The sequence below is a fragment of the Lycium ferocissimum genome, chromosome 6 (assembly GCF_029784015.1).
Source record: "Lycium ferocissimum isolate CSIRO_LF1 chromosome 6, AGI_CSIRO_Lferr_CH_V1, whole genome shotgun sequence".
In the NCBI taxonomy this organism is placed as follows: Eukaryota; Viridiplantae; Streptophyta; class Magnoliopsida; order Solanales; family Solanaceae; genus Lycium; species Lycium ferocissimum.
This window is the reverse complement of record NC_081347.1, coordinates 15,372,079-15,442,484: the sequence shown is the minus strand read 5'-3', so window position 1 is coordinate 15,442,484 and position 70,406 is coordinate 15,372,079. Positions and strand designations below refer to the sequence as shown.

Here is a 70,406-nt window from a genome sequence, read left to right as displayed (position 1 = left end):
ATAAAAAATTTTTTATTTAAATATACATTATCTGTAGAAATCGCAAACTACATGCTATGGCCGTATATAACATTATTTACCCATCAAATTTCCTTTCCTATTCTTTCTTGAGTAGAATGTGTTAGTACTGTTCTAGTTTTATTTTATTGTTTTTATTTTTAACTTAAGAATACCATACTGTAGCACCAAATAGAAGACGTGACGTGACAGATATAAGCTGACTAAATATGAAACTTCAGATTTTTAAAGCCTAGACCTTTAGGAAAAAGAAAAAAGATATTTTTGAAACCTAACGAAGAAGAAAAGGCCCGTATTATATACGAAGAACTCTTTTCTTTGAGATATTTGAATATTGTATTGGAAAATTTAAAGATGAAAAGTAGACATTCTGTTCAAGATTTAAGATTAATGCTAAGAGTGAGAGAGCGTATCACTGAAAGATGAAACTTAAGGAGAGTGAAATTTCATATAAAGGGTGAAATTCTGAGATCTATGAAGAATGTCAAAAGCAAGGGAACTCTCTGGATCCCTGCCAAATGAAGTGATCTTGTTTTGTTCCTCGATTTAAAAGAGATGTAGCAATCGAAAAAGCACTTTGAGAAACAGGTTTGATCTTGAACAATTCAATTAAGATATTAGTGTTAGACTGTTCCAACCGTCTACTAAATTAGTGGATCAAGAAACCTAATGAAAGCATTGCAACTGGGGTCTGGAGCGATTACCAAAGGCCATAAGGGCCGCGAGGAGTCGCCCTATGACATTCTTTTTATACATATGCATATTTTTTTGTAAATATTCTTTTTTGTTATAAATACACCGTATTATGAATGTCCATTCAAATACACGATTTTCTTGATAAGCTTGCAATTGGATAAACATGCCATCAAGCAGATAGCTTAAGTAGTCGCGCAGTAAAGGTGCGCCTCCCCTGAAAAATCTTGAAAAATTTTCAAAGCTTGCAATCATGCAAAAATTTTCCAAATGCCTCGCAACAACTTCCTAAAAAGCTTCGCAGCTGCTTCTTTTCTTCTATAAATAGGAACTCAATTGAATTCATTTGTACATCAATTAAAAGAGCAATAAAATATCTCTCTTTGGCTATATCTTTTATCATCGTGTACTTTTAATATTATTTCATAACATGTTATCAACACGAGTCTATGCATTAAACACTTATTTTGAAAATATTTAAAGAACGGAAAATCAAAGTTTCCTTTCTACAAGATGCATCAATTAGCCAGAGAAGTTGGCGTTACCATTTCCTTTAAATGTTAACAAAGTAAGTGTCAAGTTTTTATCTGACGGTTAGTACTCATCATTTGCCTTTGAAAAGGTATTAGAGGTCTATTTGACTTTTGATATTTTATCAACGGTAGCTTTTGGAGAAATGGTTCTCCTTGTTTTTGGATCCATATATGGATTTTACATTAAAGGTTTTTGTTTTGTTTTTTGGATACAACAATTACATGTATCCATGCTTGTGAAAAATAGATATTTCATTACTGGACACTACGGAAGGTAATTTCCAATTCAGATAATTCAGGTATGCAATACGTTAAATTATTTAAGTCATACTTTCACATGATAAGGATGGCCTCACAAGGAGTATATATGGCTATTGGCTATCACAAGTCGTTGAATTTATCGGGTCCATGGGAACCTAATTGGTTCTGGATCATTTATGCCTCAAATTTATTCCTGAAGAATAATAATGTTAAGAGGGATTATGATGTTAATTTCATATCCCTTAATGGCTAAATGAGAATTTTCAAGGAATATATGATCACCAGACGTGACAATATCTCCTATGCATTGTTGTGGCTACAATTGAAGATGTGTTGAAGAAACAAACTCTACATCATATGTCTGCCTCGATTTGCTCCTGAAATAGCAATTTCTTAAAAGATATTCTACGGTATCATGATTTGATTTGCTTAAGGCACCTTCAGATGATTGTATACCATTCTTGAAGAATGAGAACTTTTGATAAAAGCTATAATATAGATCCATTCCCCGAAGTGAATGTGATAATGATAATAATAATAATAATAATAATAATAATAAAGCTTATTAATACAAACATGCACTTGGTTGTGAAGATATCACGATCCACCTTTAATAGGTATAATATTTGAAAAGAAATAATCTCGAATATTTTATGTTTTACTCCCCCGAAGTAGTAAGCCTTTGAAATTTATCAAAGATAACTCCCGAAGTAGTAAGTTCGGGAAATTTACTCCTAAAGTAGTAAATACTCTACGCTCCACTCCCAACGTAGTAAACTCGTGCCTACTTACGAAGTAGTAAGACTCAAAATTCTACTCCCGAAGAAGTAGAACTCTTCAAATCTACTCCTGAAGTAGTAGACATCTGAAATTAAAGTCTCTCAAAGAGGTTATGTATGATAGCAACATTTATCCTAGATTGTGGTTACAATGATCGGAAAATAATTTGTAGTAAACCTCAGTTTTACTAAGTGTAGAAAAATGATTATCATATCGAGACTACAAATGATTGGAAGATCAATATCTCCAGTTATCGGGTAAGAAATAATGAGGTGAAAACATTACCCAAGCATGATGAGATCACATGCCTACATTAAATCAATACGTTTCTTTTATTGATATAAAATCTCATGCAAAGAGAGACCGAAGTTTAATAAAACAATGTATAAGACATGTCACGGTAAATCTGAAGTTTACTAGTACAAGTAATTTTATTAGTTGACATGACTGTTTTGGTCGTCCTGATTTAAATCTGATGTCTTAATTGAGTAGTTGAATTATATTGAAGAACTAGAAGATTCTTCAAGAATTTGTTTGTGTTTCTTGTTCTCGTGAAAAGTTGATTACACCAGCAAATATTGGAACTGAATATCCTAAATTATGAAAAATACAAAAGGTGAACGTGCGTATGTTCGTATTTCTGTGATGTGATGTTTTAAAAGATGCATCTATGAGACATTACCATATATGTCCTCGCTTATTGTCAACCTGACATTTGACATTTCAAGAAGTTGCTTGTCAAAATAATCGAAAGTTGAAGCATAATTTTTAGAATATGTAATCAAGAAAATGTTGGTTTATATCTAAGTTGATTTGGCATTGGATGCCTCCATAATATATCTAAACCATTGCTTATGAGAACAGAGCTTCAGATGTTGGTCTGAGATATGATATATCGTGCTTCAGACCAATAAATTATGATAAATTCTCCCCTCATAATTAGTTCAGGATTAGGAACTAGATATATCCATCTTATAGCTTTTGATGTGCTGTATATGATTAATGGATACACCATGATGCAAATAGGTGAATTTCCCTAAGAAAGTGAGGATATGTGTTAGTTTTTCTGACATAAGTGGGAGAGAGAATATACAGCTAAGAAATATGTTGTAAATTATCATCAGGATGATTCTCAGATAATTCAAGTCAAATGTCACATTTTTGACCCAACTCGTGATATTTCATCCGCAAAATGCTTCTAATGTTCCCGAAGGATAGAGTCTACAATATGCATGAGTAATGCAGCCAATAACTTCGGCCCAAATGTAATAATCCTTGAAATGCGTGTGGGGAGCAAATGATCATAATAAGGGAAGCAATATGCTCTTTAAGAGCCTACAACATAATACTTCATGAAACCTACCATGAGGTAATGCACAAGTGATGAGATTTTAGTAAGTTATGTCGAATTGCGAACCGATACAAAATGATATCTCGTCGACGATATCTTTGATACAATATGGAGCGCAATATTGTATAAGATTGTGAGAATCTAAAAGATTGTAAGGATCTAAGTTCTATGTCTCTAAAAGCATGTTAATGTAGAAATAATTACCAAGTGATATGATGTATATTGGTAAGCGTAATGCTTAATGGACTTGCAGTCCAGACATCAGAAGATGTCAAGCCATTTAACTACTAAATGGATGTTCTCACAGTCTATATGTTTTGCTTGATAAAATTCAAAAATTTCTGTATGATTCAAAATGTCTGAAACTCTTATATGGATTGAATCAGGTTAGGTGAATGTGATTTAATCACCTTAGTGAATACTCATTGACGAAGGGTACAAAGATGACCCTGTTTACCTTTGTCTCTTTATGATAATCAAAACCTTTCATATTATTGTGCAAGTTGATGACTTGAATATTATTAGCAGCTCTAAGAGTTTCCAAAGTAGTAGATTATCTGCTAAAAGAAGTTGACATGAGAATTACATTGATCCTGAAGTACCATATATTTGTGCAATTGATGCAATTATTTATCTTGCTATAACTAAAAGTATGATATAATTTTTCTCATTCATAGATCAATTATAGACTGCAAATGAAAGCCCTGACATGAATGTGTTTTACCTAAAAAATATTGTCAAGTGTTTTGGATATGCAGGACATTCATACAATCGACATAAGAGTTCGATCCAGATAGGCTTCTATTTGTTTCCATGAAGGATTACTCTCATACCATGTTATTTTACTGACAACAATCGTAGAAAGATAACAGAAGTTTATAAAGCAAGTCAAGAATGTGCTTGGCGTGACTGCGATAATATTAAATGGCGACGATGCGACTCTATATAAGAATGGAGATGCGAATCATCAACCGGTTGGTCAAATGATCATTTGACAAATGCGATCACAAATGCCTGCACAACCTCAAGATATAATAAGTTGATATACAAAATCGGAGTACATCATCTTCAAGAATTATGTGACGCTTTAATCAGGGAGAGCAAAATAAGTGTTGTACTCTGTTTTCCCTAACCAAAATTTTATCCCGTTTGAGTTTTCCTGGTAAGATTTTTAATGAGGTGAAGCAATGCGTATTACTAGATACTTGTACTCTTCTTCCTTCATTAGGTTTTTCCTAGTAAGGTTTTAATGAGACACATCATCTATTAATAAATATCCAAGGGAGAGTGTTATAAGTACCGTATTATGGATGTCCATTCAAATACACGATTTCCTAGATAAGCTTGCAATTGGATAAACTTCAATCAAGTAGACATCTTGCAAGTAGCTCGTGCGTGTGCACGTTGCAAGCGGCCCTCGAAAGCGCTTGCCAGCGAATTTTCCTCAAGCTTGCAATCAAGGCAAAGCGAGCGGCCATGCGAGTAGCTCAAGTAAGTAGCTTGAAAGTAGTTCAAGTAGGCAGCTTGTCAGTAACTTCTGAAAAGCCTCACAGCTGCTTCTTTTATTTTATAAATAGGAAGTCAATTCAGTTCATCTGTACATCAACTGAAAGAGCAATAAAATCTCTCTCTCCCCCCAGCTTCTTTGACTATATCTTTTATTGTCATGTACTTTTAATATTATTTTATAACATTTTTAATAAATATAGGAAATGTAACATTTTTCAAAATGGACATTTTCGAGTAATTGTTTTGTATCGCATGGCCTTTCCGTTAAATTCCCCACAAATAATCATTTGTTTGTACGGATTGCCTTTCAAAAGCACTGGTTTTTAATTTTTGCCCCTCAAATTGGTTGTAACAACCCGATATTTTTCTTTTGAATTACTTCCTTATTCATAACTTATTTAATTTTAACTGATTTCCTATAGAATTATTTACATTACATATATATACACACCTACATATTTAGAAAGAGATATGTATTCTCAAGGAATTTGTCGGTACATATATATATAAGCGTAGTAAGGAGTAAGTCGGAGAATTAAATTAATGACTAAATGACAAAATATGCTTAAATGGGAAACGAAGTGTAAGGGAAGTTTGGATGACAATTTAAGTGGCAAAAGAAGTGGGGCAAGCCCACACTCCTTTTTTTCTGGCACGTTTGAAATGACCAAGGAGTATAACTTTGGGACTTTTTTTTTAAGTTTTGGTACAGATTACACAAAACAATATGCTCAGGGCTATAGAAGTTTGGCAGAAGCACTAAAGGGTTAAGGACAAAGCTATTCCTTGGGATCAAATTCAGGGACTTAGGATTCATATAAGACAAAGTTGAGTTTATTTTATCCTATTCCTAGTCCTTCATGGATTAAGCAAGCACAAGCAGTTTCTTTAAACTTGCAATTAGTATTGGAAAAGACGTTGTTGAAGCACCGAAGTAGGATAAATTCCAACGCACAAGAATGTATTAATCTCTCGCTTTCTTCTCACTCAATTGGCTTTATTAGATAAAAGTATTTCTTTTATGTGGTAATACTCTAACAGAATAGATTGGGTTTGGGTTTATGTACGAAGAACACAAACATGAGTCGATAAATGATTCTGTGCCTTGAGATTAAGATATGTTTTCACCAACATAAAATATGGTAATTGAGATGTAGAATACTGAGAGTTATCCCTGAATGTTAAATTAAGGGAAAATTGAGATTTGACCCATCAATTGACATCAAGATTGAAACTTGGCAAAAAATTTTTTTTTAACTTTCGTAGCTTATTGTAACGTGTCCAGGGAATCAATTATGGATTTAGAAATATTAACCTGAGGGGCGGGTTTGAGTTGATTTTTACCATAGGTGTCCTTAAATTATGGGATTAGTTTTCCTAGACTAATTTGGACCCGTATTTTCGTTATTGAATAGATTGTGGCTATTCAAGATCATTTGAAGAGATTTTGGCATTTCAAAAGAGGTTGGTGTTCCCTATAAGGCAAGTGAGGCTTAAACTCTTAGTTTACTTGCTTTTCATAAAAAGCATATGGTTTGTGTTATATGTATGCATTTAAACCATTTAGTTCGTGTGAGCGGGCAAGCATGATCTAAATTGGATAATTTCCAAGTTTTTAAAGTAATGACCATATGAGTCCTCTAGCGTAATTTCGCTTAAATAGATACCATTTATGTAAATGTAAAATTTAGAAGTGGTAATGATTGGACGTATGTTCCACTTATCACATCTTCAGAGAGACATACTTCCACAGGTCCCATTGATGTTCGGTGAGAGATAGATGCTAGAATTTTAAGTGACCCGGGTAAGATGGGGGTAAATAATGCCCTCTCCGGAAGACGGGGTAAGACATAGACAAATACGTACTATGTCCCGTGAGCATATATTCGATTCAAATTAGTATTTCATGTATTGCTTATCCTGGGTAAGATGAGGGTAAATAAAAAACCTCCGAAGACGGGGTAAGACATAGACAAATACGTACTATGTCCCGTGAGCATACATTCAGATTTAGTGTATTTCATGTATTGCTCGTCCGCTCGTCCGGGTAAGATGGGGGTAAATAATTCCCCTCCGAAAACGGGGTAAGACATAGATAAATACGTACTATGTCCCGTGAGCATAGATTGATTTAGAGTATTTTCATGTTTTGCTTGTTTATGCTTCATGATTTGACTTTAGCTTCGTGTTTGTATATATTTAATATACTCGGGATCGTGTAATTGCTTTTATGCATTATCGGGATTTCAAAGACTTGCCCTGTAAGCTAAAAGTGTCGATGATCTTGTTGGTCTTTTAGGCTCACGCTTGTTTGATGTTGTATGTGTGCGGGTGTGGTTAAAGGTGACTGTGTAGCCGATACTTGATTCTTCCCGACTTCGTTCACCGGGGCGGTAGAGGCGAGCCACCATTAGATCATGGCGGCCTCTTCTTCTTTAGTTGACTTAGTAGTATTTCGAGCTACGTCTCGTGCCCACTTCTATATTCGGAATTAGTAGTTCCATGACTTAGACATTTGATGGGGTTTATGGGCAAGACTCGGTATTTATATTTCGCTTCCGCACTTTTCTTTATATTATGAGACTTTACGTATTATTCATTTTGTTCGTTAATTTTCACATGATTAATTTAGAGGGTTCGCCTTGTGGGTAGAAGCTCGTCGGGTGCCCGTCGGGCTTTGAGTGTCGAGATTTGGGTCGTGACATTGGTGGTCCTTAATTTTGCCCTTCGCCTAATATCCCAAGGTTTTGGGTTTGAATCCTAGCTCAGGAAAAAAAAAAAAAAAAAAAGAAGAAATTTGCTAGGCGGAGGTTTGGATTTGCAAGGCGAGTTTTACATGCAAATTCTACCTCACGAGAAATTTGCATGTAAAACTCAACCCAGGCGAGTTTTGGATGCAAATACCACATGCAAAACTCTCGATTGCAGCGCTTTTGCATCCAAAACTCTTCCGCATGTAGAGTTCTGCATTCAAAATTCTCGCCTCGAGGCCTAACTTTGCAACAAAACTCTGCTTTGCGATTTTTTTTTTATTGAGCCGGGATTCAAACCCTAAACCTCATGGTATTAGGCGAAGAGCAAAAATTAAAGACTACAAATTTGAGGGACAAAAATTAAAGACCAGTGTCTTTGAAGGGTTATCGTGCAAATGACCCGCTCATAATCTGCTTATGGGCTTTATCTTCTATCCAAGTGCAACCCGTATTCAATTTTTTATGCGGAGTTCCCTTCAAATGCACTCGTCTTTAATTTTTGCCCATTTCGCTTAATACTCTGAGGGTTGGGGTTCAACCCCGACTCAGGGAAAAAAAGAAGAAGACAATTTCAAAAATGCAGCACTTGTAGTAAAATTAGGCTTGTTCGGGCTAAAAGTTAGCCAAAATGCAGTTTTGACATACCGAAGGCAAAACTCTACCTCGAAGGTAACAAATACGTGCGCAGCAGAGAAAATTACGTCATTAATCCAAACTCTATCTCGCTACATTTTTAAATTTTTTTAAAACCGAGTGAGAGTTCAACCGAAACCGGATTCTAGTGAAGTTTTACAAAACTTAAAGACCGCCAATTTAATGGGAAAAAAATTAAAGACCACCCCAAAGTAAGGGAATTCCTGCGAATTGCCCAACTATATTGGATCAGTTCACTTGAGTATTAAGTTTGGTTCACCACCTCGGACCAACCAGGCGATATGCACATGTCTCAAAATATATGCTCCCATTCACGTTTCTATACATTTTGTTAAATACTTCCATTTTACTTATCGTTCTTGCAAAAAATAGATGGTCCAATTTATTTATTTTTTTTTTTTTTTAGGAAGGCCAATTTAGTTGTAATTTTAAGAAAATTAGCATATAATTAATTATTAGTTTTCATCTTTATTCTCATTCAATAAAGGGAAAAGGACACTGTGTGTCCAATGGCCCAAAGTAATGGCACATTTGGCCAATATTTGGGCCTAATACCCCCAGGAGTCCGCTCGGCCCAAAATATGTCAAAAAATGGCCGTGCTGTACCCAAAATAATGTCAAGCACCGGTCGGCTCAGCAATAAGCGCTTTTTTTTTTCAAAAAAAAAAAACCTTTTTTTGTGACGACTAAAACTCGCCACAAAAACTCGCCACTAAAGGCCTGCTAAAGAAAAATCAGGCGTTTTAGTGGCAATTAAAAAAGTCGCCACTATAGATTAAATATCCCAAAACATATATAATATGTGTATATTTAGTAAGAACTATCCCAAAATATGTATAATATGTGTATATTTAGTAGTATATACAAGAATGATATAGTTTATATACATATGTTGGAATTATATATACACTTTATATACAAGAATGATACAGTTTATATACATATGCTGGAATTAATTATACATTTATTATACGTTAATTATACATTTATTATACAATAATGATATGATGTTTTTTTTGTTTACATATACAATAGTGATACATATTATATACCACAATGATACAATTTCTATGATACATTTTGTATACTTATGATACACTTTCTATACAAGACTGATACAGTTTATATACACATGCTGGAATTATATATACACTTGCTATACAAAAATGATACATATTATATACAAAAATGATACATACCTTAGTGATTTATATGTTATACAGTTTCTATACATTAGAGGTAGGTACTAATACATATTTTTATACACAAATGATACGTGTTATATATAAAAGTTGCCTCAGAGTTTTTTAGAATATTTCTTACTAAATATACACATATTATACATGTTTTGGGATATTTAACCTTTAGTGGACGACCTTTTTAGTTGCCACTAGAGGTAAGTAATTGAGCCCATATTTAGAAAATTAGCCCATTTTACCCACGTGTTAGTAAAGGGTAATTACATATTTAAAGCGTAAGTGTAAGCTGAAGTTTCTCTTTAACCCATAAAAATATTGCAAATACGGTGAAATAGGTATATTCATATAAACACTAGATTCAATAACAACTCATTTTGAAATAGAGAATTTCTTTCCGTACTTCCCACCCCACCCCTTACCCCACCATACCCCCACCCCACACATTTTTTTTTATTTTATATATTTTATTTTTCTTTTATAAAAAGCTTATAAAAAAGGAGAAGTTTTTTTCTTACCTCCCACTCCAATCTACCCCACCCCCCACGATCCCTCTCCACACACACCCCCAAAAAAAAAAAAAATTCAATTTCATATATTTTACCTTTATAAAATTTTATAAAAAAAGGAAAAAAAATTCTTATCCCACCCCTCCACGACCCCCCCCCCACCAACAACAAATTTCAATTTCAAATATTTTACTTTTATAAAAAATTCATAAAAAAATTTCTTACCCCCACCCCAAAAAAAAATCAATTTCAAATATTTTACTTTTATAAAAGTTTTACAAAAAAAGGAAAAAAAAATTCTTACCCCCGTCCCACCCCTTCCACGTACGCCCTCCCACACCCCCCCCCCCACACACACACCCAAATTTCAATTTTCATAAATATTACTTTCTATAAAAAATAATGGAAAAGAATTTTACGGTCCCCCACCCCACCCCTTCCCCTACCTCCACCCCCAAAAAAAAAAAAAATCAATTTCATATATTTTACTTTTATTAAAATTATAAAAAATGAAAAAAAAAAATTCATACCCCCACCCCTCACCCCCCGAAATTTATATGAAAAATTAATTCAACTTGACAAAAGAAAAAAATTATAAACATACACTTGAAAATAATAGTATAGATATTGTATAATAAGTTAACCCATAACCAACCCAGCCCATTTATCACCCAATCCATACTTACCCACATAAAATATTTATGCGGTTTAAACCCAACCCATTTTTTGTTCAAACCATTTTCAACCAAACCAAATCCAACCAAACCCACCCATTTGCCACTAAAAGTTCGATTTTTCTCAGCATGCCTTTTTAGTGTCGACTAAAGGTCTGGCTTTTTTTTTTTTTTGTTTTTTCGAAAAAAAAAAGCAAAGGGGCTATTGGGCCGGCCAGCCTTTAGTGACGACTTTTTAAATATTTTGTGGCGACTTTTAGTTGCCACAAAAGGCTTGCTATAGATTTTAGCTACCGGATGAGAATTGTTTAGGGGCTACTTTTTGGGGTTGGGAAAATTTGGGCCAGGCTGAGGTTTGATTTTGTGCCCAAATGTGGCCATTTGCGTCCTTTTTTCCCCACAACAAGAGGACCTGCCAAGCCTGGGCCTTCTAACCCGCTAATTCCGACACAATTGCATTTGTGCTACTGTGCCAACCTCAATAAGTTGGCTGTTTTATGCTGTAGTACTCAGGCAGCCCAAGTTGAAATGCCGTGCCAATATAACTACAATGCGATAACTAACTCAGCATATTTACAGATTAAGCTATAGCTAGATTATTAATTACATCCATACTAAAAGTAATATATTAAATACAATTAATAAATACATATATATTTAAAGTAGAATCCCATCATCATATTATTCCTTTTGCTAACCCAACCCATCCATATCTCTCCTCTCTCCCCCACCCCCCACCCCCAGTTCGGTGAACCAGAGCAGCCACACCACCGCCACTGCCAGCCCCTTCACCACATCAACCACTCATCTTCTCTTCCTTCTCTTTCTCTAACTGTAATGGTATAAATTAAGCAAAAGTAACAGAGCACTAAAGCATTTCAATTTTCAGCAATCAAAACTCTATTGCTTACCCAAAACTAAACTAAAGTAGTAACCTTTTCAGTTACTAACATTTAAAAAACAAGAAACCATTTCAAACACAGCAAAACAACTTTATAATGAGCCATCGTAGCGAGCAGTAGCATGAATTTTATGATGGTTGGAGAGAGGAGATGCGGTGGCTGTTTTGGGGTTGTTTTTGGTAGTTTATTTAGTGTTTTCAATGGTTTTCATGGTCGGTTTTTTGTTGTATTTTCGCTGGTCTCTGTTGAGCAGTACTGGAGGTTTTTTTACGGTTCTTTCATGGAGTTGTTGCTGTACAGATCTGACCGGTGTTAATAGTTGTTGTATCTGATGCGAGCAACATACATTCCGGTCAGATCTGGACGGAAAGTCAGATCTGGCCGGAAGTGGCTTTTTATTTTTGAATACAATCCAGTGTCGATGACGACGACGGTGACAACGGTTAGATTTGGATGGAAACAACCAGATTTGGCTGGAATCTGACCCGAATTTTATTTCTTGTATTCAGTTTTAAGTGTATTAAATTAATTTTATTTCTCAGATACATCGTGAGAATGAACTGATGAATTTTATACAAAATTAATAGAGTGAAATTTATTACTTGTATTCAGTTTTCGTATTCGTTAATTTTTAGTGCAAATGTGTTTGGGGTGTATTTTTGTTTCTTGTATTTTGAAGGATATTTTTTTGTATACAATCAATTTTAAATATAATAAAGCCGAATAGCGGTATAAAAGTAGGCTTACAATTAAATGGTTGAGTTGAATACATTTGATCAATACAACTTAAATAATACATCTAACTTCAATACATCGAAATTTGATTTGAATATTAAAAATTTTGCTTAATACACAAAATCTAACACAACCTAATTTAATACAATTCGAATTTTAATATAATATGTCTATTTGTGCGCGAATACAATCTGATCAGAAGCGTTCTTGAAATACGAAACGTATTGCTAAATTTAAAAGCTATTTACGCTTAAAAAATAACCCCAAAATGTAGTCATTTATGTAAGTTTCCCTTCTAATTTTTATGTTAAGGCCAAGCCTGAAATATCAACGGGCCATTAACATCTCCATTTCAATTGGGCCTAACTTTGCTGTCTAGCCCAATATGTCAATGTGCACAAATTGGTTTCACGTGTTCATACCAACTTGGCCTAGATTTACTTTGGATAAGCTTTTTTTGAGAAAGAAAGATAAATTATTGGCCTTTCTCTTTGACTTATAAGCCCACAAAATGAGCCAATAGAAGACGTTAAAAGTCATGAACCGCACACTTGGGTACTCTCATTCTCATGTGTTGCAAAATTACAAAAAAGTTGATGTTTTAGTCATATCTATAGCTGCGTGGTTGATGCACCATCTTGCATTTTCCTTCCACGTGTATAATATGGGTTAACCCATAACCAACCCAGCCATTTATCACCCAATCCATACTTACCCACATAAAATATGGGCGGCTTGAAACCCAACCCATTTTTGTTCAAACCATTTTCAACCAAACCAAATCCAACCAAACCCACCCATTTGCCACTAAAAAGCCTGATTTTTATGCAACAGGTCTTTTGTGGCGACTAAAGGTCTGGTTTTTTTTTTTTTTGTTTTTGTTTTTTTAGAAAAATAAAGGGGAAAATTTGGACGGCCGGTTTTTAGTGGCGACTTTTTAAATATTTTAAGGGCGACTTTGGGCTGCCACAAAAGGCTTCTTCATTTTGCTACCAGATGAGAATTGTTTAGGGGCTACTTTTTGGGTTTGGGAAAACTTGGGCCAGGGCGTGGGTTTATTTTGGGCCCAGCGGCCATTTGTGTCCTTTTCCCTTCAATAAATGTGGAGTGACCTGCCCAAGTTCAGCCTAACCCGCTAATTTGACACACTATATGTAGGTTACGGGTGCCAACCTCAATAAGTTGGGCTGTTTTATGCCACTTAGTAGCCCAAGTTGAAATGCCGTGCCAATTTCTAATTTTTATGTTAAGGCCGAGCCTGAAATATCAAGGGGCCATTAACATCTCCATTTGAATTGGGCCTAATTTTGTTGCCTAGCCCAATATGTCAATGTGCATAAATTGGTTTCACGTGTTCATACCAACTTGGCCTAGATTTACTTTGGATAAGCTTTTTTGAGAAAGAAAGATAAATTATTGGCCTTTCTCTTTGACTTATAAGCCCACAAAATGAGCCAATAGAAGACGTTAAAAGTCATGAACCGCACACTTGGGTACTCTCATTCTCATGTGTTGCAAAATTACAAAAAAGTTGATGTTTTAGTCATATCTATAGCTGCGTGGTTGATGCACCATCTTGCATTTTCCTTCCACGTGGCACAAAATGACAGGATGGAGTCATTTGCTATTGTCTTGGAGAATAGTCTCTGTGTCTATGTACCACAAATTCCTTGTGCCCGATATCTTCTCCCACACCTTTATATTTCTTCTCCTAATTAGTACCACACAAATTAATTGTATATAAAAATTGTTGGATTTTAAGCCTCGTATTGGAGAAGAATTTCATTTTTACTCCTTCCATAATTTTAGTTTTTCTCCTAATTTTCTCCTAAATTAATTATATCTGAGATGTTGTTATAGAATCAATCTCAATAGATAATCAAATTTTGATAGATCTTAAAGCACTATAAGTTGAGAAAGATAGAAAAAACCAAGTAATTGTTAGTACTAGTGAAGCAAATAATTGCCTATGTATTAATTCCTTGTTCTTGTGATTTTAATTTCTCAGTTGAAAGTAATCTCGCATTAATCTCTCTTGTATTGATGTAAGTCAATAAAATTTATTTTAAAAGTAGAAAATGTATTTCACATTTAAGTACTCGAAAGGAGAAGAAATTTTCAATTTTTGATCACACAAAACACAAAGGTTTCCACTTTCCACACAATTGGCTAACTTTAGGTTATCCTAAGTGGCAGGCAAACTGGAAAATTTTCACCATTTTGGATGGCAATTGACAAAGCTAATAATAATAATCCATTTTTTCCCTCTTATTTTTGGCATTAATCCTACAATCAATAGGGTAACAAGCAACAACACAAGAAACACATAAGGATACGATGCTCCTCCTTTAATCAGATGTCTCGGATTTGAACTTGAATATGAAAAAATCTTTAATAAAAAGCACTTTTCCTAGAGATGAGCCCTACACAAGCCAAATGGGGTAATAATTTCACTTCAATGCGTGTACGGAACACCAGGTGGAAAACCAAAACAAAATATCAACATAAGAATATTACTCAAAATAAAAAGGAAAAAAGGAACAAATACTCAAGAAGGAATTTTATTTATTTTTGTTAAATTTTCTTTAAATATCCTCTCCACACGCTCTTAATTCTTCCTCTTCTTCATCATCATATGGGCTGATAAGAGAAAAGTGGTTTCTACACAGTGAAGAGTTTTTCTTGACACTTTGTAGAACAGAAACCTCATTCACCTACAAAACCACTTTACTCCAAATTCTTCATAAACAACCCTAAACTTCTTCTTCTTTCCAAATTTACCCACAAAACAAAATTTTCTTCAATTTATCCCTCACAATGGACCTTACTACAAAGGTAATTGATCTTCGTTCAACTTTCCTTACTAGCAGACCCAATCTTCTTCATCCACGTGGCATTCTCTCAATACCCTCAAATACTGGTATAATTTTCAAGAACCCCATAAGAAAAAACCTAAGAATTTCATCAAAATTACAAGCTGTAGCCATTGAAACAGCTGAAACAGATGTAAAAGAAGATATAGAGTCCCTTTTTTCTAGTAATTCAAGTGAAGAATTTGATTATAATAATAGAAGGGGTGGTAAAAACAATTCAGGTAATAGTGGGGCTTCAAGTATTTCATCTGGGGTTAAGTTAGAAAATGTTAGTAAAAGTTATAAAGGTGTTACTGTGTTAAAAGATGTAAGTTGGGAGGTAAAAAAAGGTGAAAAAGTTGGTTTAGTAGGTGTAAATGGTGCAGGAAAAACAACACAATTAAGGATTATATCTGGTTTAGAAGAACCTGATTCGGGGAATGTAATAAAGGCGAAAAACAACATGAAGATTGCATTTTTAAGTCAAGAATTCGAGGTTGAGTCATCAAGAACTGTAAAAGAAGAGTTTATGAGTGCATTTAAGGAAGAAATGGAAGTTGCTGAGAGACTTGAGAAAGTTCAAAAGGCGATCGAGAACTCTGTGGATGATTTGGAGTTAATGGGGAGGTTATTGGATGAGTTTGATTTGTTGCAAAGGAGAGCACAAGCTGTGGATTTGGATGTTGTGGATGTTAAGATTAATAAGATGATGCCTGAGTTAGGATTTGCTCTAGAGGATGCTGATAGGCTTGTGGCTTCATTTAGTGGTGGATGGCAAATGAGGATGTCTTTAGGAAAGATCTTGCTGCAGGTATCACATTTTAGATAACTTTCCTGAACGTTTTGGTTAATGTGTGGTGTCATTTGGTTGCTGGTTAGAGTTATGCAGGTATCAGTAATGCAGGATCAGTTATACCTGTTTTTTTTGCTTAATATGTGGTGTTATTTGGTTTCGGGTTAGTTATGCAGGTATTAGTAATTCCGGATTAGTTATACTTGTTTTTTTTTTCCTGATTCTTTTTATTTAATATGTGGTGTTATTTGGTTGCCGGTTAGAGTTATGCAGTAATGCACGATTATACCTGTTTTTTTTTCCTGAATTTTTTGTTTAATATGTGGTGTTATTTGGTTGCCGATTAGAGTTATGTAGTTATTAGTAATGCGGGATCAGTTATACCCTTTTTTTTCCTGAATTTTTTGCTTAAGGTGTTATTTGGTTGTTGGTTTATGCAGGTATTAGTAATGCAGGATTAGTTACCTGTTTTTTTTTTTTTTTTACTGAATATTTTGTTTAATATGTGTCGTTTGGTTGCCGGTTAGATTTATGCAGGTATTAGTAATGCAGATTTAGTTATACCTGTTTTTTTTCTTGAATTTTTTGCTTAATATGTGGTGTTATTTGGTTGCTGGTTAGAGTTATGCAGGTATTAGTAATGCTGGATTAGTTATACCTGTTTCTTTTTCCTGAATTATTTGTTTAATATGTGGTTAATGCTGTTGAGCAAGTGATTCACGTGGAAATGATACATCACTTTATGTATTGTGCATGTGTGAGTATATTTATGCACTTGCTTAGGATCATGGTTTAAATAGAAACAGGTTGATTTTGTTGGAAAATCCAGGTTATAACAATAAATTTAGTTTCCTAATCGTGAAAAGTTTAGTAACATGTTCCGCATATGAGCCTCTTCAAACTGGGCTTATTGCTGTTGATTCGATGATCCCTATAGGACGTGGTAAGTGAGAATTAATTATTGGGGACAAACAGACCGGTAAAACAACAGTAGCCACATATACGATTCTCAATCAGCAAGGTCAAAATGTAATATGTGTTTATGTAGCTATTGTGCAAAAAGGATCTTCTGTAGCCCAGGTAGCTACTATCTTTCCTGTATACTTTCCCCGATTCCGTTGCTACCGCGGGCTTTACGCAATCGATCGGATTAGATTGATATCCCTTCAACGTAGGTCATTGAAAGGATCTTGGAGTTCCACCAAAGTACGGAAGATTTTTCTTGGAACTGTAATACTTGATTTTTGGCTTTGATCTCCTATTAACACATGTACTATGGTAGTATATTGATTATTAGGATTAATGAACCAAAGAGCATGTTTAGTGTCTATAAGCAAAGAATAGGGTGAGGGGAATGATCTATTCTGGATCTTGAGTAGTTTGCCTTTGAAGAAGGGGGATATTTTGGTAGCTACTGCAGAACCTAATTTACTTGATGAATCATGGACACATATATCCTCAACTTTTGACTTGATTACATGGTGCATATTTCTCTTCAAAGCATCTTAGTCCACTTATCCCATGATACATCTTTGGTTGATTGGTATTAGACTTGGCATATACTTTGCGTAGTTATTATTTTTGCTTGAGGAATAACGTTTGTTGATTTTGTGCAGGACCCAGATTTGTTACTACTGGATGAACCGACCAATCATCTTGACCTTGATACGATTGAGTGGCTAGAGGGTTATCTTAATAAACAAGAAGTTCCGATGGTCATTATATCTCATGACCGTGCTTTCCTTGACCAGTTGTGTACAAAAATTGTGGAGACTGATATGGGTGTATCCAGGACATATGAAGGAAATTACTCAGATTATATTATTTCAAGGGCTGAATGGATTGAAACACAGAATGCTGCATGGGAAAAACAACAGAAGGAAATTGAGCAAACAAGAGATTTGATAAGTAGGTTAAGTGCCGGAGCAAACTCGGGTCGTGCATCTACTGCTGAAAAGGTAAATAAAGCTGTCTCTTTTCTTTCATATCCATATTTCTTGACTATGTTGTACCTTCTCTTTCAGAATTGGGATACTGATTTCATACTTCTTGTTTTTTTGGTCATAACAGAAGCTAGAGAAGCTTCAGGACCAGGAACAAGTTGATAAGCCATTCATTAGGAAACAAATGAAGATTAGGTTTCCCGAGCGTGAAAGAAGTGGGAGAACAGTTGCGGCTGTTAAAAATCTGGAATTTGCCTTTGAGGATAAGGTGAAACACAATCCATTGACACTGAGATTTCAATTTGCTTCTTGTTCCGTGGATATGTTTATGACAACTAGTAGCATCGCATCTTATATTTCTGGATTGGCTTTTATCTTACATGTCTGTTTTACTGGCAGGTCCTTTTCAAGAATGCAAATTTGACAATTGAGAGGGGAGAGAAAATTGCCATTATTGGTCCTAATGGGTGTGGAAAGAGCACTTTTCTTAAACTGATTATGGGTTTACTGAAGCCAACAAAAGGTGAAATTGTGCTTGGGGAGCACAATGTATTACCAAATTACTTTGAGCAGAATCAGGTGTGTCAGTCTTTCTAGTTTTCTTTGGATCTTTGGTGTTTTTTTAAATCCTATTGTCCATGTGATCATGTGATGAAGATTGTGTTAATCTGTGTTCGTTTTTCTTTTGATTAAGGCTGAGGCACTCGACTTGGAAAAAACTGTCCTTGAAACTGTAGCAGAAGCTGCTGAAGATTGGAGACTAGATGATATAAAAGGACTCCTTGGACGTTGCAACTTTAAAGCTGACATGCTTGATAGGAAGGTTTCCTTTTTGAGTGGCGGTGAGAAGGTAACAAGCTATTAACAGATCTTCTCTGCAAAAGATAGTCTTTATCTTTACCCGCAAGGGTGGCTCAGTTGGTTGACCATGGGGCTTTCATAATGGAGGTCTCACGTGCGAAACCCCTGCCTACGACAGCAGGGGATTTGCCTTCTGGGTCGAGCTCGTCGCACGGGGCTTGTCTAGTGCGTTATCTCTCCTGTGTGGTTTGTGAGCTATTACGCAGGAGCTGGGTTTACCCTGTGCGCACCCAAAGGGTAGCGGCTGCGGGTTCCCATGTCATCAAAAAAAAAAAAAAGAAAAAAGAAAAGAAGAAGATAGTCTTTATCTTTTATCTGTTTGTGTTTTTTATTGATCTTTATCCTTTGACTGTAATAATTGCTTCGTCTACTATTCCTTTCTCAAATTTAAAGCCAATTTGATCATTACCCTTCCACAAATTTATCATATTAAACTTGTCATCGTTTTAGTGCAAATATGACTAGGCATCATTACAGGCTATATCCTGTTGCTAATTTAGCTTATGGAAATGTCAAGTACTACCTTCCTTACCTATGAGTGATCATTCAAGTCACTATTGCATGTGATTACCTTATGATTGTGCTTTCAAGCTTATTTTGGCTTTGTGAGCTTTAGTTTGAATTGTACGATCGTGGTGTTTAACTGTCTATACTTCAGCAACAGCCTTGATATGGGGGAAGAAAAATCATCTTTTCATTTTTTGAGGCTGCTGAATAAGAATCTTAACTGATAATTTATCTTCTGATAAAGAGTGTCTATTAGTTGTGGCTTTTCACCAGCTAACGGTAACCATTTTAACTTTCATTGTCCGCGAAAATTGATGGGTACTAAATTGATATATAAATGGTTTGTCTCAATTGTGATGGCATTATTTCTTACTAATATTTCACTCAATTATCCTCTGCTTAAGGATTACTACTACTCCTCTTGGATTGTTCTCTTGTTCTTGTTTTGAACTTATGCGTCAAACCTTATTTGTTTAGGCACGTCTGTCCTTCTGTAAGTTCATGGTGACTCCTTCAACTTTGCTAGTATTGGATGAGCCAACTAATCATTTGGACATACCAACAAAAGAGATGCTCGAGGTACATTTCTCTTCTCATCAGTCCGTACATTTTTCATGTTACCTTATACATGTATTTTGCGTTGAGCTTATTTTACCTGTCAATTTTCTTTCTGATTTGTTTGTAGGAGGCAATTACGGAGTATAAAGGCACCGTGATAACTGTGTCTCATGATCGGTACTTCATAAAACAAATTGTTAACAGAGTATTGGAAGTAAAAGATGGCACTTTTCATGATTATGAAGGAGATTATGATGTAAGTTCTTTAAACCCAGGATCTTATGACCATTATTAGCCTTTATCCCCAGTGTTAGGGTCATGACTGAAGATTTTCAAAACATTGAGAAATGTTGGAGAAATTTACATGTAACACCCATAATTTGTTTGTTTTCACATTGCGTCTCGTTAAGCTGCATATATCGTTCACGCATCAAATTTTGATGATTCAAACGAAATGCTGGTCTTTGCTTTTAAAAATTTACTTAGGTGTGATTGTGCAAAAATATCGACTTCGTAGTTAGCAGTAGCGTTAAAAGGTTATTGCTAAACTGTGTTTTCCGATTCTCTTTCTTCGAATAAATGACTCATTTACGTGTGTTGTACAGTATTATTTGGAGAAAAACCTCGAGGCCAGGGAAAGAGAGCTTGAACGAGAGGCGGAGATTGAGGATAAGTCTCCAAAAGCTAAAGCCAAATCCAAGATGTCAAAGGTAACATTATCTTCTACTAGATCACACAAAACAATAGCACGAAATGTACATCTAGGTTGCTTAATTCCCGATAATGTTCTGACCAATTGATGAATTCCTTGTAATGTCAATTATCTATAGCAATAACCATATATATCGTTTTTTTGATTGGCAGGCGGAGAGGGAAGCTCGGAAGAAACAGAAAATGCAGGCATTCCAACAGGCAAAACAGAAGTCTAAGAGATCAAAGAACTCAAAGAGATGGAACTGAAATGGTTATTTTAGATGCTCCCATAGTCAGCTCCTCTGCTCTCTATGCAAAGCTCTAGTGAGCTACACTATCTCCCTATTGTATATAAAACAAATAGAAAAATTATAGTACCAGTTGATTTTTTCTTGCCAAACAAGATAGCAGGTTGTAATATTCACAAAGTTATTGAAAATTTTAGATTAAGCAGTATATTTCATCTGTCTCATCTAATATCCTATATTCTGGAAAGTCATACCAGAAAGTATTTAAGTTATTTTTCTTCTTTTCTGGGCCTAAAGTTGGTACAATTGTATATCAGTCGTATGCATTTTGTATGTCGTGTGTGTGTCACTGTATGTTTGCTGTTGTGTGTGCCACTGTGTTTGCTGATACATTGGACATATAAATAATGTACAACAAACATACAAAATACCTACAATTTATTGCTCTTCTTTTTTGAGTTTCAATCTAAAATTCCAATCAAAATCAATTGTAATCTTCACCGAACTACCTCAAATTGACGTATAAACTTCAAAAATAGCTGCATTCACCATTTATATAGATAATACTTTTCAAGTAGCCTATCAATGAACCTTAAGTTGTTCTGGTAATGTTTTTTAGTGTTTTACAAAATAATGGAAGTCTCTAAACTAATTTAATATCATAATTGTTAAATTAAAGGTGGTTACTATGATTTTCAAATTAGTAAATTCCAAACAAATATGACAAACCAAAAAAGATGACTGTAATAATATAGACAATCTTTTGTTTACCTTTAATTAATATTTCATTTTTACATGCTGAAGATAAAAGATGCGCAAGTGAGGATGCTGCGATGGATGTGTGGGCATACTAGGAGTGATATGATTAGAAATGAAAATATCTGGGACAAGGGGGAAGTGGCTTTGGTCGAGGATAAGATGCGGGAAGCGAGATTGAGATGGTTCGGACATATGCAGAGGAGATGCACAGATGCCCCAATGTGGAGGTGTGAGAGTTTAGCTATGAATGGTTTCAGGAGAGGCAGGGTAGGTCGAAGAAGTATTGGCGAGGGGTGATTAGATAGGACATGGCGCAGGTCCAGCTTACAGAGGACATGACTTTAGATAAGAGGTTATGGAGGATACAAATTAGGGTAGAGGGGTAGTAAGTACTTGAGTGTTGTCCTACTTATCATTTCATACTAGTAATCGTAGTATTATTCTTGCAGTTCCTTGTCGTTTGATTTCTGTTACTATTTGTTGTTACTTGTACTTCGATTAGCATATTATTTTGTGGTAGTTACGACTCCGTTCCGTTCAGTCATATCCTGCTTTCTATAGTATTTTGTCATGTCTTTTATACTGCTTTGAATTGCTGGTTCTTGTGCCGAGGGTCTACAAGAAACATCCTCTCTAATGGAAACAGTCTCTCTACCTCCCAAGGTAGAGGTAAGGTCTGCATATACTCTACCCTCCCCAGACCCCACTTTGTGGGAATTCACCGGGTATGTTGTTGTTTGTTGTATGTAATTGTTATATTTTATATTTTTTTATTGATGAGAAATGTATGTCATTATATTTTTCATACTTTAACATCATTGCTGATACACAATCGATTAGGGTAATCATCCTTGTAATATTGTATACTTTTATATTAATTTAGAAATTGTAATTGATCAGAATTTTTTTGATTTGCAATTTATTCGTTCTTGTTCTTCCCAATTTATTTGTCTTCGTTATATTAACATTTGTGATTTTTTCCCAAAAGATCCATCCTTATGATGGGGGAGTTAGGCACGGTTCCAACCTGTATTTACCAAAAATCTTAGTTACAACTTACACGGAAGATGACATAGACCTTAGTCTCATTTACATTGTGAAGGTTGAATATATCCATCAAGTTACAGTTTTGAGTACTATAACTAAGTTTTGTGATTAATTTTAGTGATTTCACTATAGCCAATATTCAAGTTAATTTTTAAATTTTCAATAGTAAAATCTAAGTTTTCCCCCTTCTTTAAGCACTTCACACTTATTTTAGTAAGCACATTAAAATGTCTTCTAGTTTAATTTAAATTTAAGATATTGTTAATGTTCATGGGCGTTAATTCTTTTTCCCTCATTGTTGTAATTCATTATAACACTTACTATTCAAATTTAAAGGTTCAATTATGCTACAAGCTTATTTCATTTGTTATCAATGTTCATGCATTTAATTTTCATATAATGTTGTGAAGTTCAAAAAAAGAACTATGAATGTAACTTTGTATCTTTCTTAATTACATAAACTTATGTCTATTTGAATTTGATGAATTGCAGTAAACACGTTAATATATATACCTTTTTGAAGTAAATTTTAGATTTATTTCCTTTAGTGCAAGTGGAGAATCCGATATAGTTGTTATAAATTATTTGAGATACTTTGGTAAAATTTTCAATAAGCACATTGATATATTTTCCTTTTCAAGATAATTTTTTAGATTTACTTCTACTATTGCAATTGAAATTTAGTAAATAATTGAAATGTCTTTGTATGTAACTAATGTTCCTTCAAATTATATTTATACTTGCTAACTAAAATCTGGTAAAATTAAGTAAGTATATTAATTTCTCACCTTTTTAACTTAAAATTTCAAATTTTAGTGACTTTATTGAGTGCATATCCTTTTAAGTATCAAAATCAATGTACTTTATAACTATATTTTTATTCATGATACTTTCCATATATCATTTGGCAAGAAATTCAATTAATTTCCATTGTGAAAAGATTATATATATATATATATATATATTATGGTATTCCATCTCTTATAAGAATCATTTCTTGAAATTAGTTGATCAATAAAGTTTATTTTATTCTAGCAATGGAGGGTAAGAAGCTCATTGGACGTCAAAAAATTCCCATGGTAAAAATAGAAAATGAAGACGCTCGATATGCCTCCTTTTCAAAACGTCGATCAACTTTATATAAAATGGCTAGTGAACTTGTTCAACAGTGCGACGTTGACATAGGTATAGTTCTTTTTTCTTCGAAGGATATGTCTCATTCATTTTTTCATCCAACTGTTGAAGTAGTTGCTCATCATTTTTTGAATCCTAATAAGGAATTAAGTCAAACTACACAACTTGTTGGGACACATGTTCGAAACAAGGTGATTAAAATCAATAGCTTACTTGAAGAGTTTGAAATTAGAGAAGAGTTTGCAAACAAACAAACACTTCATCTTGACGAAGCGAGAAAGGCTAGGAAAATAGGTTGGTGGGAGCATATTGAAAAATTCAACGCAGATGACTTAATCAAGTTTGAAGCTTGGTTAAATGCTACTGATTTCAACATGAGATATCGTCTGAAACAATTGGAAAATAAAGTTGCATCTTCATCACAAACTTCTCTTGAGAATGCTAATGATGCATCTAATGCTTCATAAATAATTCATCTCTACATTAGACTTTGAAATTATATTATTGGTTGCGCTTTTATTTTTTCTTTTTTCTTCATTTTGTAATGTTGTTTTTATGATGCTACTGTTTTTACTAATGAGATACTATTTCTTTCTATTAATATATATTGTCTCCTATGTGTTTGATTACGAGTTCTGTTACGTACCTAAAATAAATAAATAATTTTTGTTGCGAACAATTAAATTTTACATATACCATTATAAATGTGTTAGTAGGGGTGACAAATGACAGTTTGACTGAATTAAAATGCGCTGAATCAATATGCGTGTAATTTTCAACCTTGCCTAAAATTTAATTGGGTTGAGATGATTTGAGTCCAAATGAGCTAAATAACCTCCCAACTATCAAGTTTTCTTTACTGCGTTTTTTTCTTTTAAATTGTTTAATAAAAAAAAAACTTAGAAAATAATTCTTATTTATTGTGTAAAGAAATGGATCATGGGCCTAATTCAATCCCAAAAGCTAGCTCATGAGGAGAGGATTACCCAAGTCCATATAAGGAGACCACCTATATCATTAACCACCGATGTGATACTTTTTTCATTCTTCAACACCCTACCTCTCGCCCAGGGCTTGACATCTGGTGCGTGAGCAATTTTAATTTGGGGGCCCACATCGGGTGAGATGGGTCCTCCTCTGATACCATGTAAAGAAATGGATCATGGGCCTAACTCAACCCCAAAAGCTATGGGTGTGGGGTTGGTAGGTGGGGATGAGTGGTGGTGCGGAGGGTTTGGGGGTAAGGTAGGGGTGGGTGGTGGTGAGCGGGGTGGTTGGGGGTAAGGTAGGTGGGGGGTGGGGGTAGGGTGGGTTGGTGAATGGCGTGGGGGTTGGGTGGTGGTAGTAGGTGAGTCGAGGTGGGGGTGGAGGGATTGAGGTGGTGTTGGTGGTTGTGGTGGTGGTGAGTGGGGAGTTGGGGGGTGGCGGAGGGGGTTGGTATAGGGGGTAGGGTAGTAGAGGGTTGGCGCGGCTGTGTGGGAGTGGGGGTGGAGCCGGTGATAAAAATTATCTATACGAAATACCTCTTAATGATATTAAGACTTTATTCAAGATCTTAATGATTAAGAGCTATTTATAGATCAAATAAATACTTAGATCTTAATGTAAACAAATGCAATTAATCTGGTTCAGACCTTCGTTAAGTGCAAACAAATGAGGCCTTAGTACTCCTTCCGGTCGATTTTACTTGCCATGTTTTTTTGGCACATCCCTTAAGGAAAACATTAACTAAAGGGTAATTTGACTAAATTAACTTAATTAACTTATTTATTACTCCTCTTAATTTAATACTACTCTCTTTTTCACCAAATTAATATCTCTCCATATTTATGTGTAAGGGTAAAAGTGGAAATAAATAATTAATTGTACTTTAACTTTTTAAAATGACAACTATTTTAAACTATTTATTTTTAATAAGGATGACAAGTAAAATGGACCAGAGAAAGTAATAATTAAAGGATTTAAAAGTCGTTTATTCTTCAAATTTTTAGAGGCTATACCAACAAAAGGACTCATATAGTTCAGAAAAGGGCCAAATATACCCCTGTTCTATCGGAAAAGACTAATTATATTTTGGGTTCAAATATACCCCTACCGTTATATTTTGGGCACAAATATACCCCTATACCGCTAAAGTTGACCAAGGTAGACATCTAATCCTACGTGGCACTCACATTTAATGATGTGGATGCCACGTGTCATACCACCTCAACAACCCTAACCCATTTTAGAGTCCGGAACCAAAATACCCCAAAAAAATCACTTTGAACCAAAATACCCCAATAAAAAAAAATGTTACAAAACTACCTTTAGCGCAGTAATTTACTGCGCTAAAGTAGTTCACGGAGACGGAGCCGTTAATTGCTTTAGCACAAAGATTTTCTTGCGTTATATAGAACAATTAAATTTTTTTCTATAACGCGAGTAAAATCTTTGCGTTATAGAAAAAAGATACAAAAAAAAAATAAAATTGGCCAACTTTATTTTTTTGCAACACTTAGTATTTTTTTCATACTTTGACCAATGATTAGTTGTGTGTCAAGACTCCGAAACGTCAATATTTTATATAGAACCTGATTTTTTTTTCGTACAATAATGTAGGCTCAATACATCAAGGATACGTAAACGTTCGGATCGTCATTTTAGGGGTTGAAAAGGTGCCCGAAGTAAGTTTTATTTGTAAACTTTAGGTTTAAGTGTTCTATATACATAAACGTCCATTTTTATTTGAAGACTTGTTGTCAGTAGCTTAAGGTTTTTTATTTTTAGGGTTTAGATTTATTGAAAATAAAGCGAATTTGCCAAAAAGCTTTTTCTTGCTTTAGCGCGGTAAAAGAATGTTTTTTTTTGTTTGTACAATGTAAAGTAAAATAGCGAGCACTAAAAAACAGAAAAAAAAAAAATTTGGCAATTTTTTTTTTTTTTTTGCAACACTTAGTGTGTTTTTTCATACTTTGACCAACGATTAGTCGTGTGTCAAGACTCCGAAATGTCAATATTTTATATAGAACCTGATATTTTTTTTTTGCGTACAATAATGTAGGCTCAATACATCAAGGATACGTATACGTTCGGATCGTCATTTTAGGGGTTGAAAAGCTGCCCTAAGTAAGTTTTGTTTGAAAAAACTTAGTGTTTGACTGTAAGGTTATTTTAGTCAACTTTATATGTCGAGAAAATTAGTCAACTTTATTTTCAAAAATTGAAACCATGAAGTGAAATTGACATTCACAGCTACATTACCTAGGGATTTTTACGTTGAAATCTATTGCGTATCATCATCTTATAAGTAAATAAAACTGAAAATTTCAGGCCAATTTGGGAGAAAATTAAAATTGAACGGGATAAAAGGTGTTTTTTTAAAAATCGGCTCGGCTAAATCGCCTTGCGGCAGTTTGTCCGCATAGATCTCGAAATTTACACAAGTTCAAAAAAAAAAAAAAACGCGTAAAACGGACATCCGAGTGCAAAGTTATGACCATCTAAAGTTTGACCACTTTACAACTAGTTTTTCACATTATATTTTTTAGAATTAGATTTCAAAATAAAGTTATGTCTTGATTAAAAAATAACACGCTTAAATCAAAATCTTAAAAAATAAAACACTTAAACCTTAAACAAAACTTACTTCGGGTACCTTTTCAACCCCTAAAACGACGATCCGAACGTTTACGTATCCTTGATGTATTGAGCCTACATTATAGTACGCAGAAAAAAATATCAGGCTCTATATAAAATATTGACGTTTCGGAGTCTTGACACACCACTAATCGTTGGTCAAAGTATGAAAAAAACACTAAGCGCTGCAAAGAAAAGATTTATTAAAATAAGATATTGCGATCTTTTTATGGAAAAAAACACTAAGTTCCTTAAGTGTGTTATTTTTTAATGCGTAACTTTCTTTCGAATATGTTGTAAAAAAAAATAATCGCGTAAATCGGACATCCGAGTGCAAAAATCGCGTATATTCGAAATAAAATTACGCTTTAAAAAATAACACACTTAAATCTAAACCCTAAAAATAAAAAACTTTAAGCTAATGACAACAAGTCTTCAAACAAAAATGGACATCTATGTATATAGAACACTTAAACCTAAAGTTTACAAACAAAACTTACTTCGGGCACCTTTTCAACCCCTAAAATGACGATCCGAACATTTACGTATTCTTGATGTATTGAGCCTACATTATTGTACGCGAGAAAAAATATCGGTTCTATATAAAATATTGACGTTTTAGTCGACACACGACTAATCGTTGGTTAAAGTATGGAAAAAATACTAAGTGTTGCAAAAAATAAAGTTGGCCAATTTTTTTTTTGGTTTGTTTCTATAACTTAAAGCATTTTTTACCGCGTTATAGTTTTTTTTTTTTTTTAACTACTTCTATAACGCAAGAAAATATCTTGCGTAAAAAGGTAGTTTTGTAACATTTTTTTTGTTGGGGTATTTTGGTTCAAAGTGATTTTTTTGGGGGCATTTTGGTTTTGGACTCCCCATGTTACCTAAACTCTATTTATTCTTTCATCACTAAAATTTTCTTCCCCTCCACCATCATTTCCAACGAAGGGTATTTGGCCCTTTTCTGTAGTACAGGGGTATATTTGACCCTTTACCGCATATAATTCGATCATACAACGCCCATGCAAAATTTTAGGGGCCAATATGACATTCATATAGTTGCAAGGGGCCTTTGAAGGCGTAAATATTTCTTTCTTTGAAAATCTAAAATTACAAACCGTGTCTCTGCCTCAAAATCTTGCCTCTACACTAACTTCCTGTTTTTAAGCAAGAAAAGCAATCTTCTTAAAGAATTATCAGAAGGGTCGTTGAGTTTGAGGTTCTTTAATTGTTCAGTAAGTTAAAATTTAATTCCACCAATCAAGAACTGACTTTTATGTGTATTTTTTCTGATTCCACTATTTTGTGTTACTCAAAAGCATATATATCTGGTTTGTTTCCTATTTTTGTGTTCAAATGTTTGTCTTTGCTGATTCCCTTTTTGTTACTTTGATGCAAACATGAGGAAAAAAGAACACAACCCATGAATTGGTAGCATATATGTAATGATTTCTCATATAAAAGGAACAAAAAGATGTTTTGAGTATATTGGAGTTTGTTTTACTGTGGCTGTATTGTTGTACTAGTTGAATTTCTTTAACTTATTAAAGAATTAGCATAGGGTTGTTTAGTTGAGGTGTTCAGAAAGTGAAACTTTCTACCATTCAAGAACTTGTTTTTATGTGGGTAATTGCTATTTAGCTATTGTGTTACTGAAAATCATATGTATCTGGTTTGTTTTCTATTTTTTGTATTCGAATGTTTGTCTTTGCTGCTTCCTTTTTTGTTATTTGATGCAAACATGAGGAAAAGGAAAACAACCCATGAATTGGTAGCATATCTATATTGATTTCTCATATAAAAGGGATAAAAAGATGTTTTGAGTATGTTGGAATTTGTTTTACTCTGGTTGTACTGTTGTACTACTTGAAAAATTTAAAGTTGAGGTACAGGGGTTCATATTGTCTTGTGAACCTTTTTTTTGGTGTGGGAAGGGTGAGAGATTGTGACATAGCTATGGCTATAACAATTTTTATTTTACTAGCTCTATAAAAAGGATTCATTCTAGAAGTTTTATGGTAAGGTTTGGCAACTAGTTTGTTTGAGCTTAAAGGTATATAAATCTGTCAATACAATAACAACAACATATATCCAGTATAGTCCCACAAGTGGGGTCTGGGTTGGGGAGGGTAGGATGTATGCAGACCTTAACCCTACCTTTGTGGGGTAGAGAGGCTGTTTTTGGTAGACCCCCGGCTCGAATAAATCCGCCAATGCAATTGAATAATGATTCTTCATTACCCTCTATAGTTTTAACTAAAATTTTCATATTATAGTTTGTCTCTGGTTTTAATTCCCTTTCATTCTGCAAGATTGCAGCTATTTAAGACCTGAACTTTGTTCATATGCTCGTGGTTTGGTGTATTATGATGCATGTGCTAAGAATTGCTTAGACTGGGGTCTCATTTGAACTGCATTTGTCACTAATTTTGTTTTGTTTGGATTAGAAAATAAGATGGGGGGAGTGTTTCTAGGCATGCCAGCAGCGTGGGCAGGTCATATGCATGAAGCTGCCGACCACTATACAACAAAAATTGGTGGACTTCCTGTAAGAGAATCCTCGTGGATACGTATAGTTCTTTTTTCTAAGATTCTTTTTGGTATTATAATGCTATTCATATTTCTTGCACAGGATTGGCCTATTCCTCGTCCTTCAACAAGTGTTGATCTTTTAAAATGCAGTGCTTGTAAGAGCGATTTGTGCCTTCTTGCACAGGTTTGTACTCAAAACCATTTTGCTAACTTTGAATTACTCGATTACTTGGATTTTTAGAGCTCTAGATGTTTTGCTATATTTTTCTCCTTACATTTGTTTCCCTAGGTTTATGCCCCAATTTCAAAGAAAAGTTTGAACATCGAAGAGCGTGTAATCTATGTTTTTGGCTGTTTGATGCCAGAATGTAGCAGAACTACTGTAAGGTCTTTTCTTAATATTCAAACTTATTGTCTTTTTGTAATTGCTTGGAAACATTGTAATCATTTGGATAACTTCTATGGTCTATCTATTATATTTTTAGGACAGCTGGAGAGCTATTAGAATCCAAAAGGCTGTAAATACTGAAGGTTTAAAGAGTCAATCTTATAAGGCTGTTGCCTCACCTGCATCAGATTCAAAGAAAGAATGGAAGAAGGATATATGGTCATTGGACTCTTTGGAAGAGGATGATGATGACGATGACGATGATGATGATGATAACATAGACCTTGCTGAGTTGGGTAGAGCACTTTCCGAAGCTGCAAGCATGGCTTCTCACTCCAAGAAACAAAACCATGGTCGTGAATTAACTCCCAAAACTTCATCCCCTGTCTGTGCAGCCAGAGTAGTTGATAAGAGATTACCAGGTAATTTCTGTTCTGTTTTCCTTGTCATTACTTGCACTTGACAGAAACTTTCGCTAGAGCCCCTTTTAGATGGTTTTGTTTGGGCGATATATGTAAATTGTTCCCATTTAACTTTGCATGATATAAGATGAGAGCGAACTGTTTACTGGCACGATCAATTTTTTTTTTCCTTATAAATTTAGTGCTATGAGAGAGAACATTAAATTGATAAATGCTATTTATAGATACAAAAATGGCATGTGTGATTGGTAAAACGAATATGTGATCTGTTGGTTGCCTTCCGTTTGTGGGAGGTATTTGGTGCTGATTCTTGATAGTTGAGCGATATGTAGATCAGTCAAAGGGTCAATGCATGTGTTTACTTATTGTAAAAAAAGTGAGAAAATGAAAAAAAAAATCCCTTATATTTGGAGATTGGTTTAAAGCTGATCGTTTAAATATATACCTGAGCAGTTTTAGTCCTTTATGTTTACTGAAATTGAGATTGACGAAATTGGCTGTGAAAGCATGTGAGTCGTTTAAAAGAAAGAAAACCATCAGGACGCACGTGTCCGGATTCATTTCCCCAATTCGTACCTTAAAGAAAATCTTATTTGTACATAGACCAAAAGTGCTCAGTCTTTTTTTTAAGAAAATGGTAACAGTTAATCTATATATCCACAGGTATACTACATCCAAATGTGTAGTCCCCCTTCAAAAAGTTACATCTTACAGCTTGTTCCTTACATGATCTTCCTCTTACAGTAATCCAAAACATCAAAAATATCTTCTGTTTGTACTAAAACTACCTGTTTACACCAAAAGTAAAAAAGACTTAGACAATTCATCTTGAACTTCTGTAGACCACATTGTTTGCTCTCAAAACACCTCTGATTCCTTTCCTTCCATACAGTCCACCATATGCATGATGGGACAATCCTCCATCTCTCCTCCTCCTTTGTTGCATTTCCATCCCTATTCCAACTGTTTAGAACTCCTTTAATGTTCCCAGGTTTCACCCACTTGATCTTCCTCAGGCTGATGAACATCTTCCATAGTTGTTCTGTCCATTTGCAGTGTAAAAAGTGCTCAGTCTTCGTGAACATAAAGGACTAAAACTGCTCAGAAGCATATTTAAAGGACTACTTTGAAACCAACCCCAAACATAAGGGACTAATTTTTTCATTTTCTCTAAAAGAAGTCATTGAGTTATGAGAAGTTGACAACTGACGAAAAATTAGGTCTTCATAGGCTTTTAGCAAGTCTTTAATATGCAATTATCACCTGGGGTAGTCTTTGAATGATTATTTTAGCTTTCCGTGTTCTCTGAAAGAAACACTTTTTCTTTGGTCACAGTGATTCCTTGCTTCTATATATATGCTGAGGAAGAGAAATTTTCTAAGAAGGATACTTCTGTCTGTTCAAAACACATCTCATCACCAATCAAGGACCATGAAAATGATCCTGAGACTCGAGAAGAAACATGGGAGGTGGAAGATTATGAATACGACAAGGCATTGAATGCTGACAGGGTTTACCTTAAGTTCAAAAAGCGAGTAGACGCATATCCAGAACAATGTTTCAGGTAAAACTTTAGAAAGCTAGCCGTTGTTTACCACACATAAAATATACTACTGAATTTACTTTTAAGTATCGCCTCCTGGAACTTAATATTCCAGTTGGTGGAATAGATGACTTTGAGAAGCAAACTCTAAGTTTTATATATCTTTCAGCCTTTTCTGCTGCTGTACAAGCTCTCTTTGATTACCTTATTCATCTCCAACTGTAGTGTATTGCTATTTGTACAGCTTAAATTGCGTGTTGAATTGCTTTCATGTTCTTTCCTGCTGTGTCTACAGTACTGAAAATGTCAGTGTGGGCAACCACGATATTGACTTGTATTGTCCACTGTAGTTTATCCTGCCAACAGTTTCCTCTATTAATTAAGCATTGTTCCGGAAGTTGTTGCTGGAAACACAAGGAGGGGCGTGGGGTTGAATTTTGCAGTAATTAAAAATGAGTCGGCTAAGAGTTCGGCCAACTTGAACCTGCAGGTATTTCTTAAAAATTATATTAGATTAAGTAAGTTATCAAAGTAAAGCAAATGAAACTAAGTAAAATAAAAAAGCAGATGGACAAGTGATTTTTATACTGGTCCGCCCACCGGTGTGGAACCCACATCCCGCCCCCTCGAGTCACAAGGCGACATTATTGCTCCACAGAATTCAGTCGATTGCACCCTTATGGTTTTGCTTGGAGTATTAGTTCTTGAGTCGTAAGTTGCGTCAGGATCCTTGGTGGCATATCTGAATTTATAGATGCTTCTTAGAAGTACCCGTTGCGATCTTCCTTTAGTTCCCAACTCTTTGAATGCATTGGCTCCTGTTCATTAGTGAGAGTGTGTTGACTGGTTGGTTTCCAATGAAACACATTGAAGTCTTTTATGAGTGATTCAAGCCTTCAAGGGGGTTTCCTTCTAAAAAAGGTGATTTAAGGGAGTTTCAGCTCCTTTCTTGAAACTCTAGTCTAAGTAACCTTATATTCCTTTACTGGACAGTCTTCATTGCTTCTTCCGATAGGCCCTCAATGATTCTTGTTTATTCTGGGCTTGGGCCTTCGCCCTTCGTTCAACTGATCCTGTAAGTTTTCCTTGTCAATCTTCTGGGTTTCTTTCTAACTTCAGCTTGGCTGAGCTTGTCCTGATGGGCTTCTCAAATTCTCGACTCAGCTTGAGATATGTCTTGTCGCTGTTGTTGATGAAGATAGATGATTTCATTAATGGCATCAACAAGATGCAAGTAATGCAAAAGAGTGAGAACAAAAGACAAAGCTAGCTCTTCAAACTAACAAAGACTAGGCCAAAGCTAAAGAGCTGACAAATTCCAAAAAATTGATAGGGAAGACTAGGAGCTAAGTTTTGCCAGCTATATAACCAGAAAAACGTCTAGCCTTAGGTGTAAATGTAGGAGTTGATATCCCATCTAAACCTCTACAATTCCTCTCTGTCCAAACACACCATAAAATGCAGGAAGGGATTATTTGCCGGACTTTACTAATTGATTTATCAACTTGCCAAAAAGATCAGCTTTCATAGGCATCCTTGATGTTCTGAGGCATGACCCAACTTAGACCAAAGATAGCAAAAAACATACACCAAACATCTGTTGCAATAGGGCAGTAAAGAAATAGGTGTCTATTGGATTCTGAAAGCTGCAAACACATATAACATCTGTTGGCAAGCTGAAAGCCTCTTCTGCCGAGATTATCCTGGGTTAGGTAAGCTTCATTTAGGGCTATCCGACTGAAACAGGAAACCTTTGTAAGGAATTTAGTTTTCCATATATATGTCCATTTTCCAAGGTCATCTGTCAATAATTTTGTTAGAGGAGCAAAGGTGAGTGTAGCCTGCTTTCACAGTATAAAGGCCATCCTTGGAATTCCCCATCTTATACTATCAACTACATTTTCCTTGACAGAGAAGCTATCCAATTTGGCCAGAAGCTTCTGGGAATTCCCAATCTTGCATGCCCCTCCTAAAAAGCATGTGCCAACCGTTGTCTTGCTAGTTCTGGGAGATAGTTGATTTTGAGCTATCTGATAGAGGTTAGGCAAAGCCAACATGAGGATGGATCCTTCTAACCGTTTACCTTTCCAGAATTTTATGTGAATGCTATTGCCCAATTTGAAGTAAGAGTTGGGGAAAAATTCACTCCAAAAGTTTCTTATGCTCGCCCATGTACCAACATCATATGGACTCCTGGACATCTTAGTATACCAATGATTCTGGGAGCTATGCTTGGCCCTGACCACCTCTTTCCATAGTGGATTCTCCTCTTGACTGTATCTCCATAACCATTTCATCATATGTATTTATTGTGGAAGGAAAGGAGAGAGAGGGCCTCCTTGTATAAGCCCTTTTGAGGGGAGAAGAAGCACACTGGCCCTTTGTTGACAAGCACTGGGAATTTAACTGTTGTAATGTAGAATTATCCAATTTATCCACCTAACACAAAATCCCATCTTCCTAAGCACAGAGAACATATGCCCAATTCCCCTTATCAAAGGCCTTTTAGACATCCAGTTTACATAGAATACCAGGATTTCCACTCTTCAATTGCCAATTTAATATCTCATTAGCAATGAGGGCTGCATCAACAATTTTCTGCCTTTTATAAAGGCATTCTGATGCCCTGAGACTAGACCACCAACATCGTCTTTGAGTCTTTCAGCAAGTAGTTTGGCGACTATCTTGTACTGACTACTGACTACCAGTCAAGCTGATTAGCCTATAGTCCTTGAGTTCCATAGGACCTTTCTTTTTTAGGAACTAAGGGTATAAAAGAGGTCTTGTCGCTGTTATCCTTCCTCCCATTTAGTTTACTTGGTTTTGGGCTTGAACTATAAACCATCTGGCATTCGATAGTCTTGACCTTGCTTCCATCAAATGAGTTCTGCCATCAAGTACTTATATAGTTAGTCTGATCATTAATTGGTCTGTCATCATGAAAACACATCTTAATGTTGATAGTGGCCAGACATACTGTGAGATTAATTAGGATTATACACTGGAAACCACATCTTAGGTTGTATATTCAGTTTTCACCCACTGGGCTCAAGGTTCCTTTTATTTTTTGTTTACTTTATTGCTTTCTTAGTCGACTGCTAACACTAACTGTCATTCTATGGAGACTCTCGTACATTATCCAAAGAGAACCTAAATAAAACAAAATAAAGTAAATACAAAGAGTATCATATAGTTTTTAATGGATCCTCTTCGTTTCTATATGTGCAGGGTTTCTTTTATTTTTGACCTCCTTACGTTAGTTAATCATTAACAGACTCTCTCCTTACTAAAGAATTTTTTATGTTCTTTTACATGTAGATACTCATATGGGGGAAAGCCGCTTCTGGCTTCTGGAGATGCTGGCGATCCAGGGACGTGCAGGCTCTGTGGTGCAGCACGTCACTATGAAATGCAGCTGATGCCCCCATTGCTATATTTTCTGCAGGAAGCAGTCAGCGAGAAAGAAAAACATGCTTTGGATAACTGGAATTGGATGACTTTAATAGTCTATACTTGTTCACAGGTCAGCCTTTAACTGGATATATGGATGGTGGGGATGGAAAGATACGTTGGATTAGGTGTACTTTCCTAAGCCAAAGCCGTCATTTTTTTCTCTCTATAATTCCCTCTTTAGTTCTGGAAAAAAAATCAATCATTACTATGTGGGAGTGCAAATAAAAATGAACTAGTTATTCATGTGGATTCTTAGCTGATGTATCATGAAAGGCGGAGGTGGATAGTGCATAGCTGAAACCCTGTATATGAATTAAAAACTCCACTAAATTAGTATAAAAACAGATTTTGAACCCAGTAAATCAAATGAGATGGGTTAAAATCGCGAGCTTAAACCTATAAAGTTCAAATTCTAGATCTGCTTTTGATGGAAGGGAGACTTATGTAGCGAGTCTTCGTTGTTGCCTGTTGCATATTACATCAGAAGAGCCAAAAAAAAAAAAAAAAAAAAAAAAAAGAAGGAAGAAAAAACCTAAAGCAATAGAATTGGAAGGTTAGAAAGTAAGACGTTGAATTGAAGGAAAATTGTAATAGCTTATGACTTTTTACTTCAGTTTTTCACTTCTTGAATGTGTCTTCGTTGTGATTGGTTTCTGCTGTTTGAATTAATCACTTTCCTCTTGTTTATTTTCTTTGTGAAACTGAAAGCTGATATTTGACTAAATTTTACTTGTAATCTATTTTCCTAGTTCTTGTTGCTTTCTCAGGCTTTGTTTCTTGTTCTTGAAAATCCACTCTTTTCCAAACCTTTTAACCTCATCATTTGTTTCATTTTCAGAACTGTTCAAAGGATAACTCTAGCGACGATGGCTGGATTGTGGCTGAGGAAGCTGTTGTCGTACAATATGAATAGCATCGATTAAATAACCTATGTTGTTTCGTAAGATTTTGTGATCTTATGGTTTATTTTCGTCATTTTTTTTAATTTTTTTTTTTTGAAGTAGATTAGTAGCAGGGTTTGCAGTCAATTGAGTCAAGGGTAGCTTTCTTTTTGCTTACATTATTTTTCGAGTTTGTTATTGCTTGGTATTAGTTAGTTATGTCATATACTTGAGATGTAAATTGTCAAATGTGCCCAATATATATTCGGTAGGCAATACAATTATATCTGCTGTTTTAAGCTATATTCGATTCTTGGTAAATCCTTTATGATAAGTAACCATCTCCAGAATCATTGGTTCATGACATTCGTGTGTGGAACATCCTTTATCCAACTGCCAAAAAAGGTTTTTAGGCAGTGTGTAGAGTTATGAACCCACTAATTTTGGCTCGGATTATGTGGGGTAAAATTTACTAAATAAGTACAAATAATTTGTATGGAATCCAGTAAATCAAATATGAAGTTCAAATTTTTGATCTGCCTTGTAGGTGATTTTCGAAAAGTCTTATGCTGTGTGATGTATGCCATGTCTTACTTGTGATTGACAAGTATACATTATGGTCCCACTCCATTTTAACCTTTTCCTCTCTCTTCACCCACCACCGTTTTTCAATTACCCCTCCGTAATACCCCTCCCGCCATAACGTAACCCAACCCCACTTACTAATCTCTCTTTGACTAAGTTTGACAAAAATAATGTTTATTTTTCAGTTTGTTTACCCAAGCTATTTAATTTAATTGTATTAATTTAAATAGCACAAGAAGACACAGTGAAAAGACTAGTTAATGTCCTGAAATTAGTGTTTTCGTAATTAATTAATTAAGTCATTCACAAGAAGAAGATAATGATAAAAATAAGCATGTTGAGTTTTAACTTTTAAGTTACATCTGAGCAATAATAAACATCCATTAAAGTAATTTCCCTGTTATTTTGCTAACACAATGCACAAAAATACCATTATACTAAGGAGGGATATATAAAGGAAATAGATAACAGAACCAAATTGATAAATTAAGTTAATTAAAAAAAAAAATTAATGTTTTAGAGGAAAAAAATTGATCGTAACTGATTTGACTCGATTTTAACTAAAAAAGGCCAAATTAAGCCAAACTTTTTCTTAGCTTTGTCCCAACATTATATAGATTCAATTTCTTAATATATATATATATATATATATTTGTAAATACTGATGTTTTTTTCTATATATATATATATCATACAACTCTGATGTTTTTGTTGTCCTTGACAACAATTTATTCATTTTTAATCAAGTTTTTTATGGCGTTGTAATATTAATTTTGTGTGTAATTGATTAACATGAACTGGAGTAGATATGATTGTATGAAATAGTATGACATTTGCATCATATTTCACAAAAAGCAAATTAATTTTGTTATAAAATGTTTCACATCGAACCAAGAAAAAAAAATAAAAAATTCAAAAAAAAAATTGAAAAGACCAATAAAAACTCGATTTTATAGATTTTATTTTATTTATAGATATAAAAAAACCGACACAATTGATTTGATTTAATAAATAAAACCCGAATCTCAGAAATATTTACACATACCAAGCATCAAACGAAGAATATAAATATATGCATGAATACAAAAAGAATTAGGTAAAAAAAAAATATGACTAGAAAATTGATTTAGCCAATCAGACGACAAATGAGAGTGAAATAAATAGAGAAGAGGAGTGCTGAGTGAAAGCTGAGGTTGGAGAGAGAAATAACACTAATGATGAGAGAGGGTCATAGAAGTGCGACCCATACACTTTTTTCCAATAAAAAATTACCCTCACATGCCAAGCAAAAATTGTGCCTAACCCATCATAAATTTTTTTGTGATTTTCTATTAAATTGTTGACATCAACGATTATAGGCTAAATATCTAGGTATCCCCTTAAACTTGATATGTTTTGTAAGATAAAAACTCAAATTTCGTCAATGACCAGATAAATACTTGAACTTGACATAAATGTATCTAGTGAACACTTTAGTTTGACATGGCAAATGGTGTGTTTTCTACTTCCATGTGAGAGAGTGTGCTTCTATTCCATTTACAAATCCAACAAAATAAACTTTTGTAGAAGAAAAATAGAAAATATACTTGTTTATTGAATAATTTCTTTGATAATCCCAATTTTTCCTACTAGTTCTTTCTCTTCTATTCACTGTCATTTTTAAAGAACCTCTCTTCTCTCGAGTCCGGCACCTAAATGGTACGTTTTTGAATTAAAAATTTCAAAAGAGGTGTAGCGTTGCACGATAAACCAAAACGGGTTTATCGTGTAGCCCTACACGATTTACCCAAATTCTAAAGCTCCCGTCTGTTTTCGTCTTCAACGAAATTAAAAATAAAATAAAATTATTGGGCAAATCGTGTACCCCTACACGATTTGCCTTAATAATTTTTTTTTCTTTTTGTTAATTTCAGTCCTCTTAATCGTGTATGATATACGTTTTGGTTGAATGATGATAATTTGATGTATCCGATCTGAGGAGCATCATATCCTCCAGTGGGTAGCTTGCAGATTCTTGATTTTACATGTTAGGAAAATCATAAGGGGCAAGAACAACGAATTGTCAGTACCTTTAAACTTTCTCCTGTCTGGGAAAAGCCAGCAGATTATTAGTATTTGCTAAGAGTAATCATACAAAAATTGTTTGCACGCATATGTATATCTTCACTTGAAGAAAAGCTAAGGAAGAACTAAGAAGGCATGTGCAGAAGCTTATTCAGAACAATGCAAAGTAGACAGAACTTAAATAATAGATGCATTAACAGCTTTTTCTTTAATACATATAACAAGTCATGTTTAAAACTAGAAAAAAGTATAAAGATCGTAGAAAACTTTAGAAGAGTTCAACAAGATGAACACACATCAATGGTAGCTGCCTTGTCTCGGATCCACGAAGTACAGTTAGTTCCACACCACTTCCTTCAGGTCCTCTGTATATCAACAACAATAATAATGATAAATAACTATAGTGAAAAGAATTTATGCTGCAAACAGAAATCCTAATGGAAACAATCTACAAAACCTGTTGATATTAGGATCTTAGAATCAGAAAATATTTTGAGATATTGACCTACATTTGCAAACCTATTAGCCACATGATTTGCCTATAGGCACGATTAAAAGGACAGAAATTAAAAAAAAAGAAAAAGAAATTTAATAAGGCAAATCGTGTACCTACACGATTTACAAAAATCGATTTTGGCAAATCGTGTACTTATAATTTTTCTTTTTTAAATTTCGTTGAAGATGGAAACAGACGGGAGCCGTTAGAATTTTGGGTAAATCGTGTAGGGCTACACGATAAACCCGTTTTGGTTTATCATGTAACCCTAAACCCCTTTTGGAAATTTTGGTCCAAAAACGTGCCATTTAGGCGCTGGACTCCCCTCACCTCGACCCTCAGCCCAACCCACCTCTCCTCCTTATTGTTTACCTATAGATGCATATTACATACTTTCTTTGTCCCAATTCATATGATACACTTTTCTTTTTATAGTCTATCCCAAAAAGATGATATAAAACTAATTTAACTTAAACTTCCCCTTCTATCCGTAATGAAATGATTTATATCCACACAAATATCTATGACTTATTTTAGATCACAAGTTTTAAAAATCTTCCTTATTTCTTAAACTTCATGCCTAGTCAAACTATATCACAGAAATTGGGACGGAAGCAGTATCATTTTTTTTGTGTTTTTTTCTCCAGGAATTTCCGAAAAAAGGAATCAAGGGGATTCGGTATGTTTTAGTTACAATCATCTGTTTGGAACTTTGGTAAAAAATAAAAAAAATTGTAACTTTCTCTCATGGTCTAAATATTAAAGATAATTTTGTTAAATTAAATTTCACTTAATTTTGTTAAATTAAAATTCACTAACTTATGCATCAAAAAAATATATTTTTCTTCAACTTTATACTCAATCAAATACTACTATATAAAAAGAAATAAATCTAGTGGACTTCTAATTTATACTGATATTCGGTCGCTGTCACACCCTTCAAAATTAATCTTCATGTCTAAAAGAAACATAATGGGCATGTAGGAATAAATAGAATCCATGGAAATGCTAATGATGAAAGCTAAAAAGGGAAAGGGATGGCCGGTTTGTGCATGGAGAAATATTGGAGGGGACGATCTTGGGGTGGGAAGTTGGTTTGTATTTTTCAAATTATATTTATTCTAATTTTAGTTATATTTTTCAATTTTATAAAAATATTAAACGTGTCCATTTTCTCTTATATTATAAAAGGGAGTTAGCTAGCTCCTCTCCGTCAATATGTCTGTTTCACTATAAGGATATTTTTGGTATTCTAAAATATTTGTGTTTTATTGTTGTTGTAGTGAAGGTTTCATGCATATACCTTTCCCATCCTGGACAAAAACATTGTACTCCCTCCGTTCACTTTTACTTATCTATTATTCTAAAAATAAATTTTTACTTTTACTTGTTACTTTTAGCATATTAAGAAATTAAAAGATAATTTCCTTTTTCCAATTTTACCATAGTATTAATTATTTATTTTAAATTATTTTTCAAATCTATTAAATGTATGTATCAATTAATATGCATATCATGATAAATTACACACTTTATTTATCATTTCTTAAGAGGTGTGCAGTGTAGAATCCACAGTGGATAAGTAAAGTGAACCGAAGGAGTAGCACTTGATTGCCTTTCCCTGTTCCCAAGAAGTACAAGACAACTTCTTTTGAAAATATGTGGGCCCGGTCAAGATTTTCTGTGCACATGTATTAATTTGCCCCCTTTGTTTTGCTAATTGGAGCCAAGTGGTTCTGATATTAAAACACATTGTTTAATTTAGTGTATATTTGTAGATTTCAATAATTTATCCGGTCATCAAGTTTCCAAACACATGATTACAACTAAAACTAAAATGAATCCATGTTTCCACCCTGCTTAGCCTATTTTTATATACTCTAAAATACTTAAAAAACATAGTAATCATTTAATTTGTGATTGTGATTTCTGTTTTTTTATGCTTAAAAATTGATTGAAAATGATAATTATCATCATATATTTAAATACTGATGTATGAACTGAAGTGAAAATTTAAAATTTCATTTTTAGGATTCCTAAAAGCTTAAAAACTCATGCTAATCGACGTAATCTGAACTCCTTCTAAACTTTATTTTCAGTTAATACTTATGACTAAAAAATAATTTGGGATATTCTTTTACAACAGAAAAATTATACTCCAAATATTTAGCAGTGTTATTGGGCCAGTGCGCGGCACGGGCTATCCCTTACTAGTAACATATTAGAAGCAAGTGTGTTTCACTGGCTTGGCCTTATGTACACGGGTGTTCAAAAGACAACTTTTGCCAAATTGGAACCGCCATTAATTTTTAAAAGTGTGATATTTTACATTTGCTTTTGCGGTAGTTGTAAACCACTATTAGTAGGCGTTTGGACATGAACTTGAAATAATTAATTCGGGTAGAGATTGATTTGAAGTTGAAATTGTGTTTGGACATGCAATTGAGATTCTAAAAGTATACTTTTTATCATAAATAAGAAGAGCCCACAATTTGAAAAAATTATTAAAACTTTCCCAAATATGGGTCGAGCAGGTGTGGGCGTTATGAAGAGGAGTTGATTTTACGGTTTGGACAGGGAACAATGATTTTATGGAAGAATTACGTTTTAACAAATATGGAATGGTAAAGTAGGAAGTAAAGTAGGCCTTGGTAATCCAATAAATATGAGTCTATTTAAAGTTATGGATCTAGTTTTAAATTTTAAAAAAATAAAAATCACAAATTTGTAATTAAAATTCTACCTTTTTTTGTAAATTTAGGATTTAAATCAAAATTCAAGTTGAAGTTGAAGTTTTGTTGAAAATGTCTCAAGTATAAAGGCCCACTTGGTAGTTTTGAACTTTTTCCATTTCCCCCCCAAATGACCCTTCCCATAGTTTCTTATTGATGTTTATGACTTACGGGGACGGGTGACACGATTTCTGAGATAATCAGATGAGTACCGGGGGAGAAAACAGAAGTTTTAAGTTTCTTAAGTTTAAGGTTTAAAGGGGTTGACCAATAATTGACTTTTGGATAAATACCTCCAGAATGACATTCTGATGGTTCCGTTAGGTCTGGAACGTGATTTTTGACTTAGTTCGATGGTCGGAAAAAATCCCAAGAGGTTCGGGTGAGATTTCGGTACTCTACCGAGATTTATGTGCTATTGATAAAGTTACGGAGTTTTTGTGGATAAATGTGTCTTAACGTTCCGTGTAGATGTTTTGACGATTCGAGCAAGTTTGTAGCGTCGTTTATACTCAAGTAATATGTTTGGTTTGTGTCCGGGAGGTTCCGAACGAGTTTCGGGTGGTTGATCGGAGGCTTTGAAGTTTTGATTGCAATTTTCTGGTGCAACAAATTTAAAAATACCGGTTGTGTCCCTATTTGCGTTCATAAATTTCAGACTTCTTTTACAACTTCAATTCATCATATCTCTCTCATCTTAAGACCAAATTTGGCAATTCAAAAGGCTATCTTGGGTTGAATCTCGCAAGGATTATGTTGGGCTTGTCAAAGTGAGTTTCGTGATCATTTAGCAATTGATTCGAGCTGTGATAACTACTATGTTTTTCACTTTGTTTCGAAATTTAGTCATTTTTCTCACAAGTTTGGGAGCTCGGATTAAGGCAATTTCGAAGACATTCTTCTCGTGTTTGATGATTTCTTACATTATTTAGAGTTGATTTCATGGTTGGGTGTTGGAAAATTGGATTTTTTTTAACCTTAGGTTGGATTTTTGGGAAAATAACAAATTGAAGGTCAAGTTGGAGTCCTTTTGACTAGGTTTTTTAAATTTAAGCCTTTTGAGTTGAGGACACACTGTTTTGAAAGGAGAATTCTAATTTGGTCCTTTGAAGTTCGGGGTCACTTTTTGATTTGGATTTCGACATGACTATTATATTCCAATATGTGTGTCTACGAACTCGTATGCTAACGTAAATCACGTTCTTGATTAAATTGGGATCATTCGAAAGGCGCTCTGAAAGAGGAAGGCTTTGTTGTGAGTTTGTAGTGTGCTCAACTGTTACACCTCGATTTTTTTTTTCCGTTCATGTACAGTGAATAGAGTAGTGAAGGGCACGAAGTAGACGATGTTTCGATAAGTAAGAAATAGCACTTGATGATCCTAATTGAGATTTCAAAGGCATTCGAAGTAAGAGAAGAAAGTTTGCTAAGAAAGGCAAGGTATACGTTACGAACTGGAAAGGATTTACAAGTGATAAGTTAGCGATGATTTAATGACGTACGGAGAAGAGTTATAATGTCCCTTATATTGTTAACGAGGTGTTAAACAAGTGTCGAAGGTTCCATAAGGATTGGAGATCAAACGAACGACGGAGATCATTTCGGGGGGAAATGGGGTTATACGGCAAACTTATACGGTCCGTATAACATTATACGGTCTGTATAACACCTAGCAGAGATAATGTTTGCCTGGTGATGAACCACGACCACTTATATGGGCCGTGCAACGTTATACGGACCGTATAAGTGTCAGGTGGAAGTCTGACACGGGCTAAGTTAAGTTCGATTATATAAATGTGTTCCCACTTCACTAATTTCATTTTCCACTTCTTCATCTCTCTCAAGGCTTCTCGCAGGGTTCACACTTCTTCCATAAGAACTCGAGAGAGATTCAAGATCAACTTCATCGAACCAAGAGAGTTAAGTATGAAACACATTAAAGTTCATCCAAGCCAAGGAATTCCTATGGAAGTGAACTAGGGTTTTGGTGCAAGAGAAGTATTTCCACTCAAAGCTTACTCCTACACTATCTAAGGTAAGTTTTATGATCATTCCATGTTATTTAAAGTAATGAGAGGTTGAAAGACTTGGATTGTGGAAGGATATAGAAAATGGGTCATGAATGTGGGGATAGTGATGTTTTGAGTGGTAGTTTGGAATAAGTCATGAATATTGATATGTTGTGATTATAATTATGTTAAAATGACATTTAGGACATGGGATAAGCATTATATGTGAGAAAACATAAGAGTGTACTATGACCATGATTATGGAGGAATTGAAGTGAAATTGTGAAATGTGGATAACGTAGATGAATGATGATTGTTGCTTATGATATTGTGAATGTTGTTATGGATGTTTGGGAGTTTATATGTAATATGAGGAAAGTTGTATAAACAAAGGAAATGCTGCCCAATTTTCTCTAGCCTTAGTAAGCATGTTCTTATAATTGATTAGCTAATGTTAATACGAACTTTCTTGAAGGTAGAAACGCGAGCATCGAAGGAGAACAATCAAACGATAGAATAGCTAAACGAAAGAGGTATGTAAGGCGAATCTTTTCCTTCTATGGAATGACTCCTATGGCATGAATCCTCCTATTTTCCCATGATCTTCCTAAATAAAGGAAACTATGAGTCCATCACTATAAAGAGCTACATACGCATATGATAAAGAAAAGAGATACGACTCGAGCATGATAATGATGACGATGAATTTAAGTATAACGAATCCTAGAGTAACATACGATGTCCATGAGGTTAATGATCCTAAATATGGTTCCATTGATGCTTTTCTTGTGTACACTTACCTTAAAATGTTAGTTCCCTCAAGGTGAGACATAATGATTATGATCACTCCATAATGTAATCGGGGGTTCACGACCTTACGTCACCCCGACATAGCCATAGTTGCCTTGAAGTTCTAATGTATGTTTGACGATAAATGTATAATGATGTTAAGTTTACGATGGGCATATGTCTATACGATTCCACCGTGCCTAAATAGCCGGGCATGTCACCGTGAAGGCGGGCTACATACGATTCCACCGTGCCTAAATGGCAGGGCATGTCACCGCTAAGGCGGGCTGCTATGTTTACACCGAGCCTAGAGGGCCGGGCATGACACCACTAGTGGGCGGCATATGATGGTTACCCGGACGCGGGTTAACGATGATGATATATATGATACGATGATGTATGCGCCATGATGATTCATGTACTACGATTATATATGATATATGTATGAAATGTATCCACCCTTAAAAGTTATGGGAGTTATATCTTCGTCTTATGTCTTATGATTTCTCTATTATATTCATTTCATTCATTCCTTACATACTCGGTTACAATGTTCGTGCGACATCCGTTTTCTTTGGACGCTGTGTTCATGCCCACAGGTAGTCAGGGAGGTGATCCAGACTCGTAGGAGCTATTAGCTGACTTGAGAGCACTCCATTGTTCCGGAGGTGCCATTATCTTATTCTTTTATGTATATACAAGTATTTTGGGCACGACGGGGTCCTGTCCCGTCCCTATGTCTAGCACTCTAGTAGAGGCTCGTAGATACACATGTGTGGGTAGTATGGTCTCACGATTTTCCCCATATATATATATATATATATATATATATATGTTTTGATAGCTGAAGGGCTTATGTATATAAAAGGTAATTATGTTTTCAAGTGAAAAGAATGGTTTTCCTATGATTTAAGTATAAGATTAATGAATGAACGCTTGATGTGTATGATGGGTAATGGTATGAACGGTGCTCGGTGGTTAGCCCCGGGTACCCGTCATGGCCCCTAGTCGGGTTGTGACATCAACATTGAGGTAGGTTATGATTTATTCTTAAGACTCCGTTTGGAGAGCGTATATATTGTATACATACTAAAGGGTTGAGGGCGTGAAAAGGAAGGGGTTTATGTTGATTTTACTATTGAGTCGTTGCTATATTCTTGTGAACTCTAGGATTGGGTTGCCAGCTATAGATAGCTATACATGTTTTACCATATGTGTGAAATCTATCATGTATTGATTAATATGTGTTATATCCATCACTCTGAGCATGCCTACATCGCACCTTCATCATATTATGTGGTCCTCAGGCTCTATTTTTATGATGTGAGATATCTACAAAGTTATCATGGAATCTTTATGCTTAATGTGATCTTTCATAACTAATAATTTAGAATGAGTCATGGATTTATGGTACGAGATGGTTTCTTTAGGCCGGAAAAGAGTAAGAATGATGTTCTCACATTCCGATAGTATTGATTCGGATGGTACAGTGAGTAGTCATGGTCCATAGGAAAAAGACCTGGATGGTACAATGAAAGTATATGGACCTCGCGAGTCTCCCATGGGCCATAACTAGGTCAGAATGACCTATAGCGTGTGTGTACCGTGAGTAAACATTAGCCAGTGCACTACATTCAGTCATTCTTCTACTTCCTCCTATTTGGAATACATGCCTAACTGTTGTTATTACATGTGTTGACACCTAATTTTTGCCCTCCAATAATTTTATTTAATTATTCAGAGTTCTTGAGTCATAAACGGAGTGAAATATACATTTTACAGGTTAAAATTGAGTTTACAAAATTATTTCGGTGATATTTTGCCATTTCATTTGGTAAATTATCATCAGGTATACTATAGTATATCATCTTATATATTTGGTATATTTTTTGAGAATTTCAAACATATTTATCAAGATTTTAATTCAAAATAGTGAAAACAATTACTTAAGTAATTGTTTAAAATTATTAATGTCAAATTGATAAATATTTATTTTGTTTAATCAAGAAATTTGGTTAATGAACAAATAATCAACTACGTATCGATTTTATAAATTGTTTAACTTCTAAAAATTTATTTTCTTTTTGTGGCTGAGCATCGGGTGGTGGAGGAATTAGGGCTTCCGAATTCATTTTCGACCAAGGCTGCGAAGAAGAGTAAATTTCTTTCTTTTTATTTATTTTTAATATTTTGTGTTTCTGTTTCTTATATGTTTGTGTGCGATTAGTATGTGCTTATTAATATATGTGTTTGATTTAGTTTATTTTAATTAGTTTAGTATAAGTATTAGTTGTTTAGATGGCTCAGCTTAGGGGTTGTATGTGTTGATTCAGTTGATAAGCATGTCTATAGGACCTGCTTGGTCTAAGCAGTGTTTGATCATATGTTTATAGGAGATTTGTTAGTTCATTAGCATGTGTAGCTTGGTTTGAAGCCTGTTTAACTGTACATTTGTTAGGTTTGCCCAATTACTAGTAGGTGCTATCTGCTTTGAGTGTTTTACTTCTGGTTAGGGTTGGTTTAGCTAGTTTAAATGTTAGCATACCTATTTGGTTAGTCCAACTTAGTCTGGTTTAAGGCTGTTAAGCTAAGCATGCACTAGATTAAGCATTAGCATATTTGTGGCCTAGCACTTACTATTCAATTGTATGATTAGCCTAACCATTAATAAACCGTTGGCTTTGATGTGGTTCATGATTGATAATGTGTCGGCTTAAAATGATTGCAAGCATGTTAGATTGAGCTCAGGCTTCAACTTTAATTATGTGTGCGGTCAAATGGGTTCTAGACTATCAGCATGGCGATAAGTGTTTTTCTATGCTTAATTAGGTTCAACTACTATCTGATAAATTATTTAACTTATGTGTGTCTGTATAACCTAATCATGTATGTGCTGGATTGGTTTGAGGGGTCATTAGCCTGATAAATGTCATGTTTATCTTGTGTGGTTTAATACAGTTTAGATTAAAGAATGATTAGTCTGCAAACTTGTTAGGCACACTAGCTTAATATGTGAAATCTCAAACCCTACCCTGATTCATAAAATGCTATGTCAGTTCTGGTCCATAGTCTGTGATTAGCATGCTGAATATCAACTCAAAGTATCTGAGTATGAAGGCTAGGTATTGATAACTGCTTTCTAAAGCATGGTAAACACTAAATCTGATATGAAATGGCTTAAGTTAGGTTATGGAAGGAGTTTATACCTCATCTGTCCCAATTGAACTGCAAACAACTCATTCAAGCATGTGTATTCTTTGTTTAAATATGCCTAGTTGGCTCAAGATCTATTCTGTTTAAAATGTTGGCAATATTGATATACTTTTAGATTGACTAATTGATTTTGATCCATCATAGTAGTTGAATGTTTGCAACTGTACAACATGTCTGAGTTAAGCAGTGCTTAGTCCATATGTATATGGTATATTGTGTGTCTGAGATGAGTTTAAAGTTTCAAAGTTGACTTCATATTGAACACCATGTGGAATGGATAACATGTTTCTCCCATAAACTAGTTCAAACATGAAGTAATGTTGTCAATCTGTCCAAGATTTCAGTGTTCTTTCTTATATTGTGTACATAATAATACATGGAATATAAATATTATGCCTTTTCCCTCTTTCTGAAATTGTTGGATGGTAGCAGGATATGAATGGATTTGTAACTAAGTAAGTAGGTTCAAAGATACAAACCTTGTTTAAAAGCACTGTCTCTGATGACAAAAATGATAGCACTATCTATTGGGATATTGTAATGTTGGTCTGTTTGTCAATATGAAAATACTGATTGCCTATGATAGAGAGTCTTGGTTAAAAATGGTTCATGATGACATTGACTTGTTTGCCTGAGTGGATGTTGCTACTTTAACAGACGAAGGTCTAAAGATTAAGTGTTTGCCTTGTCATGAGTAGTATGGTTCATTTATGGTAAATAATGAAGCCATTCATGATCACCTAAGTATAAGAGAACTTAAGAGGTTGTCACTTGTCTTGTAATAAAGTAAGGAGTGATATACCTAGGGCTAGAGAGGGTTTAGGAAAGGTTTTGAGTTTCACTCAGCCTAGTACTACTTATCCCAGGCTGCTGGGGTTCCTTCTTATTGAATTGCAACTCATGGGATCCTCTAAGGTCTTAGTAAGTATAAAAGGGGAAACCATGTGTGTTTACATGCTTAAATGAAACCCGGGAGGTTTAAATGCAAGGCTAGTATATGTGTCTGTGCAGTTTTCCCATTTAATGTTTTGTAGTGTACCCTGTCCTGAATATTTCCTAAAGCAACCCGGATTCTTCTATGTTCTTTTCAAGTGTGAAAATGACAAATGTGTGATTAATATATAGGATGTCAGACTGCTAGCACATTTTTAATAAGTTTTAAAACTGAAAATAGAGATGACATTAGTTTGAATGTCTAAAAGACTTGCCTGGTTCAACTAGACCACACTTTTAGCTTAAATTCACAGGTTAAGTTGAATGAGAATTCCTTGCCCATTGTTTTTTTCACTTACTTGGGAAAACTGCTGTGTGACTTTGCTCCATAGTGATGATTGTTGCATTGTTATTCACTTGTGCATAATTTTGTTTATACTAGGATTTGTATGGTTCCTTGAGCTTTGGAAAATGTTTTGCTCTTATGCGATTATCTTATTTTTGAGTAGTCTCAATTGGACCTATAGCACCCTTCACCCTTGCTATACCATGTATTTTCTTGAACTTGAACTCCTATCTGGATAAAGATCTGTGTCTATTTCCTTTGGGTTTTGAGAGGCTTTGTTTAAATGATTTATTCCTTGTTGAGTTAAAATGAGTTGTTCACTGTGTCTTTGAGTCTCTTTGGATGATCATCATGATGGTTTTATTTTTGAGTAGTAATCATGTTGAATAAGCTAGTATATATCTTCTGTATATATGTGTATACACGTATGTTTAAGGCTACTTCAAGATGAGTGTTGTGTTCTGTTTGCCTATATTGCCTGTCGTCTTTCTTTTTTTGTCCTTGTTGACATTGTCGCGATTAAGTATACACTAGATGTACATGATATATGTACTCCACATATTACTCTAGTGTATATTGGGTTGTATATCATGTATACCCATGCTATATGATGTTATTGTTTATAAAATGGGATTGATATGTGTTGATCCAGGCTGATCCTTTAATATCAGATCCTTAATCACTGGTTTCGGCTTTTCTCGGCTATCATTTGCACTCCATCTCATATTGGGCTTATTTTGTTTCCCTTTTCTTTAAGTATATTTAGGCTGTTCCTTTCCCATCTTCTTGGTTTTTTTCCGATTTTCTTTATATTACTACAGTAGATACAACTATGCTACACTTGATATATATGTTTATATGTGTGATCATGTTTGAATTCCTTTCCTTTAAATTTAGTTGAACTGATTACTAAGTATAGATGTCTTCTAACCTCAATTCCCTTTTTCCCCTCTTCTTATTCCATGAAACCTCCACGACGTCGGCCATTTGGTCCGAAGTTGCATAATTCTCTGCTTGTTGGGCCAGAGGTCCAGTCCCTTTTCCTTTTATCGAGTCTGAGCCGAAGTTTGAAGGCCCAACCATGAGTGAAAATGGTTAACTGGTGGGTTCGGTAGCCCCACCGGCCTTCCCCTCTCTTCATTTTCTTACACGTATTTGTGAATGATTGTAAATGAATACTTGAAAAAAAATATTGAAACCCTATTGTTTATGACTTAGTTGAATTAGGCAAACGATACATACATCGTTTAGAACAGATAGGAACCCGGTTACTATTTTCAAACTTAGAGCCCCACAAAAGATAAATGATTATATTCTCAAAGATTTGAACAAGGAAATAACTTTACATTTTTTCTTTACAAAACTGAAACTGAAAACTAGTAGAGTATGTATATATACATACTTTGAGAAGAGATCAGCTCCTCCCTTTTACAAAACTGGGATGGGATAACAATTTTTCCAACATCAGAAATTGGAGAATAAACTGGACATAAACAGTGAATATTTTTCAGAAAAGATATAACTCTTTTTGAAACTGAATTTGCAAAAGTGGATAATACAGAAATCTTATTCTTAAAGTAAATATCTTTGAAATGGATTTCAAAAAGTTTCCAATCATTTGGGCCAAACCCACTTTAAGTTGAAACAAACAAGAAGAATTATACTTGGGCCGTAGTTTGAGGGAAAGGCTCAAAAAATGGGATATGGTTGACCTCCAACTAAATAAAAATGGAACAAACATTCGTTGATTTTGAAAGACTTGTATGAACCTTGTGGCATTTTACAAAGTGATATGCTTAAAAGCTTTTTTTTTTTCATGAAAACATATAAGGATAAAAAGAACATAACATTTGGACCAAATTTAAGTTGAGCTCTACTTAAGAGAAATCTTGAGCGTGTTTTTGGTCCGGAAATGAAATGACCTTTATAAAAGCTTATACGCACTTTCAAAAAAGAACTCAACTTCTTAGTCAAATAAAGGGACATTTTGTCAAATTATTTCAAATGATATGCCATGACATGATATACAAGATTTTAAACTATTTTAAGCAAATAATTACAAATCACACATTGAAGCTCGAAGGTCAACCGTATTCTACGGATTCTTAATATCGGGGTGTCCTAACGCCTTCCCAAGAAATCACCAGAACCCTTATCTTGAACTCTGATTTTAATGGATTTTTTCGTGTTTGAATAAAACTTTTTCGCTTGGTTTTCGTAATTTCCCTTAAAAAATTAGGTGGAGACTTTAAAAAACATAAAATCCAAAAGAGTCCACAAATTCGATGTAGCTTTTATGCCTCACGTAAAAGTGAACCGTAACAGATGAAGGCTCCACTGGGGAATTTTCAAATAGGTTCTAACTGTAATTGTTTCAATATAATGTGATTTATTGTGATTATTTGCTTATTTGTGTACTTTCTTGTATATATAACTGTCATCCCATGCATATCATAAACTACGCCGAAATGACAAAAACTGCATGGTTTCAAAGGCGATACGCGGTCTTATCTTCACTAAAAAACCAAATTATTTTCTTGGAACACATTGAAGGCGGAGTTGGTTCGCGGTCGTCCAACAACCGACAATGGTTCACCTCGAGTAGCCCGCTCGAGTCCCAAAGTCATTTGAAAAAGCCCACTCTAGTATTGTCTAGGATAGAGCGAAGCCAAATCCCAACGGACTAGCGCATGCTTACCTAGAAGGATTTGGATATTTGAGATGTATCTAAGCTCATTAAGAGACTTCCTTGAGTCCACACGATCTATGACCCGAAGACATCGCATCCCACTATGTGCTAATTGAAAACATGATTGTCTTGTATGTGTTAGATCATTGTCCTGGGGGGGGGGGGGGGAGGGGTGGGGGGGGAGGAGGGGATTAACCGTGCTATGTTTGGTAGATGTCAACCAACCTAAAGTTCGACATAGTCCTCGAGGCACCCGAGATGTTGAAGATTTTGTGGGCCTGGTTATATGATGCACAACAAAAGAAAGTCACAAACTGTTTAGGACACCTACCCTCGTTGATGACTATGAAGGGTTGTAGGGAGCTAATCGAAGTTACTTGCTGGGTATTGGGATTATGATAGAATGGTGTTTAGGTTCAGTGATGTAGAAATTACCCCGACTTTGGAGGAAATCCTAGATTGCATAAATAGCAATGGTGTGACTGTTCTATTTTTTCCGATTCGTATTTGCACTTGCCTCATTTAAAAAGAAAAGTGTCCCGGGGAAGTACGGTTGTCAATCGTACCGGGAAAAAGGAAAAAATATACTTCTACGTGGATGGTGCTCTAAATGGATTTATTTTTTGAGTCGCAAGGGTTCATTTAAAACAATTATGATTATTTTAAAAGAAACCTAATCTACATAGAGGTAAGGGTTTTGGTGATCCTCCGGGGAAGGTGTTAGGCACCCCGGTATTAAGGATCCGCTCAATTGCGGTTTACATACGGGTTCTAATAATATGTCTATGTAGATATAAATTGGTTGTGATAAAAATAGTTTATATTTCGGCAAATGGAAACTAGTCATTTATGCAAAAATACCACGTTTCAAGAATCAAAAGTGGTAAAATTTTGCCCAAAATTGGGCGTTTAGGGTGTCGGACTAGAACACTTAGGCTAATACCCGAAGGCTCTTAGCCTAAGTAGGACTCTACGTAAGTCCACCCAAAAAATAGTTTTGAAAAAATATTTTTTATAGTATAGAAAAATAGTTTTAAGAAAATAATTTAGGCGTACTATTATAGTCCATATAATATTCTACATAGTCCATTTTTTATTTCCATCTTTTGTTAAGTTTTAGTCAAATTCTATTTTTTAGTCTAAATTTAAATGATCATGATTAGTCTCACAATTTTTGAATATTGGTCCAAATCAGTCCATATGCCATAAGTCCACAGGTTTCATAAATGTTCAAATTAGTCCGAAATTTCATAAAAATCGGCAGTTTTGGTCCTTTTAATCGAATCAATCCCAATTTGCATTAATGCCTCAATTTTTGTAGTAAACTCATTTTGGCGACTTTAAAAATATGACAATCCCATAAGGGTTCCAACGGACATAATAATTGCGCAAGTAATAATTTAAAGCACATAATTTAAAGGAGATAGAGTATTTGGGCCGACCAAGCCCAAAAGAGAAGGTGTTTATGCAATTGGGTTCATTGGATCTAACGTATGCTCCTTTTTGCTCTAAATTGGGTTGACTCGATCTAAATGCGTTGGTGAGCCCGTTGGGGCCCACTAACGGGTTTGAATGGACAAAGATACAAATGAGTATGCATAATATTAGTATACACTCATGAATAAGACTAAGTACAAAAATTAAGACTACAATGATTATTACAAAAGCCAAAAAATGAATTTACAATTTATTGGGCCTAGCCCACTTAATACTTTGTAACGACAGACTAACAAAAATAGCCCAGATATGAAATAAGCCCAAAATAATAATGATAATAAGCTACACACAGGTAATAGGCCCAAATGACAAGCCCAGGCTAAAAATCTCCCAAGTATTAAGAGGTAATATACATGATATACTACTCCATTTTTTTTTTCAAATTTTTCCTAAGTGTCAAGAGGTGATATACATGATATACTACTGGTATACTACTCAGTTTTTCTCAAATTTTTCCTGAGTGTCAAAGTTGTGGTATACATGATACCAATAATATGCACCTATGGAGAGCAAAACAAGATTGCATACCCTCCATATACCTAGTGTATATATCTAGACAGAACCAGTCTCAACTGTTTGAATTACAATAAATTACCCAAGATCTTAAATTATTCCCAGAATGGAGAAAAGAAGGAAGGACTCAAATTCACATAAGCAAGTAAGGCAAGGTGTAGGAGATTTCAAACTCCAGATCAAAACAAGACAAGGTAGGACTCAGAGTATCAAAAACACAGAAGCAACAGTACTACAAACAAGAACCAAGTAGGATTCATAGAACAAATGGGAGAAACAGCAACAATATGGAGGAAGGACGGAGATAGGGAAGCCAATGCCAAGTACAGAATACAAGAAAACAAAACAAAACAAATATCAAGACACAAGCATGTTTCAAAAGAGTTCAGTAGTCAAGTGAAAGGACTGAGCTAGTTCAGAGAATCACTTTTAAGTTTTTAAACAAGTTAGATTAGGTTCAAACTCATTTTGAAGGTTTTTAATCAATCAACATAATATCACAGGAGCAAGGTTACAGGCCAAGAATCATTTCTGGACTGGTTTTAGTCTAAAGGAGGATAAAAGGTTCAAGTGATGCAAGTTATATTCTCAGGATTTGAAAATTTTGGCCAAAGACTCAATATAAGTCTCAGAACTGATTTTAGCAAAATCACAAAGTATATTAGCAGGCCCTATAGGATACTAGCAAAGGTCTCAAATGATGATATAACCTCAATTCTGTTCCCAGGATTACACAAAGGATCACAGGTGCAAGTAGAAATCTTGGTGGATCATAATAGGTGCATGAATGCTATCCTAGGCTGGAAATGAAATGCTAGGTACAACATGGTTCAACAGTTGGCAAAGAGGTACAAGCACAGGTCAAGACAAGTATGGACAACCTTCTGTGACTAACACAACAAAGACAAGATTCACAGGGGTATTCAGAAGTCTCAGAAATGAGGTTAAAGGGGCATGAAACTATCCTAGGTCTTTAGCAGTATCAGACATGGTTCAGTTTCAAAAGCAAGCAAATAAAGGACAAGAAACATATGAGGCAATCTTAGATTTTTACAAGCAAATGACAAGAGTAAGGTGAGTCACAAAAACAAGTATCACACTCAGTCCTTTAAAGCATCTTTAGTCCTAGTTTAGGCTCCCTACACTTAGTCTATTAGGTGATTATATTAGACCAAGGGAACCAAGTAATCTGTAAGCAGTCCAAGTGAAAAATGCAAGTCACAAGTGATAAACCAACATGAACATTGAAAACAAGTAGCCAATATAAGGCAGGACAGTTGTCTATAGGTCAGAAGCAAGTCAAAACTACCAACATGCTAACCACCCCACACCCTATTATCCCAGTTTCAAGTCAAGAAAAACAACTTGTTCTGAATACTAGTCCCTCATCTTTTAACAATTTGCAAGTCAAATACCAAATGCACATAAAGAGTAAACCAACTAAGAGTTAACAAGCAAGCCACAACCTTTTTCAAACCCTTTCATCAAACAAGTAACCAAGTTACAATCTCAAAATCTATTTAGCCAAGTTAAGAAAATCATTTTTATCTCTTTTAGACAGTCACACAAAGTTCAGATAGAATAACACATAAATCAGTAAGTAGGTTCATGAACACAAAATCCAAACCCTCACATTTAAACACAACTAGCTAAACAAAACAGAGAAAACATGAATCATTCTGAAGGATTTTAAACTTGACAAGCTCTTTTCTTTCCAAAATAGCACAGAAACTTCAAGACACATCATGCTAAGTGTAAACAAGAAGAGTAAATTTTCAAGATCATTTTTCAAAACATGTTTTCACTCAAAGGGTATTCAAAACCCTTTTAAACTAGTTTGCAAGTAATGAGCACATAGAAAGCACAAAGGCAAGTTCTCAAATTCATTTTTTTTTAAATTCTAAAGATAGTCACAACAGGCTTGCAAGAGGTCAAACAAGCAGGACACATACAAACATTTTGAGAGCCATTATTTATCTCAGTTTTACCTCCAAAGCCTCCTTTCAAGTCTTAAACTTTATTTTAAGTTGAAATCTCATGAAAACTGTCATAAACAAGGGAAAACAAAACTAGTTTTAATCTTAACTTAGTTTTAAAACAACATGACAGCCTCCTAGACCTTCAAATCTTTAAAACAAGATCCATAACATAACCAGTAATAACTAAGACCAGGAACATCAGGCTTTCAAGCTCCAAATGACACAACCAGTCAATAAATAGTGCTCAAGTCAAGATTGGTCACCTATTTCATTTTTTAAAACATTTTCCAAACTTAAGATCTCTTAAACAACACCAGGAACACACAAGGATCACATTATAGCCTATATAATCAAATCAAACATCTTAGACTCAGATAAAACCAATGGAACAATAAACTCAGAACACAAACAAACCCCCTCATTCATTTTTAAAGCCATTTAGGACATCACATCCTTCAAATAACACCAGGATATTACTATTAAATGCCTCAAGACTCAGAACCAACTTGAACACCCCAGAAACAAAGAAAAATCCAATGAAACAGTAACAATAGACACAGAATGGGTTCCCTTTTCAATCAAACCACCATTTTAAAACTCCAAACACTTATTAGACAATACTAAAACATCTAAACAACTCCATTATCACCTTTACATACCAAAACAGTTTCAAAAAAACAAAATGGCATAATATGATTCAAAATAACATAACAACTATATAAGCTGTAAATAGAGTAAAATAGGTTAGAATATGAGTATTACCTTTTTGTAGGGCAACCAAAAGACCAAAAGTGGGGATTGAGTCTTCAAACTTCAAACACCAACAACTAAATACCCTAAAACAGCCCTTTACTCTTGGGTTTTCCCAAAAAAGAACTAGTAGTATTTTATATGATCTTGTAGTGTATTGATAGGATTATAGTGTATATCAAGTTCTTATTATATTTGTATATATATTTATATATGAATATATATAAAGAAAATGTAGAAACTTAGTGAGAATTTCAACCTTAGCCGTTAGGTAAGAAAATTGGGATCCCTTTTTAGTCATGAACCCTAGATATTTATAGGACAATAGTAGGAACCCTAAAGACCAAAATAGAAAGTTCTAGGTGTCCCCCCCAAACAGATTTTCCCCCATTTCAACCTAATTCGATTTTTTTTTCAAATTTCCATAACAACTCAGCAAATTCCTCAACTAGCTATATTGAATGTACTACCTCCCAATTATAAAATAGCACATATCACAAAATATAACCAATTTTTATCCTAAAAATTCAAATAAAATCAGATAAATCAGTAAAATAGTAGGATAGTACACTTAGTCACCAATAAGACAAAAGAACGAGTACATCCAACATACACATTGTACTAATAGGATAGAAATCCTAAAATAATACCCAAATCACTCGAATATTTTGGGAAATTACCCTAGGTCCTTTGTTTATAGTACGAGGTGCACAAGTTGGCTAGGAACTCTTGGTTCCGCCCATGGCAACCCCGTACTCAAAGAACCCGAGCAACATCCCCATTAATCGACTTAATTCGAGCCCAACTATTCACGAAATCACAAAATTAAACCTGGGAATGATGATAAGACGAGACAAAGGGTAAAAACCCTCAAAAATCCGGCCACAAATGGCCGTGGATAGCCATGGAGGCGGAACCCTAGAAGCCACCCCAAATCGCCTAAAAAGAGAAAGGGAGGTCGGGCCAAGGAAAATGAAAATTGAGGGGGGGGGGTGAAAGTTTGTTTTTACAAACTTTCATTCCCCCCCCCCCTCTTTTTTTTTAAAACATACATTTTTTTTTTTTTTTTTTTTTTTTTGAAAAAAAAATTAATTTAACCCCCCTCTTAATTTAAATCAAACAATAACTAAGTAATATAACACATATATAGCTATTAACTAAATAAAATAGTTATTTTAGGATAATTTAAAATTTAAAACTTGCAAATTTAAAAAATTAGCTTCAAAACGAGCCTAATATTGATATAGTTCCGTGTAGTTTTTAAGGATGTGAAAAATGCGGTAAAAAATGAACCATAATTCGTACGTCATTTCAATTGTTGAATTTCCCGAATTTAGATGGAGCGAGATATGCATCTTCTTTTTGACTCACAATAATAAATAACTCGTAATATCTTGTAATAGTCAATTTTTACAGAATAATAATTAAACGTCAATTTTTTGCAATTTTCTCGGGATTTTTAAATTTTTAACATTTTAAAAGGCATCCTTACTCCGTCTTGGACTCGAAAAATTTGAAAATTAGAATACGCATTTTATGAGGTGATAATTAGGTGTCAAGAAATGGAACCTGCTTGAGAAGGAGGAAAAAACCCGATCATAACCTTTTAATCCCATATAAGCCTACCCCTAATGAAATCTTGAAACTACTATCCTTAGCCAATGCCAATTAGATCTTCGGTCCAACTATAGCCTTTAGGGATTTGTACAACCAATTCAGAACCAAAAGAGGATTCTTGGAATACGCCATGGAATTCCAAACCTTCATTGATTGGGAAGCTACCAGACCCTTAGCCTTTGTCATATGCCTACTGGGACTCATGGTCTTTTGCAAGTATAGAGACTCATTCATGTCACCCATGCTATCTTTCATAGAATAACCACAAATGGAGAAACCAAATATTTTGACTTGGTCCCCATCATACTTGCCAATATGTATCAAGCCATAGGTCAATGCTGAGACCACCGTAGGTACTTCCGGAGGTGCAACTTACTGTTACAATGGTGGATCATCAGACATTTAAACAGATCAGAAGGCCCTCAATATATAAGCGACCAAAACAGACAGGATAGACTCGAATCCCACTGTCAAATTTTGGGTATCAGACCAAACAGGGTTGGGCCGTCATCTTCTCGAGACATAGGGAAGATAATGTACAATAGATGTTCCTCAACTTCGTATCCGATCGAGCCATAGTTAGGAGAAGGAAATTCCCGTTCCTACCACTCATGGGAATCTGAGGGATCTGCCATTGTGCCCCTACTAGGGTCTTGAGACAATTTGGTAGAACCTAAGTGATACTCCAAGTAGGAAACATGGGTCAATATGTGATCGACTATGAGGAAGACAAAATTCAAGGTGTAAGAGACCTTATTCGGGAATGGAACTACCCAATCACTTGGGCCCCAAGACTTTAGCTCAAGATAGGTTTTACTTGGGTTGCGAAGAAGGTTATAAAGATTGATTGAGAGTACATTTGTAAGGCACCCTCGCTCTTAGACACAACCTTTATCATTGTGTTCAAGACAAGTCTTCTAGAGCCAAGATTAAAGCTTTCTTGACCCAAAGGCGAGCTGATGATAGGGATGCCAAGTACTTGTAGAAGATTGAACATGATCATGCCATCATAGCTAGCTTGACACATGAGTTGGGGTTCATACATGAGTGCTTGGAGGATCTCGATGATCGCATGAAGAAGGCGATGGATGGGATTGCACCAATGACATTCACAGCGAAAGAGTTCTTGATGGAGTCATTATTGACATCGACTCGTCTCCGAATTCAGACCGCCCTTCGAAGGGCGAAGATGGCTCGGACTAACAGAGCCTCATCATTTGCTACGGGAGCCACTTTACGCTAATCTTTCTTGCTTATCTATAGCCCCTATTTACTTTATCATATTTTGTAATCCCTTTGGGGAACAGTATTATTAATGAAATTATGATTTATGGGGGAAATGGTTTTGTTTGACAAATGGCACAATCATGTTTCAAACGATTAGAAGGGCCTTGTTCAAAGGTCTTAAGAACGCACGTAGCATAATTTATTGCAATTATATGATCACATGCCTATCTGCTTTCATGTATTGCGTCTAAATGATTGATTGATTCTACATTCCGATTACTACACCAAAGAAAAACACAAACGAATACCAAAATAGCCAAAAACAATATATGCCAAATGACTAACCATTTACAACTCTGAAAGGTTGACTTGCTACCATGGAAGCTCAAAATAGCCAATGTGCCACCACCTTTGTTGCCAACATGGTTAGCGGGGAAGAAAACAAGGACTCACTTTATGAGAAGATTCGTAAGATATAAGAAAAGATCAATTTGGTTAAGGCAAAGATCAAATAGGTCGACCGAATCTTGGACCTGGCTGGAAGCCCGCTAAAAGAAGCTATTGGGTTAGAACGCTACCGTGAGAACCTCTCAGATGAGGTCAAAGGAATGGTACGAAGCTACATACCACTTCTGGGCAAGTTGGAGATGCCCAAGCTAGAAATTGAGGATCCCAAAGAAGGGTCCCCTATAATGAGGAGCAAAGTCGGCCATCCAAAAGGGCTACCACCATTGCCTCTGTTACTGAAGATGAGAATTACGAGGTACCTCAAGGTTCCACCCGCCCGCCATCACCAACTTGGTGGGCGATCACCCTCGAAGCTCATGCGTGCCACTTCAGGTTTACCCCAAGGTATGTGTAATGTGAAGAGATCTGCGAAAAGATGAAAGCCGTGGGGGCCATATATTCTGGTGGTGAAAGACTACCACCGTGCACTCCAATCTATGCACACAAGAGGTGCCCCTTCCACAAAAATCAACCCGGCCATACTGCCAATGATGGATTGACCCTGAAAATGAGGATTATAAGGTTGATTGACGACAAAGCAATTCGAAACTTGTGGGGACCACACTCTTTGTTGGTCCATGAGATCCTCCCTATTGAGGGAATCATACTAGATACTCAAATCTAGCGATATTACTTTACCATCTTCAGAGACTCATACACGAGCATCTTTCAAAAGCTAGCGAGCGCTGGAAAAGTCCGCCCAATTGAGGCTACTTGGAGACCCTCACCCAACAGACCAAGCTGTAGAGGAATTTGCTTGTTTCATTCTGGAGCACCGGGGCACGACATAGAGGAATGTGAGGCCTTCAAGTTCGAGTTGGAACATCTAGTCCACAAGGGGAAATTTTGGTAGTGCTCTCTCCCCGTTACTAGAAGTAAAGGCATTGGCAAAATGCGTGGTTGTAAGGACCAAAACACACAATGACTTCAAGGAGAAGTTATCTCTTGGGTAGAATTAGGCGTCTCTTTTCTTCAAGTCAAATGTTATGCCCCCTATTTGTGTGTAAAAGAAGGTACGTGCGACCTGATGTCCCAATGGGGGATACATAGGAAGCCCTTTTCGGGCCTGGTCTAGGAAAATCTTTTGGGTAGAACAAAATCAGGGTATATTTTATGTAAACTGAACTACAAAAGGTCTTGGTTTCCCGTAGAGGGATACATATGCAGTTTATGTAAGACTCGGTCCCTATACTATATAGAATATATATTTCTCGGTCAAGTATAAGAAAGCGTTGAGAGGGTTGCTCAAAGGCCAATCTTGACAATGCTACAAAAGAAAGTCAACCATAAACTCCCAAACCAAAATCCACCAAAACTTCCAAATACCCCAAACACCAAAACTTCAGAATGAAGGATCGATCGAGCATTTGGATAGAATATATGAATTATGTGCGATATCTTGTATTGTTTATTATTTCCTAACATACTAACATTGCTTGCCTTTGAGTTTTTTTATTTTTTTTTATTTTATAGAAAGGGTTGATCCGTGTCGTGTCACGCTGGCCTACTTCACTAGATCCAATGCCGTGACAGTATCCCTTTCCGAACAAGACAAAGGCAAGGAAAAAATGATTGGTAATTCAAAAAATGAACACGACAAGGATGAACTCGTCCTAAGGGGTTATGAATCTCGGGACCCAAAGGAAGCGCTACATTCTGAGGATGTAATCGCCATGTTGTTTGAGAAAGTTGCTGACTTTCAAGAGAAGATAGCGAGAGCTAATCGGCCAATGCAGCCAAAGAAACGTGTGTTGAAGCAAAGAGGCCTTCTCTATCCTTTCCATCTTTAAGCTCCCCACTACCTGACCACTTTCCCACTTCCCCTGCTGGAACCATACCACCCAAAAAAAAATCCACTTGCTGTCGAACTCCCCTACATTGCTACATCATACCACACTCCACCACCCGTCAACATTACCCAAATACTCGAAACTACTCATTTTGTGCCCTCATACAGAGTACCACAACTTGCTCATACCAACACCGCTATCCGTCCAAGCACAGTCACCTTACCAACTCTGCAAATCGCCTATACGCCCAGAAAAAGCCGTGTACACCTAACTATATCCTTTCACACCCCTGTCAATCCAAATGACAGACATCACAAACTCGACCATTACACTGAGATGGAAAAGGCCTGGGAGCCGAGCAAGACAAATGTGATAAGGAGATGAAGTGCAAGATGGCAAAAATGCTCGAACAATCTACAAGGGCCTCTTGGAAGGCAACTGGCCTTAGTTATGATGATCTCTGCATGCATCCTGACTTGGATTTACCCAAGTTCAAAGTGCCAAGTTAGAGTTGTTCAACGGGATGGGGAATCCCGAAGCTCACTTGAGGTCCTACTGCGACCAATTAGTTTGCGTGAAGAGAAATAAAGCATTAATCATGAGGCTATTTAGCCAAAGTCTGATCGGAGAAGCCTTCGAATGGTTTGCCGCGCAAGACATGTGCTACTGGACCACATAGGAAGATGTGGCAAAATCCTTCATGGAAAGGTTCCGATTCAACGTAGAAACTGTGCCTGATTGATACTACCTGGAAAAGGTAAAAAAAAATCCATCGAGAATTACCACGAGTACATGCGGGTGGAGGCGGTCGTTCGACAACCGCCACGAGCAAGAAGAGCTGGTCTCTGTATTTATCCTATCACAAGAATCAAATTTCTATGACTGAATGCTGTCTATGGGTGGAAGGTAATTCTGTGAACTACTTAAATCGAAAGGCTATAGAAGATGGCCTCAAATCTGGAAGAATCATCAATGTAGCCAACAAAGATGTCCATCAAAGCACTCTAGGGCCCACTAGAAAGAAGAAGGAAGACGTGGCGAACGTTTCCCGTACACCTAGCCCAAAACGCAAAAGATGAAAGGAGTCACATTCTCCACTCGAAATATACCAATCGCCACTCCCTAGCAATTACTTGCCAACACCATATAGTTATGTGCATATGTTTACCAAATTTCCAAACACCCGCACCTGCCTACCAAGCTCCATAAAAAAACTTCCAAATACCTGCCCCTACTTACCAAGCTCCACAACCAAATTACCAAGCTTTCTCACCTGCTTACTGAGCTCCACAAAATAACCGACCACCAAACTATCAAAATCAACCATCTCCTACCACATATAACCCGCCACGTCCTAACTTCGAAAAAAAGCCGCCTCGTGTATTCACCCTGTTGATGGAAGCAAAAATTCGAGTGTTTGAAAGGTTAAGTGTCGCTGGTCTAATCCAGATAGTTCCCCCAAAACCTGCCAATCTCGAAAATCGCTTTTATCGAACCGATTAGACATGTGCATACTATTCCGGTAGGAACATACACAGTACCAAGGACTGTATCCACTTAAAGCATAAGATACAAGATCTGATCGATAAGAGAGAGATCACTCTTCAAGTCGCAGCACCAAATATGAATACTAATTCCCTGCCTAATCATGGTAGTGCTATTGTTCACATGATTGAAAGAGAAGAAGATTGGGATATATGCAAACCGTTGGTCCAAGACACTGTTGAGACACTTGAGCAAACGGTGGCCTCGCTCACAATTCAAGAGAACCCAAAATTCAAGGTACTGATCCTCGCTCCGATCGGGGCACCAATATCCCAATATATAGTGTTGGCCCCATGGAAAGAGTTTGTAGTCCATGAGGAAGTTTCCCATGGTATGACACAATATGAGAGGTGCTACACTCCCGAAGAATTGGTGTCACAACCCCAGCTTACAGGCCGTGCGGGCACCTACCATATTATTAACTAGTAGGCGAACCCTTACTAACCAACCCAATATTCGACCAGTTTTATAAATAACAATTTCTTAATTAGCACAATATTTAAAAGTAAATGCTCATACGGACTCTGTTATTGATACAAGAAAACTGAAAACTCTCCGGGATCTATTCTAGCCAGGTACAAGAGCTCCTATTACACAAGGATAAACAAAAATAAATCCGCCCTATGCCTGGAATGAGATGAGTGAGACTATAGGAAGATGCCTGGTAATCCACGTGAAGAACTTCAACTTAAAACTGCAACATACCTACACCCAAAAAGGATATAGCAAGAGTAGTATCAGTACACCACACGTACTGATAAGCATCATAGGTCGACTAAGATTAGTTCACGCAACACAATATAAAGTCAATAAGATAAGCAGATAAGTCAATGACCCTCAAGACTCCAATCATAGATTATTACACCGATACGAACTTACCTTTCTAATCCCAGTTATTCGCTTCTCTTATCCCTATAGTAATACCGGTTATCCGACTAATCAATGAAGTCCTATTCCATGTTCCCTTAAGTCATTTAATAAAGTCTTATCTCCTCGTTTACACCGACAATTCCCCCTCGACTTTTTAGCCGTAAAGCTTTTTCACGTCAGCCTCACTTACTAAGATATGATACACCCATGGAACAAACTTATCACTTAGTAATTCATTCTTACACTTACCTTCGTATTGATCACCATCTCACACAATTCAACAACATCATAAGAGATGCACAATGCAATATAACAGACTGACAGCACACAACATAAGGACATAGAAGTATGAAATGTAATGCAATACAGATGCGATGCAAGGGCCCAATCACGCTGTACATACATGCTAACTAATTTGATTGCTCAGTAGTCATGACCTGCAGGGGACCCATGGTATCCATGTACCACTCGTTCCGGATTCACTCCTCGAACCCCAGTCACAATCAAGGCCACATCCTCACCCCCGGTCAAATGTGCCTTTTTATACATGTGAATATATTTACCTTACAATGCTGCTAGTGATTGGCTGTCGAATAATACCTCAAATTTAACCCAACTCGGCCATACAAATCAGATAACACAACTATCACTTACTGAGACTTTTTACTCCATGTATTACTCATAACCACATGCAATATATGCAATGATGCAAATGAATGAAAACAATGTCATGAATTATGCACTTGATGGGCGTAGCACCATTATGCCTTCCTTCAATCCACCCCATGCAATCCTCTTTATTAACAAGAATGACAATCATATGAATATTTCAATTTACTTGAAAATAAATACGAAAATTAAATAGACCTAGGAATAATTACCCTAACCAACGAAATACCTCTTTTTAACCATGACAATTATTACCCCTATTCCGTAATGTATAAACATCAACAATAGCAATAGCCAGTACTCAATTAAATGCTCGTTATTACCCTAATTACTATTTTCACATAACTTTCGTTAAATTATGAATATATCCATCCAAACTCCATATCCGAAGACCTAATCATGCAATCTCCTATCAACTCTAAATGTGTATACGATTCACTAATCAAAATCTAACTCAAGTAAACTGTAACCTACATCGATGACAAACAGCTACTTGAATTTCCAGGAATTACTCGCCCTCCTAGCCCTTATCCAAATCCATGAGAGATGATAGTTGTGGGGAAAGATTTAGAGACTATTGGAAAAGCCTCTTCTCTTAGTGTCAAGGGTTTTTCTTCTTATGAAAACCTAATAGCAGCCTTGGAGGGTCTTTTATTAAAAGGAGGGTGAAATATAAAACTGAGTACAGAAAACGCGTCTACTGGCCCGTCACGTCGGCTGCGGTGGACGTAGCTTCGCTATAGCGGGACCGCTGTGGGGGTCCCTTGGCCACTATAGCGGGCCATCTCCTACCCCGAGCCCACGACTTTTAACTCTTTTCAAAACTATTTTTTCCCACTATTAATCTTTTAAACACCCCATGGGGCTTACAGTATGTTCCCAATGCTGATGAGGCCTTTGAAGCCAACAAAAAGAAGAGGATTTCTCCTGACTTGCGCAAGCCAATCCCGAATTTGTACCAGTCATTCCCAATCCGAATGCCAATGCCAGACGATGGAAGCGCAGACGAAGGATTGGGGGATCTTTGTTCCCAAGAGGAATATTTCTGGTGAGACTAGAACGCAATCTAGCCGCTGCCATTCGAGTGAGAAACTATCCAACTGAACCTCTACCCCGCTCTTGGCTCTTCGGTAGAGAAGATGAATTTAAATGTTTAATGAAATTAGTGGGAATTGGTCGAGGCTCGATTTCTCACCATTTGCAGTGTGAATACCTCGTGATGTTTCTAAAATGGAAATGATTCGATGTGGATCCGAGTTAGGACCACAGTTTGTACTTCTTTTATTAAATTAATGAAGCCTCGATTTATGAGAAAAATTGCTCTTTTCGTTACATACGCATATGTTTTATTCTAACCATGCTTTGTCTTACTTTTTCAGTAATAGTAATGATAAAAAAATCCTAAAAGTCATGACATGTCGCAAAATGAGTGAATTAAGTGACATAAACGAAGAAGAATACGATGAGGAAACAATGCTATCTAAAGGTCTCGTTGAAGAGGTAGAACAATTTGAGAATGAGCAAAAACCCAACTTGGATGATCTTGAAGTAACTAATGTAGGAGATAAGGAAATAGTCAAGGAAACTAGGATAAGCGCGCATTTAGAAGCGCCCCATCAAGAAGAATTAATAGAGGTACTAAGAGAGTATGTGGACATCTTCGCCTGGTTGTTTACTGACATGCCCGAGTTAAGCACTGACATAGTGGTCCACATATTACCCATCAATGCAGGTTTCACTCTTGTTAAACAAAAAACCAGACAGTTTAAACCGGATCTGAGTATCCGCATCAAAGACGAATTGAAAATGTAATGCCTTGTACCTTTAAAACTAAGCTATGTTCATGATTCAGGACTTAGGAAACCAGGCGGGGAGTGTTAGAATTAAATTCATTTCAGTTCAGTAAAGTTCCAGTTTTACGCCTAATTTATACGGACCGCACTTCCCTTCGTATAAATAAATACGGACCGTACTTTTGGTCTGTATCGATGCATTGAAAATCTTAAGTCTCTGAAAATTTCCAAGTAATAATACGTCCAAGTTATACGGAACGTACTTAGAAGTACGGGTCGTATTTGTGACCGAAAAATAATTACGGACTGTACTTCGGACCGTAACTATGGAGGGAAAATTTAGAAACTCTGTTACCAAATTACGACCACTTTTTAAGGACCGTAAATATTGTATGAACTATAAAAAGGGATCGCAATTTGTCATGACGACTGAACACTATAAATTCGTGGGTTCAGTCTTTTATTCAGTTTTTCATACTCTCAAGCCCTAGCATGAAGGTTTTATTCTCCTATCAATATCATACACCAAGGTAACCCTATTACAAGACTTTCAAGTGAATTTTAACATACATACAAGAATTCTCAATAGAAAATCATTGCTCTAAACCTAGGTTTTTCAAGAAAACTCATCTAAGGGATTCAAGATTAAGGCTTTTGAATTTCTTCTTCAAGTTTAGACCTTTTCTACAAGTTTTGGAGCGATTAAGGTATGTAGGGTTTCTATCTACGAGTGGAACATGATTTTTCTTGTCCACGCCATGTTCTTCCATGATTGTATGAAAGTTCACCAAAAACTAGGGTTCTAGACATGTTCATGATAACCCTAAGTACATGTACCATGATATGCCGTTCTTGTATTAATGATTCGTTATTGTGTTCTTAATATTCCATTCTTGGTTATTATTGTCCGTAATCCATGAAAACCCATACTTTGGATTTCATGGCTTCTTAAATGCAAGATATGAACTGTTATGCTTATTTTCAAGAACCTCTACATGCTTCCATGTTTTCATACAAGTTATACTATTTATCTATCTTCATGTTATAATACAATCATGAATCATGTTTAAATAATTCATGGGCTACTAAGCCAATTATGTCCATGTTCATGTTTTGGGAATTGCAAAGATTACTGAGAAGGATCAGATAGCCTGAAACTACGTATGCCAGCGTAAGATAAGGATCTCTCTGGCCAGTTAGGACGATTCCTTCATGTTTATCTATTGCGGGTTATTGGATCAGTTCATGTCATGTTCATGTCTTGTACCCTGATAAGGTAAAAGATGGCTTAGCTGATCGGGCATAGATTAGACGCCACGTGCTCACGTGGTGGTTACATATCGGTTATACTAAGATTTTCCCACTTAAAATGTTTTACTCATGTTATATATATATATATATATATATATATATATATATATATATATATATATATATATATATATATATATATATATTCATGCCGATGACGCTCATGTTCACCTCACGACACGCTTTTAGTTTGAGTTCTATTATTCCATGTGTCATGTTTATTTCATTCAGTTGCTTTACAGACCAGTACAATTTAAGTGTACTGACGTCCCCTTTTTTGTAAAGACCCGTTTGGCCGTTACGATCTTTTGACCTTGTTGACTATCTATCCGAGCTTCTTAGCTTATATTAGACTTGCGAGAGCGGGTAGTATGATTTTCGAGGTCATCGGATGAAAATTAGATTGGTTTTTGTGATAATATGCCTTAAAGCAAAAAATATTTGACCCAAAGTTGACTTTTGGGTAAACGAACCTTTTTTGAAAATCTGTCGATTTTGAAAGATCTGGATGATCATTTATGACTTGTCGGTATGTTCGGTTCGCTTCCCAATATATTAAAGTGCGTTTTGGGATTTAGGTTGGAAAGTTAGTTTTGGGGTATTGGGAGATGACTTGGTCAACTAGACTCCCGTTGGAAAATCTGAGGCCATGGGTGAGTTCGTAACACATTTTTATGTGTGAATGCATGTTTATTTTGTATCTGTGGGGCCTCGGGTGATAGTCGGATTCGGGTTGAGACTTGTCAAATTGAGCAACTTTTTGGTGTCTGGTGCATCGCCATGGCGACACCAAGACCGCTACAGCGATATCGCTACTGCGTTAGCCATGCTGCTATAGTGGCGTAGTGAGATGGTGAAACCGGGCGTCATGTCATCGGCCGCGTCCGCCAGAAGCATTGCGGTCGCCGGGAACTTAAACGACTTAAATTCTTTTCAAACCCTATCACTCCTCATTCATTACCCTCGGTTCTAGAGCTATCTTGGGAGCAAAACAAGAGATTCTTAGACAATTCTTCATTAGGGTAAGTTCATCTAACCCTATTCTTCATTTGTGATTCATAATCCACCTTAGAAACTGCCTAATTCATGCTAAAGTTTTCCCATAACATAAGGATTAAAGAGGGTTCTTAGGGTTTATTCTTAAATGAACTTTTGGTTATCAAACCTTTATTTGTTAATGGAATAAGCTTCTACTAGTAGGGAATTGATGGGAAATAGCTTTATAAACATGATTCCTTCATTATTAGTAACCAATTTGTGAATCTTAGAATTAGGGTTCATACCCAAAATTGGGGGTTTCTCTTTAAATATGATTTTAGCTTAATATTGAGTTGTTTTAGAAATTGATTGGTGGGTTTTGATCATTTAGACTTGAATTGCATGTTTCACTTCCGAATTTTCCGTTTTGCCCTTGTGGGCCCGTTTCCCGAAATTCCATAGGCTTATGTTGACCAAATTAGAAGCCTAGCAATATGGGTACTGTGATTCATAATTTCTAATCTAGATTACGTTATAAATAGACCCCGAGTATTTGGAGGCTTTGAGGAAAGGCAAGGCACTAGCGTGATTTGTTGAGATTCCTGTTCGGCACACCAAGTAAGTTATAGCTTACCTTATTGGTTAGACTTCGGTTAGCGGCTCGTATGTAGTACTAGGAATTGTTGGAGACATCATGTGAA

At 35.6% G+C, this 70,406-nt stretch overlaps 3 protein-coding genes across 6 annotated transcripts; all 3 read left to right on the top strand.

Moving 5' to 3' along the window:
- Positions 1–15,385: 15,385 nt before the first annotated feature.
- LOC132059411 (ABC transporter F family member 5) lies at positions 15,386–21,231 on the top strand. Its single transcript, XM_059452025.1, has 9 exons — positions 15,386–16,231; positions 17,830–18,171; positions 18,284–18,424; positions 18,556–18,735; positions 18,851–19,006; positions 20,002–20,103; positions 20,210–20,338; positions 20,688–20,792; positions 20,947–21,231. Exons 1-9 carry the CDS (start codon positions 15,386–15,388, stop codon positions 21,040–21,042), a joined length of 2,097 nt encoding a protein of 698 aa, XP_059308008.1. The 3' UTR covers positions 21,043–21,231.
- A 2,635-nt stretch (positions 21,232–23,866) lies between these two features.
- LOC132061153 (agamous-like MADS-box protein AGL61) lies at positions 23,867–24,430 on the top strand. The gene has a single exon (XM_059454016.1). The coding sequence runs from the start codon at positions 23,867–23,869 to the stop codon at positions 24,428–24,430; it is 564 nt and encodes a 187-aa protein (XP_059309999.1).
- Positions 24,431–28,647: 4,217 nt separating this feature from the next.
- On the top strand, positions 28,648–37,106 carry LOC132059410 (probable 20S rRNA accumulation protein 4). 4 transcript variants are annotated; one of them, XM_059452022.1, is made up of 8 exons: positions 28,648–28,819; positions 30,032–30,132; positions 30,217–30,300; positions 30,406–30,498; positions 30,602–30,926; positions 32,262–32,490; positions 35,788–35,992; positions 36,761–37,106. In XM_059452022.1, exons 2-8 carry the CDS (start codon positions 30,040–30,042, stop codon positions 36,833–36,835), a joined length of 1,104 nt encoding a protein of 367 aa, XP_059308005.1. In that variant the 5' UTR covers positions 28,648–28,819; positions 30,032–30,039; the 3' UTR covers positions 36,836–37,106. The 4 variants fall into 4 exon arrangements, with proteins under 4 accessions (XP_059308005.1, XP_059308007.1, XP_059308004.1 ...); XM_059452024.1 differs by having other exon boundaries at positions 35,788–36,047; XM_059452021.1 differs by having other exon boundaries at positions 30,406–30,503; positions 30,607–30,926.
- The last annotated feature ends 33,300 nt before the right edge of the window (positions 37,107–70,406 follow it).

What these genes read in the sequence shown, in the direction of transcription:
- LOC132059410 (XM_059452022.1), top strand. Translation starts at nt 30,040, where the DNA reads ATGGGGGGAGTGTTTCTAGGCATGCCAGCAGCGTGGGCAGGTCATATG. An exon ending in CAGAATGTAGCAGAACTACT is followed by an intron (nt 30,499 to 30,601) that starts GTAAGGTCTTTT and finishes TTATATTTTTAG; the next exon opens with GACAGCTGGAGAGCTATTAG. An exon ending in TATCCAGAACAATGTTTCAG is followed by an intron (nt 32,491 to 35,787) that starts GTAAAACTTTAG and finishes TTTTACATGTAG; the next exon opens with ATACTCATATGGGGGAAAGC.
- LOC132061153 (XM_059454016.1), top strand. Translation starts at nt 23,867, where the DNA reads ATGGAGGGTAAGAAGCTCATTGGACGTCAAAAAATTCCCATGGTAAAA.
- LOC132059411 (XM_059452025.1), top strand. Translation starts at nt 15,386, where the DNA reads ATGGACCTTACTACAAAGGTAATTGATCTTCGTTCAACTTTCCTTACT. An exon ending in ATTACTTTGAGCAGAATCAG is followed by an intron (nt 18,736 to 18,850) that starts GTGTGTCAGTCT and finishes CTTTTGATTAAG; the next exon opens with GCTGAGGCACTCGACTTGGA. An exon ending in ATTATGAAGGAGATTATGAT is followed by an intron (nt 20,339 to 20,687) that starts GTAAGTTCTTTA and finishes TGTGTTGTACAG; the next exon opens with TATTATTTGGAGAAAAACCT.